Below are 72,089 nucleotides of genomic sequence, written 5' to 3' on the forward strand. Positions count from 1 at the left end.
AAAAATATGACAATGACTGAATTTTAGTTACAGCACCAAGGATTTTAGAAATCAGCAACTTAAGACATCATTTAGTTCCAGCTGCTAATTTTACATACGAGAAACTGACCACCTCTTTGGTGAAATGCAGAGGCAATTTTTGCTTGGAATTGAAGGTTAAACTAGATGACTTCTGAGGTTCCATTTAATAAATTTTTTTGAAACTGAGCCCTAAAGAATTTAAGGAAATTGCCCAAGGTCACCTACACCTAGCTGAATGTGGGAGGGAGAGCCTAAAGCAGAACCTAGGTTACCGGATTCCTTGTCCATTTAAGACTCTTTTTCATACCTAAGGTATTTGAAACTCAAAACAGTGAAGTACTTTGGATAGTACACTCTGAGGAAACAGCATAGACCTGGCAATCACATAACTACATTCGGATTATCTTTTAATTCCCAATGTGGTGAGTCACATAGTAAAATAACATTGGCATACTGAAATGCCATATCAGGAACTAATTAAAAGGGAAAGAAAATCACTCAGATGAACTTTGTGATTTCCTTTGAATATTTTGACAAGTGTAACCTTGAATGATGACCTGCTTTGAATGCAAATTTTCTCATGACAATACATTCAGTGGATAAACCAGAGCTCCTCCTACATAAAGACTTCATTTCTTAGGTCATTTAAAATCCATTAAGCTAAGAAACTGTTCATTGAGACAGATTTCAGTGGTATTTCAGAAGAATTTGATTATAACTGGATACATTATTCACTCACAGTAAGTCTGAAACTGAACTTTGGGAGAGGGAGTGTGGGGATGAGAGGTAACTTATTTTAAAATTTAATTATTTCCTTTAAAAAGAAATTATTTAAAACAATTTAATAAAAATGGGCTCATAAATCTTTTAATGGCAAAAATTGTTTGCCTTGGTATATATTAATTTGAGGAAATACTGCATTTTTTTGCATGCAGCTAATTAATAGGTGTTGGATAATCAGTATGAATAACATTGCTTAATTTCTAGTTGTTTTCTTATTGGCCTTTATTTCCTATAAAAATCATACCTCTTATAAGCAAACCTGGTCCTTTGGAAATGGTAAGGATAATTGCATTTTAGAGTTAAGAAATTTTCTGAAATTATTTTCTGTGATTTTTTCCCCCCCTATAAATGAGAATTCTCTACTTTGCAGCAATTTTCTCTCTTAAGCTCAGAAATAACCATAGAGCTCCTCTAAAATGGATTACTTAATATATTTTATATGATGTTTTGATTTAATTTATGGAACATGCGTATCTTCTATATGTGATGATTTCATTTATTTGTGTAGTATGGTTAAACACATATATAGTAGAGTTATTAAAATAAAAATTCCAATTTTCACTGCTTTTGCTCTGAAATGGACTAGCATCTTATACATTTAATGCTTGTTTTCTTCTGAAAAAAATACATAGTTAACACTTAAATCTGACCATCACTTTTACACACTGCACTCACTTTGGATATTTCCAGATTCATTTTCTTTGTTTAATATGTAAGAGGATATATGAAACCACGACATGAATACAGGGGATTCACCGGCTGTTTTTGATACAAATTTTATTAAAGTATGAAACGTTTTAGAGAGTTTAAGACTTAAGTAAATTGCATAAAATTATTATTATTATTATTATTATTTGGAGCAGAGAATAATAAAGTAAGGACTAAGCAATCCTCACCTTAGTTTATCTGTAAAATGAGCCAAGTGTCCTGATGACGACTAATGTTGTGAAAGGCAATAGAAATGTTAAAAACAGGGGCACCTGGGTGGCTCAGTCAGTTAAGTGGCCGACTCTTGATTTCGGCTCAGGTTATGATCATGGGTCGTGAGATCGAGCCCAGCATAGGTCTCCGTGCTCAGCAGGGCATCTGCTTGAGCTTCTCTCTCCCTCTCCCTCTGCCCCTCCTCCTACTCACATGCTCTCTGTCTCTCAAATAAATAAATCTTTTTTTTAAAGAAATGTTAAAAACTATTATTTAAATGGTAGGATTAAACAAAAGGAGTGGGGGTGGAGTGGGTTGCTTGTTCATTTTGATGTATTTTTCTGGGTGTCTTTGAGGAATTGATAGGAGGTGACTCTTGGATGTGGAAGAAGTAGAAGGCAGCTAATAGCAATTGAGTTATGCCCACTATGCTGCAGACACTTATATGCACTATATCTTTTTTTTTTTAAGATTTTATTTATTTATTTGACAGAGAGAGACACAGTGAGAGAGGGAACACAAGCAGGGGGAGTCGGAGAGGGAGAAGCAGTCTTCCACTGAACAGGGAGCCCGATGTGGGGCTCGATCCCAGGACCCTGGGATCATGACCAGAGCTGAAGGCAGATCCTTAACGACTGAGCCACCCAGGCACCCCTGCACTGTCTCATTTAATCATTTCCTAAACCCTATGGTGGCAAGTATTGTTGCCTTTGTTTTATAGATAAGAAAATTGAGGCATAGAGAGCTGAAGTGTCTTGGCCAGATCTGTGAAGCTGCAATATCCATGCTGTTTCCATCATTCCATGCTGCTTCTAGTCTGGGGTCACTGAGGCAATGCTGAGAAGATAAGCTCTTTGGAATTTATTTCTTCCATTCATCAAGACTTATGCTGAGGAGATGGATAATGTATAGGGTCATAGAGTATGACCAGTCATACTACAAGTGCCTACGTGTTATGATTTAGGAGACTGCTGACAGGTGCCTACCCACAAATATTCTCTTCATTGACCTGTCTCAGTCACTTTGCCTAAGATTTTACCACTAAAGTCATTACTTTGGATGTGGAAGTGTTTTGTTTGTTTTTTCTTTGCCAGTGGGGATATTGGGAGGACCTTCAAATGCACATATCCCTAGAAAGGTTCATAGATTAAGTCTTTTATCACTTAATACCTTAGCAGTCAGCATGGAATAGAAGAAAGAACTCAGATTTTGGAGCCAGGAAGACTTGCAGTTGAATTCTGATTCCACCATATCCTAGCCGTTTAACTTGCATAAGATACTGCATCTTTTCAGAGCTTCATTTTCTTCTTGAGTAAAACAGAGATAGGGGCGCCTGGGTGGTGCAGTCTGTTAAGCGTCCAACTCTTAGTTGCAGCTCAGTTTGTGATTTCATGGGTTGTGAGACTGAGCCCTGTGTTGGGCTCCATGCTGGGCGTGGAGCCTACTTAAGACTCTCTCCCTCTCCCTCTGCTCCAACCCCACCACCTGCTATCTCTCTTACATCTTTAAAAAAAAAAAAAAACATAATAATGCATATGCATAGGCCCTTATTACCGTAATCAATATATTGAACATCTCGTATGGGTTGCTGTGGTAGAGTGGGAAGAGCACTGGAATGGAATTCAGGAGACTTTTGGTGTTTTGCCATATCTGTTTCATTTATTCAGGTAAGTATTTATTGAGTATCTACTATGTGTCTTGCACTGTGCTAGGCACTGAGGATACAACATAAACCATTTGAAGTCCCTGCTTCCTTATATCTTAAATTCTAATTTGTTGCTAAACTAACTATATCCATATTCTGGTCATGCAGAACAGTATTAATATTCTTCCCACTTTAGGGATGGGAAACTAAGGGTTAAGTTGTGAGCAAATACATATAGTGGTGAGCAAAATGAATATGATCCCTGACCTCACTGAGTTTATAGTCTACTGGAGTAGAAATTAATTTGATAATCCCACAAATTAGTATAAGATTAAAACCATTACAAGTCTTTAAAGGAAATATAGTGCTCATAAAGCACGTAACAGGAGCTTCATTTCAACTTCTTTCAGCAAGTGACATCTGAGCTGAAATCTGAAGAATGAATAGGTACTAACCAGGTCATCCTTCTACATGTCTTTACTCAGAGTCTTTTGGATTTTCCTCCATTCTTTTACACCCTCTTTGGTGGGTATTGCAAACTTTCTCCTCTTTTTGAGCCCTCTACTCAGCTACTACATATTTTTTCTCAGGAGGTAGGCTTGTCTCCTATTTCACACAGCAAATAAATGCCATCAGGTGTGACTGAACCTCTTATCCACCAACCTCACTGTCTTTTATAAACACATCAATTTTTTGTCTTCATCCATGCTTTTGTCTTGTCTCAGAGCCCTCTGTCAGTCCAAATTCAATCTTTCCACTTTTGTTTTAGATTACATGCTGGCCTCTTGCTTTTTCAGGGATCTTTTTACATAATTATTCCCTTTCTCTTCTGTCTTTTAGTCTCTTCCTCTGTATGAGTTCTTTTCTCAGCAAAGAAAAAGATACCTTTTCTTAACCCTTCTCTGTACAACAAAGACCAGCACAACCCATACAACTAAACTTCAAAAAAAAAAAAAAACTGGTCCATATATATAACTGCCTTTACCAAAGTCACTAATTACTTCTTATTTCCTTTTTTTCTTTTTAAAGATTTTATTCATTTATTTGAGAGAGAGCGAGAGAGAGAGCACAAGCAAGGAGGAGGGAGAGGGAGAAGCAGACTCCCTGCTGAGCAGGGAGCCTGATGTGGGGTTCCATCCCAGGATCCTAGTATTATGACCTGAGCTGAAGGCAGACGTGTAACCAAACAAGCCACCCAGCGCCCCTTACTTATTTCTAAATACAACAGACACATTGCAGTTCCTGCCTTTTTTTTTTTTAAGATTTTGTTTATTTATTTGAGAGAGAGAGAGCACAAGAAGGGGGGAGGGTCAGAGGGAGAAGCAGACTCCCTGCTGAGCAGGGAGCCCGATGCGGGACTCGATCCCGGGATTCCAGGATCATGACCTGAGCCGAAGGCAGTCGCTTAACCAACTGAGCCACCCAGGCACCTTTTGCAGTTCTTGTCTTACTTTCCCCTATGCCATCCCCATTGGCATCTGAGGCACTTGGCTTTTTAATACCTTTTCCTTGAACTCTTCTACTTCAGTAGTTTCCCTTGATACCGTTTCCTCTCAATACCACTTATTACCATCAGTATTACGTCCAGAGTCTTTTAACATGGCTCAGAAAGCATGTCTGTGTACATCTTATACTGCAACCAAATCAAATCCCTTGTAGATGCCTGAATTCATTAAGCTTTCTCACTTCCCTGCTTTTGCCTAATCAATTTCCATTAAGGAGGAATCCTTCCCTCATCCCTTGCCCCTGCAAACACTTACTCCTTTTATATGAGATAGTTTAGGTACTACTTCCTCTAAGGACTCTTACTTGACCACTTTCATCTCTCCAGACCAGATTAGGTACCTGTCCTCTGTGTTTCTAAGTGCTTGCCTCTCTCTTAGAATTTACCACACCTTATTATAACCGAAGTTAGTATGAAGTTAGTCTGCAACTTTGGTATCCAAGAAATTTCACATTTTATCCTTTTCTTTTTTTAAGGTTTTATTTATTAATTTGACAGAGACACAGTGATAGAGGGAACACAAGCAGGGGGAGTGGGAGAAGGAGAAGCAGGCTTCCCGCGGAGCAGGGAGCCCAATACGGGGCTTGATCTCAGGACCCTGGGATCAAGACCTGAGCCGAAGGCAGACGCTTAACGACTGAGCCACCAGGTGCCCCGAAATTTCATATTTTAATATGTTCTTTAATCTACCCTGTATTCAGCATTCTGCCAGGAAAGTAAGATATGCAATTTCATTTAATACTTGAGCCTCCTGCCAGGTTATGCAAATATTCTGAGGCCTTAGGCAACACCAAAATACCAGAGAGGCCCTTTTGGTCACTGATCTTTACTTTTCTGTCATCTCTCTGATATAGTCTTTGAGATACCATTTTGTCTCAATCAGGGATGGCCCTTTCAGGTTTGCCCCTTCCTAGGCTGCTACCATCAAATGTTGAGCTGTTCTCCCTGCTACCTCTAACCCCTGCCAGACCCCTGACTTCCTTTTGTCTAAAGTATTTATTCCTTTCCCTCCTGAATACCCTAAAAGGAATTTCATCTGGCATTGGCACTCCTAAGCATAATCTCTCCTATGAGCTTGATTTTTGGCAATACAAAAGCTAGGAATGTAAGTCTGTATGCACAATTTCTGCTTTTAGTTTTGGCAGCAGGGGAGGAGGAAACCCCTTGGGCAAGGTAAGGAAAATAAAAAAGCCTGGTTATCTTCTTGAAATGGGAGGGAGAAGAAAAAAAGCTTTGAGCAAAACACAAATAATTATCTCAAAATATGTTGCCCTATACTTGTCTGTTTATGAGTCTTTTCCCTTCATTAAATTGTGAGTGCCTCTTAATGTATTGTGGAATTTCATTTCCTAATATTTCAATAGAGAGTGGAGATATAACTCACAGTTTAGTCTGGGAGAAGGTGTACTCAGAAAGCATATAGAGGAAAGTGCTGCTACCTGAGCTAAATCTCAGTGACTAGGAGTAATCCATGACTAGGCTAGGTAAAAAATATTAGTATCAGGGGACCTGCATAGATAAAAGTTTAGAGATAAAACAAGACCCTACTTTTTAAGATCTACATGTAGAAAATGAGACTGAAAGTGTTGGTAAGGTCCAGATAATGAAAAGTATTGATTGCCATGCTAGAGTTTGTACTTTATTTTATGAGAGGCAATACAGCATAGAGATTAGGACACAAAATCTGGAATGACATTTGCCTGGCATTGAATCTGGCTCCATCACTTACCAGCTATGAGACCCTGTGATAATCATTTAGCTTTTCTGTGCCTCAGTTTCCTTACTGGTAAAATGGGGTGACATCAGTATCTATCTCATAATGCTGTGATGAGGATTAAGTGAATTAATACAGTAAAATGCTTTCAGAAGCACTGGCACACTATGAGCACATTGAATTATGAGCTATTATAAATTATTCTGTAGGGCAATGGGAAGTTAGTGAAAGAGTTTGAACGGATATATTTGTGTTTTGAAAAGGTCACACTGACTACAGCATGGAAAATGACAAGAATCTGTCTTGTTAGAAGATGGAAATGCATCAGGAGGTTATTGCTGTTATCAGTCAAGAGATGTTAAGGGCTAGGATTAGGGTCGTGGCAGTGAAGATGGAGTGATTATGGATGGACCCCTGAGGTATTTAGAGAATGGAATCTCTATGATATTGTGTGAATGAAATGGTGATTGAAGATAAATGAGAAAAAGGAATCTAGGATGACTCCTTTGTTTCTATCTTAGGACACTGCTTGAGAAGTCATGCTACCGTTTGGTACTGGAAATAGAGGAAAGGAAAGTGGTGATAAGTTACATGAATATTTTGAATATTCATAGTTCCCATGTGTATTCATGTTCTTTGAAACAGAGAAAACTATTTCAAAACTGTTACATTGTCTATCAGTGTTTTGAAATCATGTATGGAAGGATTATCTGGATATTTTAAGATCATCTGCATAAGTGGAATTTATCACCATTCTAGGGAAGATATACTTCTTCTTCATGCTAGATTCTTTGACAAATACTGGTTTGTTATTTGCATAGCTCAAAAATATTATTGAGAAGAATCCTTTGGTGACGAATATTATAGAAGTATCAAGGTACCATGATAGAGCACTGGTAAATTTATTTTGGATCAGGAGTCTGTCAGCTTTCCAAAGTAAGAGGACTTTTGGAAATAACTAGTTTAAAGGCTTAAAACCATATCAGTTCAACCAAAAACTTATGGCCTACCGCGTAATAGGCATTATGCTAATGTAAAAGCAGAAGCAGTTCCTACTCTCATGGGCCTTACGATTAACCATAAGTGATAGAGAGAGAGAGATGAATATTTCAGGCAGATGAAGCAGCATGTGCACAAGCCCTGTGGTGAGAGCGCAGAGCACAAAATAGGAGAGTGTATAAAAATTGTCTATAGAAGTAGTCAGATGCCACAATATTTAGGACCTTGAGGACCAAATAAACAATTTTTATCTTTATCCCAAGATAAAGAGGAAGCCATGAAGAATTTATAGCAGGGCAGTTGTATAATCAGATTTGCACTTGGAAAACAGAAGAAAGGCACTCTGCCTGTAATGTAGAAATAGAGCGGGGCCAGTAAATTAAAGGAGATGTATTAAGAAATTATTGTAGGGGCCCCTGGCTGGCTTGGTCTGTACAGCATGTGACTCTTGATCTCGGGGTCATGAGTTTAAGCCCCACATTAGGCATAGAGATTACTTAAAAAAAATGATTGTTATTGCCCACTAGTGATGGTTAAAAGTCGAATACAGATTTTTTTTTTTTTTTTTAAAGAAGCTATTGTAATAGTCCAGGCAAATTATGATGGTGATTTTGTTTGGACTAGCATGGTAGGGGTATACATGGATATAAATAGTTTCAAGGGATGTTTGAAAACTGAATTGAATTTGATTATGCATTGGACATGGGAGATGTAATGTCAGGTGTCTAGGGTGCCAGGTTTCTGGCTTGTACTGTTGAATGGACACCACTGATAACTAGTAACTTGGAACTACTACACCTTGAAACTACATCTCTGACAAGAGGACCCATTTTCAGATGGAAGATCATGATTTTGGTGTTTGGCATTTTGCATTTGAGGTGTGTTTGAGACTTCCAAGTGAAGATCTTAAGAAAGCAATTAGATACACAAGTCTGGAGCTTAGAGCACTAGTTTGGATGAGAGATACATGTTTGAAAGTCATTGTCATGTTGATGGTAATGGAAGGTGTAGGAGTGGATAAAAACATAAAGAACAAAAAGAACATAAAGTCAGAAGAAATGAGGGCCAAAGAACTCTGATGTATAATATTAGGATAAGTAAAGGATAAGCCTATAAATGACATAAAAAGAGTAGCCAGAGAGACAGAAGGAAAACTGGGAAGCTGTTGTCAGAAAAGCCAAAGGATTAGTGTTTCAAGGATGGTGGGAAACAGGTGAATGCCGCTAAGAGAGAAACAAGATTGGAATGAAAAATAATGATTCAGTAACATGAAGTCATTAGTTATTCTAGTGGCACCTGTTTTGAGAAGAGTCATGGATTGGTGGTGGGATGAAGAAAAAAGACTAGAAGAAAATGGAGTGATAAAGAGTGAGTGGGGGCATGTAGGGAAAATAGCAATTATAGACAACTCTTTCTAGAAGTTTGGCTGTAAAGAATTGTTGGAGCAGTAGCTGGAGGCAAATATGTGGGCAAGCTAATTTATGTTTCTTAAGCTTAGGGAGAGATGAGCATGTTTGAATGCTAATGGGATGTATCTGGCTGAGACATTTATCCGTACATACATCTTATGTAGGTTAAAGATATTAAAGAGAAGAAAAAAATTAAATTGTAAGATTTCTGATAATCTGAGCAGGGTGGAAATTCAAAACACACAAGAGATATTTTATCTTAGATAGTAGGAAATATACTTCCTTTACTATAGCAGGAGGGAAGGAAGAGAGGATGTGGGGAAAATATGGAATCAGGAAGATGAGGAAATTTCCAACTGATGGCTTAATTTTGTTTTTAAAGAGGTAAAGTCATGTGCTGAGGTTGGAGAAGAAGGGATGAAAGGATTGAAGATATTAGAAAAAAGCTTTAATTGTTGTCAATAATGGAATAAAGTTGAACGGAGACATGTAATAGTGTTTTTGAGTAGTACAGTGGATTTATATAAAATGAATGTTAGGAATTTATCATGGAACCAATCTATTGTGGGACTTGTTCCATCAGCACTCACCTGCTCAGTGACAGACACAGGGGAGACCTGAGAGTTGAATTCATTTAGGGTTGGAGTTTTGTTAGGAAGTTATGATAAAAAAGCAGAGAGGAAAGTTTAGTTTGGGGTATGGAAGCCAATCTAGATGGCATAAAGAAAGGAAACAAGGCCAAATCTGATGGATGAATTTGGGAAAAAACAGTCAAGTCTTTGCAAAGCAGAAAAAATGATCAGAGTGGCAGTACTTAAAGACCTAAGCTAGAAGGAAATGAAATTATGGGAAAATCATTTAATTTCTCTGGCCTCTGTTTTCTCATTTATTTTTAAGTCATGGTGATAGATGGTGGAAGCTAAGTATGTGTTTGTGTGTGTAAATTTGTACACATATCTCATTGTCTTTTTGTAGTAAGTATCAATAGAATCAGATGGGCCTAGGAGCTCTTGAAGAGCATCCCACCCACTTCTAAGGAATGAAGTGGAGTTAGGGGGTAGGAGGTATTAGTCATTTTAACTTTCCCACGGATGCTAGGGCAAAGGAAGACAAAGCCATGTTCTAAAGGCGTGATTCTATTACAAGTAGTGTTCTTTCCCCTAGGCATGTTTGACTTTGCTCATCCAGCAGTGATTAATCACTAATTATGGAATCAGCCATTTGCTTTATCTACCACTTTTGCAGGAAGAACAGAGTACATTGTTGACAGAATTAGTACTGATTTATTGAGCAGAAACTTGAACTCCAGGGTATCCTGATAATAGCCAAAACATGTGGGGTGAACTGTCACTATCTGGAAAAGGAGAAGTTATGTATGATTAAAGATATGTGAGTGCATCATCACAACATCAGTCAGAACACTGTGGCAGCAGCTTGTGGTAGGAAGAAGTGCTGTGGTACACGAGAGTAGTTATTATGAGTCGAACCTCCAGAGTGCCATAGAAAGTCCTCCAGCACTTGTATCCTCTTGTTTACCACTACAAGGACTTCGAAGGCCTCAGAGGGGTAAATTGAAATGTTTTTTGGTCACTGTAAAAAGTTTCTACTTCAGCATTCTGTGATTATAATATTTGCAAGTGAGCTGGTTCAAGTTTGTTCCCTCCTCCTCAGCCCCAGGTATCTGGTTGCAGATTTTAGCCAAAGGAAGTACTGCATAGTTTAAATGTGGCCCTTTACAGGAATGAGCTTCTGACTCAGGCTATGTAGAAAATGAGGGATTGTACTGTGCAAGGGCAAACTTCTTTTATTTCTTGGAAATTTGTGCTTGAAAGGTTATGAACTTTTAAAGTATTTTAATACACAATGCTAAATACTCATCTAATTAGGTTACAGGTTCTGCTTAAATGAGAAAGTGGTTTATTTTGCTCTTACTTGAGTGTCTTGAGGTAGCAAGCTGCAGGAAGAATATGCAGCTTTACTGCATGAGGTCAAGAGCCCTGGGCTACTCCAAACTTATTGTTTGACCACACCTAGGGTGTTTCCCTCATCTACTTGATCAAAAGTGGCTCACTACCAAGACCACATTCTTTTTTTTTTTTTTTAAGATTTTATGTATTTATTTGAGAGACAGAGAAAGCGTGAACAGGGGGAGGGGCAGAGGTCGAAGCAGACTCCCCTCTGAGTGCAGAGCCTGATACTGACACTGGGGCTCCATCCTAGGACCCTGAGATCATGACCTGAGCCAAAGGCAGACATTTAACTGATTGAACCACCCAGGTGCCCCTACCAAAACCATATTCTAAGCAGCAGGATAGAGAAAGGAGGAAAGGAGAAGGGGAGAAAACATCCATTCTTTTTAAAGGTAAGACCCAGAGAGGTGAGTGGGAGGATGGCATAACTGGGTGATGGGCACTAAGGAGGGCACTTGATGGAATGAGTACTGGGTGTTATATGCAACTGATGAATCACTAAATTCTACCCCTGAAACTAATAATACAGTATATGTTAACTAAATTGAATTTATTTATTTGTTTATTTATTTATTTATTTTTTAAAGATTTTATTTATTTGAGAGAGAGGGAGAGATAGCAACAGAGATAGCAAGAGAAAGCACGAACGGGGAGGAGAGGGAGAAGCGGGCTCCCCACTGAGCAGGGAGCCCGATGTGGGGCTTGATCCCAGGACCCTGGGATCATGACCTGAGCCAAAGGCAGACACTTAATTAACTGACCGAGCCATCCTGGTGCCCCACTAAATTGAATTTAAATTAAAAAAAAAAAATGTATGACCCAGAGATTGGAGATGACACTTTCATTTACATCTCTTGGGCCAGACCTTAAGCACATGTCACATGTAGCTGAGATGTTCAGAAATGTAGTCTTCATTTTGTGTGGCCGTGTGTCCTGCTAAACCTTGGGGGCTCCAGTACTACTGAAGGAGATGAATATTATGAGACAGCTAGTAATCTTAGCAGCACCACCTCCAAAAAAAGATTGTACCAATATATATTTCTACCAGTAGCCTGAGAGAAGGCTCACAGTTTATTAATTTTGCTTGTATTATAATTTATTTAGCTCTAAGTTTATATAATTTATTTTTTAAAAGACTAATTTTGGAGCAATTTTAGGTTCATGGGAAAATAAAGAGGAAGGTACAGAGATTTCCCATATGCCCCCTGCTCCCACACATGCAAAGCCTTCCCATTTTCAATATCCCACACGAGAGTGGTTCATTTGTAGCAGTTGATGAACCTACGATGACCCGTCCTTATCACGCAAAGTTCATAGTTTACATTAGGGTTTACTCTTGATGGTTGTACATTCTATGTGTTTGAACAAATGTATAATGGCATGTATTCACTATTATAGTATCATATAGAGTATTTTCTCTGCCCTAAATATCCTCTGTGCTCTGCTTATTTATCCTTCTCCCTCACTCCAGTCCCTGGCAACCATTGATCTTTTTATTGTCTTCATACTTTTGGCTTTTCCAGAATGTCATATAATTGGAATCAGATAGTCTGTAGCCTTTTCAGATTGGTTTCTTTCACTCATTAAGTAATAGACATTTAAAGTTCCTCCATGTCTTTTCATGGCTTGATAACTCATTTCTTAGCACTGAATAATATTCCATTGTCTGGATATACCATAGTTTATTTATCCTTTAACCTACTTGAAAGACATCTCGGGTTGCTTCTAAGTTTTAGCATTATGAATAAAACTGCTGGAAACATCCATGCTCAGATTTTTGTGTAGACCTAAGTTTTCAACTTCTTTGGGTAAATACCAATGAGTATGATTGCTGGGTGGTATAGTAAGAATATGTTTAGCTTTTAAGAAATCACCCAGCTGTCATCCAAAGTGGCTGTACTACTTTGCATTCCCACTAGCAATGAATGATCGTTCCTGTTGCTCCACATCCTCTTTATCACTTGTTGTTGTCAGTGTTCCAGATTTTGGCCATTCTAATAGGTATGTAGTGAGGTTTTTGTTTTTTGTTTTTTTTTTTACTGCTCCTTCAGTAGACTTTAGGGAACACTATGTCTTGCTTGTTTTCGTATCTGTAGCCTTGAATGCAAAATGGATGCTCAGGAAATGTCTGTGAAATGAAGATCTGGATGGATGCCTATGACTGTGTCAGCATCAATACAGCAATCAAAGGACAGGCTGGAAAAATAGAGACTCTGAGGTTGCATTTTGATGAGAGTGCTCTAAAGTCACTTAGGAAATATTGTCTCACCCAGGCTCAAAAGCAGCTATCAAAAACAGTGAGAAACTGGGTAGGTAGGCAGACCTATCACTTAGGATTATGAAGTGGATTTTGAACTTTTAAGCAGATATGATTATAAAAACCAGTTCTCTTAAAGCAGGAAATTCATTTTTATGAAGGGCAGTAAGTCCACTGAAGAACAATAAGTCTCTGCCCACATACAAGTAAAAACAAATAACTCTTTTTTTGGTCACTTTAGAAAAGCACTTTTCTAAAAAAGATTTATTTATTTATTTTGGTGGGGGAGGGGCAAAGGGAGAGGGAGAGAGAATCTCAAGCAGACTCCCTGCTGAGCACAGAGCCTGACACTGGGCTCAATCTCAACCCTGAGATCGTGACCTGAGCTGAAACCAAGAGTTGGTACTCAACTGAATGAGCCACCCAGGTACTCCTGTCATAAGCACTTTTTTAAAAAAAGTAAGCTTACAAAGTTACAAAACTGATTTAATCTTTAAGTGATCAAGTGAGTATTTTGAAGCCAAAGAACCAATGAAAATGTCTTGAGAAGAGAGAATACTCCAGTGTTTTAAAAATTAGGACAGCCAGTGATCCAAAAATATATTAATTTCTACTTAATGGAAAAGAGAAACATCAGTAAGAAAGAGGAAGACAGAGAAAACAGAAACAGAAGAGAAAAGAAAAGAAAGTGGGGGCAGGAAGGAGAAAGGCATGAGGGAGAAGAAACAAACAGCCTGAAATGATGGATTAGCTACCCTCCATGGTCTGAGTCTCAGATACTCTGTTAGCCAGAATACAAATCCTCTTGCCTAGAGAGATGCACTTACTGGAACTCTGGGAGTATGTCCAGTTGTATTGTTTGATCCCTCAGTTTCAAAGTTTTCAACATATAATAAAGGCGATATGTTCCTATTTTGCATTTTGAAATCAGGACAAGAACCAGAATCTCTGATATTCCTCAATTCAGATCTTCAATTATGTTTCTAGACTAACAGCTGAATTTTTTGTATGCCTTATAAAAATAAAATTGTTTCTGATGACTTTTGCTGCAAAAGACAAATTTAGAAGGAAAAAAATGAAATCTCAGATTGCACATAGAAAGTAAAGATGTTCAATAGTCTGGAGAAATGGTGAGTTTTTAAAAATATTATTTCATTAGAAATGCAAGAATTTGGAGATAGCATTGCAAAACAATTTGAGCAGATGGAAAGTATTTGTTAAAGTGATCACTGGTGAAACTAAACTTTGATAGTTTCTAGTTGCCCTAGAAAAAATGTTCTGTCTTGGTATGGAACCCTTTCATAGTACAATTCTAAAATACTCTGGCCTGCGTCCCTCAAATAAGAACACCTGCCGTTACTAAACAGGTATGGCAAAAATCCAAGGAGGCACGCCTGGGTGGTGCAGCGGGTTGTGCATCTGACTCTTGTTTTTGGCTCGGGGTGTGATCTTGGGGTTGTGAGATTGAGCCCCAAGTTGGGCTCCACACTTAGCATGGAGTCTGCTTAAGGATTCTCTCTCCCTCAGGGCGCCTGGGTGGCTCAGTTGGTTGAGTGTCCTACTCTTGGTTTCCTCACAGGTTGTGATCTCAGGGTCCAGAGATGGGGCCCCACCTCAGGCTCCCCACTCAGCGGGAAGCCCGCTTCCCTTTTCCATCTGCCCATCCCTGTGGCTCGTGCACACACTCTCTCTCTCTCTGAAATAAATAAATCTTTTTTTTTTTTAAAGGATTCTTTCTCCCTCTGCCCCACCCTCTGCACACTCTCTGTTTCTCTCTCTCTCTCTCATATAAATAAGTAAATCTTTAAAAAAAATAAATCCAGGGGTGCTTGGGTTGTTAGATGCTCAGTCATTAAGCGTCTGCCTTCAGCTCAGGTCATGATCCCAGGTCCTGGGATCGCCCTGCTTTGGGCTCCCTGCTCCGCAGGGAGCCTGCTTCTCCCTCTCCCACTCCCCCTGCCTGTGTTCCCTCTCTCGCTGTGTCTCTGTCTGTCAAATGAATAAGTAAAATCTTAAAAAAAAGAATAAATCCAAGGAAGAGTAGGATCAAACCTTCATGTGAGATGTTCTCCATTTATGTTTTCAAGAGGAAAGAAATGTGTGATTGCCTCCCAGCAGGAGCACCTCTGACCCTTTATAGCAAACTTCTCAGCAGAGTTAACTGTACTCATTGTCTCCACTGGCCCATCCATTCTTTCCTGAACCCACTTTAATCTGAGTTTTGCTTCAGATATTCCACCTGTTCCCTTATCAACGTCACCAACTATTTATTATCACTCCTTGAAACATTTTCTTTACTTGGTTTCTGGGGCACCACAAACTCTAGATTTTTCTCTCACCTCCCTGGCTTCTCCTTAGTCTCCCTTGTTGGTACATCCTCATTTCTTTGACCTCTATATATTGGAGGGTCCCAGATCTCAGTTCTTGGTCCTCTTTTCTTTATTTCATCTATTTTATACCCTAGGGGACTTCAGTTGTTTCTGTGGCTCTGGTCTTTCCTCTAATCTCCAGAGTCAAATATCCAACTGCCTATTCATCTTTCTCCTTTGGATGTTTAGTTAGGCAGCTTAAACTGAACCATACAAAGCTGATCCCTTGTGCATCATCCCCAGGCCGCATAAATAATTACCCAGTTGCCCATGACAAAAATTGAGGCATCATCCTCTGATACTCTGCACTCAATCCATCAGTAGATCCTATCAGCATCTCCACTGCTATCAACTTGATCCCCATCACCATCAGCTCTAGCCTGCATTATTGCTTCTACCCTTTCCTTCCATACATCATGTCGCTATACTCACAACTGTCCAGTTGCCTCCCTGCCTTATTTTATTTACTAAAATAAATGAGAAATTCATTACCATAGTCCACAGTCTGCCTATCTTTATGAGATCAGATAAACTTTTCTCTTTCCTATCCTACTGGTCTTGTTAGTTCTAGAACTACTAAGCTGATTCCCACCTCAGGGCTTTTGAATGTGCTGTTCCTTCTACCTGGAAGATTCTTCTCCTGTGTCTTTACCTGATTCATTTCTTCACTTCACTGAGGTCCTTAATGCCACTTTTTCAGAGAGGCATTTCCTGACCACCCTATCTAAAAGGAGCCCTCATTACTCTCTTTCATATTATCTTGCTTTATTTTTCTTTATAAAAATCAAAATTAGAAATTATAATTATCTGATATGTTTATTGTCTGTCTCCCACACCAGAAAGTTCCAGGAGAGCAGGTTTTTTGTCTTGTTCACTGTTGTATCCCTCATGCCTGGAAGAGGGCCTGGCATGTAGTAGGCTTTCAAAACTAATTGTTAAATAACGAATACGTGATAGAAATATTTATATGTTTTTGTTAGCATTCCTTTCTATAATTGATGGTACTATATATGATATAATATCAAATATCAATATATTTTCATGTATTTACAGTTTATACCTCATGGACATGAAGGAATATACTGGTAGAATAACACTGAAGTCATATAATCCCTGCTATGGTGGGGCACCTGGGTGGCTCAGTCGGTTAAGCGTTTGCCTTTCAGCTCAGGTCATGATCCTAGAGGGAGCCTGCTTCTCCCTCTCCCTGCTGTTCCCCCTGCTTGTGCTCTCTCTGTCAAATAAATAGATAAAATCTTAAAAAAATAAAAACCTGCTATGATACATTTTGTATTCTGTTTTTACTTAATTTGAGGGGGTGGGGCACACTCTTTTATTTACTTTTGAAGTTGTTAACACGAAGTGAATGTTTTGAGTACACAGTGTTTGCTTGCTGACAAGTATTTGGGAGCATCTGGTAGTGGAGAGAAGGGTGTTGAACAAAAGAGATTGTTTTGCTAGTTCCAGAGAAGTGGTGCCTTTCAAGATACTGCATTGCTCTACAGCTGTGACTTCACTTGAAAAGAATATAAGGTATATTTCGTAATAACAATTTGACCTGTTCTAAGAAGTGGATGAAGTGGGGGCTTTTTTTAAAGGGTTGTAGAAGTCTGTTGGTGTTTTTTTGGGTGGGATTATAACCTAATAAAGCTCTGATCGGCTCAGATTAGGGACTGATTCTGAAATGTGTGAACTGCTTCATGAATTAACACTGTAAACCTGGCAGTTGCTATTGTAGCTCAAAACTGAATTCACTGGCTTTGTGCATGCTTTAGGAAACTTGTTAGCTGGATGAACTCAGGATGTCATAAAGGAAAGCATCTACAGAATGTTTTTTTTTGTATACAATGTTAGAATGTAATGTTGTCAAGGACACAGATATAATCATATTATAGATAACCTGTTGTTAAAGTAGTATTTGTTGAAAAGAGATCCTACCTGTATTTCATTGGTCTACAGTGATTTTTGTCATTCAGCTTGTGCCTAACGTTTTTGTGTATTTTTGTGGGAGGTGTCTTAACACTTGACTAGTGGCAAGTATGATGAATCTGTCTGATTCAAAGTTTTTTGTGTGTGTTTGAAAGTACACAGTCATCTTCAACATTCTTTATGAATTACTCCACTGCAGAACAAATTATTTGCTAGTTATTATCTAAATTAAATTTCACTCACCACTAGTTCATATGCTGATTGAGCCACGTATTGATCTCAGCATGTTGTCAGGCCTCAGGATCTGGCAGGTTCCAGAGGTGCTGATTATGATGCTGAGTCATGGCCATAGACCAGAAGCTATGAATAGACATTTGTGCATGTTGGATGGTCTCCTTGAAACGAGATTAGTTATTCAGGAAGTTAGTGCTTTTGAGTCACATCCTGAAACCATTCATGGATACACAGCAGATTAACTGATGAAATAGAGTGATATCCCAGGGATAACTTGTATGAGAGGAAATTTAGCTTCACTAAAGTGAGATTAGTTGAAAGACAGTATTATATGTTAAAAGAAACATAGTCTTTAAGAATCAGATATACACATCTTCTCTTGCTTAAGTTATATGACCTTGACTAATTGACTTAACTTTTCTGAGGCTCAAATGACTCATTTGTAATATTGGGATAGTAATATAGTAACTATCAATGATTGTGAGACTTAAGTGAGCTAATCCATATTGATGTGGTTTTAGAATATAGGTGAGGTTCAGTGGGGTGAAGTCCGGAGCCAACGACCAAGAATGAATTCTTGAGATGTCTTTGGTGCAAAAAAGGTGATTAACATAACATAATAAAATTTAAAAAAAGTGGTTTATTAAAGCACGGGTACAGGATCAGTGGGCAGAAAGAACTGCTGCACCGGGGTCTTGAGGAGTGGCTGATGATATCTTCCGGAATTGGGGGAAGTAAGGAAAAGGGAGGTTTCAAAAGGATTTTCATATGTTAAAGAAAACCCTCAGGATACTGGAGGCCTGGCTGTTATCAAGCTAAGATTGTTTTTCCCCCTGGCAAGGCATTAACATTAAGATAGTTGGGAGATTCCTGGAAGAATGTCACACTTGTCCCACTCAGGAGTGGGGGTGGGGAGAGGCTGCAGGGTGTCAGCTTATGCTTTTCTCTTCGGCTAGCCTTCTGCTCCCTCATCGCGTATCAAGCATCTGGCACAGAGCTTGACACCTGGTAAGAGCTTAAAAAACTGTAGTCCCTGTTATTATTACTTTCTAAATCCCCTGGCAAAGTTGTTGCTAGAGCCCAGATCTCCTAGTCAGTGTGCCTTCTCACTTAAGACCACATAAATTGTTTCACCCACAGATGACATTTAAGCCTTTGCAATCACCCCACTTTTCCATTTTTCTCTCCTCAAGCTCTACTTCTCTATTTTCCCATTTTCTTTTTCTCTAAGCCCTATTCTTACTGCTTTGGCTGATTTTTTAGATACCTTAAGTAATGTGAATAGAAAGGATCAAATTTTGTAACACTGGTTTTTTTTTTTCCAGTCTAATGGCAACATAAATGATATGGCCATACTTTATGTGTTTTTTTTAGAAGTCACCTTAGTGGCATTGCAAAACTCTATTCATTATTTTTAAAAAAAATACTTATTTGTCTCTGCAACTTGCTCACTGCCTTTATAAATGAAATGAGAACCTGTGATCATTTCAGATACTTTGGAATAGACTTTTTGTATTTCTTTGTCAGGGTAGAAAAGGAACTTTTTCCACAAAGCTATATTATGTAAGTGACTGCATTCTTAGGCTTGTAGCATTTTTCTGCCCCTTACTTCTTTCACCTTGCCTTTCCATACAGATTGTATCAGTCGTGAGATCTTGTGCAAGTCACATCACTTCTCCAAGCTGCAATATTACTGATTGTAAATATGTAATACCAACCTTATACACCTGCAGATTTGTTAAAATAATTCAGTAAGTTCTTTGTAAACTGTAAAAAAAAGTAAAATTCTGAAGTTATTGTTAAGACAAATATCAGTAAAGGCAACTGATGGATCAGTAAGGGTGGTGAAAGTTTGAAGTTAATAATAATTGTCTACTTATCAACTGTGAACAGGTCAATTTTGCTGAATTAGTAGGAGCAAAGGTGTAGGGTTGCAGCAAGTTATTTTCAAATTTTTGATTAGTAGCAAGGTGCTCAGAATCAAACTCCTAAGCATACAGAGCAACTTAACTCTTACAGTACTTGCACGTACATTGTCTCATTTAATCTTCAGCACAACTCTGTCAGCCTGGTGTCATTATCTCCATTTTATAGATGGAAATTGAATTATAATTTGCTTCCGGGAACGTTAGTGGTTGAGGCAGGCCTGAAATCCAAGTTGATATTTATACCACTGTGCCTTTTGTTATAACAAGTTCCTCAGCTGTATATGTATTTGTTTATTCCAAAGATTAATTAGTCCTGTCAGCTTTTACATACCTTGCTGTAATTCTAAATTAGCTTTATATGCTTTTAGCCCAACCCATAACCTCCCCTGTCTTGTGATTTGTATAATCTGTATCCTGGCCTGCTGGCTATTTCGGAAACACCTATCTTTTTTTTTTTTTCCAGTGTGCTTGATCATCAGACAGGAAGGGAAGTATTAGAGATTCTAATTAATATCTCCAAAGTGAAGAAGAGAAAAAAAAAAAAAGAGGACCTGTGATAATTGCCTATGATAATTAATTTCTTGGGAAACCATATTATTGGTAAGTACCTGGAGTTTCTCCAGTAATGCAAAGTTTATCCCGGTCCAGCTCCTAGAACAAGGGGATTGTGTAGCATGGCTTTGAAGAGGTGGGGAAGTGAGGCTGAAAACAGGAAATAGTTTAGGCTTGCCATTCCAAAGGAGATTCTCAGTGGAAAACTGTTTAAGCAATAGTGTTGTGTGAAACTGAGTGGGTAGAAACAGGAAGCTGCCCTCGACATTGATCTTAGCAGTGGAAAATGCCCAGCCTAGTGGTTGTCATCAAGGACTCTGGTACTAGACTGTCTGGATTCAAATCCAAGCTTCACCATTTATAGTCTGCATGACTTACAGGAAGTTGTTTAATTTCTCTGTGTTTCAGCTTCTGGTCTTTAAAATGGGAATGAAAATAGTATATCCATCCAAGGTTGACTATGAGTATTATATGATATAATGTATGTAGAGTGCTTAGCATGGGGCAGTGCCTGGAATGCTGTGAATGCTGCATAAATAGTAGGAGGATTGCTACTATTACGGATACTATGACTTGTCACTTGCACCTTGTATCTTGGACAAGATTTACCTGGAATAGTATCTGGCAAACAAAACAAAACACACAAACAGGGCGCCTGGGTGGCTCAGTTGGTTAAGCGACTGCCTTCGGCTCAGGTCATGATCCTGGAGTCCCGGGATCGAGTCCCACATCAGGCTTCCTGCTCAATAGGGAGTCTGCTTCTCACTCTGACCCTCTTCCCTCTCGTGCTTTCTATCTCTCATTCTCTCTCTCAAATAAATAAATAAAATCTTTAAAAAACAAAACAAAACAAAACAAAAAAAACAAAACACACAAACAAAAAACAACAACAAAAAACAAACGTGCTCAGTGAAAGCTTATTGAATTATCACTCTGCCAAAAATGTCATGTTGGTAAAACTGTGTGGTGGGTTGATGGTTTGGGCGGTGAGAGTAGGTTGACCAAGGTTCAGGGGAGGCTTCTGGTAAAATAGGCTCAGGACAGACTCCTTATAACAAGAAAATTTATTGTTTAGTCAATGGAAAGGGTTCATGAGAGTTTGGACAATTCATCTGTAAAGGCATCTTGGTATTTCCTCATTTTTAAAAATACGGAGTTAAGGCCAGATGAGGTTTGTTGTTAACTGTGGTTGTTAACTGTGGAATGGGGGTGGAGAGTATGAGTGGTTGTTAACTGTGGGGTGGGGGTGGAGAGTATATCAGAAACTGTTTTAAATTTTGTATGTCTGTTTTCATCCCCCATCTTCCCTTTGTCTTCAGGTCCTTTCTCCTCTTGTGAAAAATTCTGTCTTTCCTGGTAACCATATAGTACGTAAAGCACCTCATTGCTCAAGTGGCAGTCTTGTAACCCAGAAGCCAAGGAAAGAGTTGTCTTCACATTCATTTGTATGAGAAGGTCTAGGTGGGACCCTAAGTGTATTGTAATTCAGGGAACTCCTTTCATAGGTTTATAGAAAAGTGACTGAGGAAGTGACTATTCCATTTCCTATCTTTGCTTAAATGTTTTGGGCTGATCTAGGAAATATGCCATTTGATAGCCTGAATCAAATTTCAGTAGCCTATAAAAGGAGTAGAAGCATGGGATTTTTAACTCTCACCATTTGTACTGCACATGCGACACAGGGCTATGAAAATATATAAGGACAGATTGATAGGGGAGAGAGAGCTTTAAGCTCTCTCTGGGAGCAGTTTAAGGGAGTTCTGATTGGCTTCGTCATTATTAGTAATAAGAAAGGATTTCTCTTTGTCAGATCTATTTGCTGCCTTAGATCCCAAAGTAACCAATGTGTTCATCTCAATCTAAGAGAGCAGCTCTGTGGAAAATCTGTTGACAGACCTACCTACTACTTACAGATGCTTTAGAGGACAGCAGTGGGTTTGCATGTGGGCAGAGAGGAATTGAGGAGAAAAATTTATTGGACCTCAGTAAGAGAAGCGCTATTCTCTTACAATTTTATGAGACATAGAAAAAAATAGCATGGTGTGGATTCAGCCTGGCTAGCTAATTGAAGGAAGACTAAAATGCTGGAGTCCCAGAGGAAGAGCTTTCATAATCCTCAAATGTGTGGGATCCAGCATAATAGGGTGGAAGTACACTGGGTTAAGAATCATATTTCTGTCCTACTTCCAGCTCTGTTACTAACTTGCTGTGTAATCTTGGGCAAGTCTGAGTTTTACTTCCCAGTATATAAATGAGGCTGGGCTAACATGGTCTCCAAAATACATGCTGGCTTTAATAGTTTGATCTCAAGATTCTATGATGTAATAATTGAAACCTACCACTGTTAGAACATTACAGATGGACCAGGTAGGTTGAAGAGGGTGGTGCAGGGAGAGAGGGTCTCCCCTGCTTAATGAATTTATGTAGGAGAAAAGAAAGGTAATCACTGAATATTGGAATAATGACCTTTACTCCTTAACTTCCTGTGAAATTGTTGGTTCCAGGAATATAGACTCAAAGAAAAGTATAGAACTGGGAGTAGTGATTTTTCTTTGAAAGAAGAGTGGTTGTTGATTAAGTAGGTATGTGGAAACATGAATCCTTTAAATTTTGATCATACAATCAATATTCTTCAAGAATGTAAAGACTATTAAGTTGTATTCTATGACAGTGAAGTGTTGTTGTTTTAAGAAACAGGTGAAAAGTAAGATTTGCCCTTTAGAGAGGTCATTCTTGCTGTATGTGGTATGGAGAATGGCTTGGAGGCAGTAAAGACTGGATAATGAAATCCTGATGATAAATTCCTCATCTTGGAAGGGGTCGTGATAATGGAGAGGTTGTATGGGAGAGGGAGAATTTGAAGAAAACTCCCAGGTTTCTGGTTTGGGCAACTGGGAAGATGAGAATGCTATTTACTGATACAGCAAACAGGAAAGAGTGGAACAGATAAAGAGTAGAGAACAGGGGTTTAATATTTATGGAGCAAAAAAATTTCTGAGGTATCTGAGGCTTTGGTGTAGGTTCTGTGCTCAGTAATCAGATAACTTTCAAATACTTTTTTTTTTTTTTAAAGATTTTGTTTATTTGACAGAGAGACACAGTGAGAGCAGGAACAGAAGCAGGGGGAGTGGGAGAGGGAGAAGCAGGCCTCCCACGGAGCAGGGAGCCCGATGCGGGGCTCAATCCCAGGACCCTGGGATCATGACCCGAGCCGAAGGCAGACGCCCAACGACTGAGCCACCCAGGCGCCCCTCAAATACTTTTTAATCTCAGAAAAGAGTATATGTATCAATGTTTTTACTTTGCTGCTAGGGGATAGGCTTGCTATAGAGATGAATGATATCATAACTCCCACTGTGAACCAATAAGGACACTGCTGGGTCTGACTCAGTCTTCAGGCTGAAGCCTATTTGAAGTTATCCTATCCTGGCTGGAGCATGTGATGTATGAAAAAGTCTCTTTGGGGGTGGGGTATGAAGGGATACAGGCAGTTGTATGTTTGTTTTGCCTTTTTTTTTTTTTAACTCTTATAGAAAAATGAGCCTAGAATCCTCCCTTTCCAGGTTATTGGTTCCAAACCTGGTTTTTTCTGTTTCCATGGTTCAAAGGGGCACAGTTTTCCCAATTCCTGGTAGAAAGCACACAGAGTTTCCAAATGTGTTTTTAATCACATTTAGTCTTGGTTATTTGAAGTAAGATAAAGTTAAAATGTTGTATTTTTCTTTCTTAGAGTGGAAATTTCAAAGTATTAAATCTTGGAGAAATGGCTTTCATTCATTTGGATGTCAGATGCCTCTATACCCTGATTATTTGCACAACATTTGGCTCTATGCCTTCAAATGCTGAGATAAAAGGTAAACCAACAATGGAGTAGTTTTAAAATTGGGGATATTAACTGTCTTTTCAACCTATCCTGTGAAAGTGCATAACAAGTAGATAGATTGTTACTGGAAATATTTCAGGAAGTCCATACACAAATGATGTGTTCTTACTAGTCAGCTTCACATATAAGGTAACTAATGATAACATTTTGCAGGATAAAAGCCAAACTAAAAGACGCTTTCCATACCTTTTTGTATAGTCTTCTAAGAAATAGGTTAATTATCTGAAACCTCATTGCCTGGTACTCAACTAACTGGAAATTTTCCTTATTTGCGGTCCTTAAGCTTTGAGACAATTAGATAAATATGGAAAAATATACAGAGATTTAAAGTAAAATTTAAAAATAATTACAGAATTATTAAATCATGTCTAATGAATTTTTATTGCAGAAGGTAATCAGAACTATGCATTTCACAAAGATTTGTAACCTTAAGAGTTGAAACAATAGGACTGTCATTTCATTCTTAAAAGAGACCTTTATTGGTACTTGGTGGGGGTCCCACGTCAGATCATAATTTGTACCACAATTTCTTTCGGTAGATTCTTTTCTTCACCTCAGTTAGTATTATGAAGTTAGGCATTAAAATGAGCAAATGGGCAGAAATGAAAGGAAAATTATTAGCAGAAAGGCAGCATGAGGGCAGTACTATAGTAATATTAGATTTGCTAGTAGGAAAATTTATAGAATTATTTGTTTGTTTGCTTTTTAAACCACCAGTTGGGGGAGCCACTGCCATCCACTGCTCCCTCCCCACAAATAAAATGGGCTTTTTCCTGATGTCACTTTGCTCAGCTGCCTGACATTTTTTTTTATGTCCTTCCAAAGAGTGGCCCTGGTTGGCCCTGGGATAGCTCTGAACTTTAGTTGGCAGATTCAGTTAACCAGAATGGAATGAGAAGATGTGCTTGTTCTAATCCTTAAGGTGTTTAGCCATAGTAGTCATATTTTACACTTTCTATCCCTTTTGTAAGTTATATGCATATAGTAAACACTGAATTAATACTGATTGGTTCTTGCTATTAGAGTGATTTATGTAATAAAGTGTTCCCATCCTAGGCCAAATCTGGTCTTTATAACCACAGAGATAATTCCATGTTGAATTGCCTGTTTCTATGAAAACTTAGTACCTAGGTAGGCAAAGTCATATTTGCATATAGCAGTATTCTAGACTTTTTAACAGCTTTATTGATATGATTTCCATAACATAAAACACAGCCTTTTAAAGTGAAATGTTCAGTGGTCTGTAGTATCTTCACAATATACTTGTGTAACAGCCCCAACTACTCAATTCCAGAATATTTATATCCCCTCCCCCAAAGAAATTGAATATTTATACAGCAGTCGTGTTATTCTTCCTTTCCTCCAGCCTCTGGCAACCACTAATTGACTTTTGTCTCTGTGGATTTGCCTATTCTGAATATTTCATATAAATTGGTCTTATGTGATCTTTTGTGATTGGCTTCTTACAAATTAGCTTAATGTTTTCAGGGCTCTTGCATGTTGTAGCATGGATCAGTACTTCATTCTTTCTTATGGCTGAATAGTGTTCCATTGTGTAGATGTACTACAGTTTATCCATTCACCACCTGATGGACATATGGAAGCAATCTAGATTTAGCAAGTTTTGTCATAAGATATAGGAAAAAAGTAAAAATATTTTATTGATTTTATTTCAGTTAATCCTCCTCAGGATTTTGAGATAGTGGACCCTGGATATTTAGGTTATCTCTCTTTGCAATGGCAACCTCCACTGTTTCTGGATAATTTTAAGGAATGCACAATAGAATATGAATTAAAATACCGAAACATTGATAGCAAACACTGGAAGGTAAGTAAAGCATGCACTTGCAATATTGGTGTGATTATTAGGACCTTTCTTGTAATTTTCTATGTCAGTGTCCACTCTGATTCCTGTATCTCAATAGCTATTTTTTTTTAAAGATTTATCTGATAGAGAGAACACAAGTAGGCAGAGCGGAGGGAGAGGGAGAAGCAGACTTCCCGCTGAGCAGAGAGCCCATACAGGGCTCGATTCCAGGACCCTGAGATCATGACCTGAGCCAAAGGCAGACGCTTAACCGACTGAGCCACCCAGGTGCCCCCTCAATAGCTATTAAGAAATAACAAGCTGCCATGCCTGCTGCTATCTCCTGTGTATCCTGCCACGTCTATTTTTACCCCACCCAGTATTAAGACTACCATTAGAAGTACAGGAAAAAAAAATTGATCCATGGAATACGGACTTGAAGAATACTTACACATTTTACTATATTTTACAGTTACTTACATACCTGTATAAGGGTCTTATATATGCTGTTGGACCATAGGCTTTTTCTCTGTGGGAATTAAGCCTTATTTTTCTTTGTACTTATCCCACAGAACACAGCATAGTTCTCTGCATATATTATAGTAAGTGTTCAATGAAAGTTTACTGACTTATTAACGACATAGTCAAGCGTGTTCATTCAAAGATTTCTGTTGTATGAAGCATACTGTTAACCTTCCTCGTTCAGTTTAGGTAGTTTCAAGAGACAATTCAAATACAACATTTATTGAGCAACATTTTGTGCTAGGCACTTGGCTAGATATTGGGAATACAAGGATAAATGACATGATTGTAGTCCTCTGGGAGCTCACAATTTGTCTGGCTTTCTCCAGTTACCTCCAAGATTTTACTGTATATGATTCCTGAAGAGTTCAAGTGATATTTGAAAGTGATTAGATCATTTGTCATGTAATATGCATATGGTATCTGAAAATTATCTCTTGATTTCAAGTTCATTATAGCTCAAGTTCTTGCCATAGAGACTCTTCTCTTTTCCAGAGTTTTTTGGGGTTATTTTTGGTTTTCTTTTGTTTTGTTTGTTGTTGTTGTCATCGTTGTTTGTTTTTTTTTTAAGATTTTATTTATTTATTTGAGACAGAGAGAATGAGAGAGAGAGAGAGCACATGAGAGGGGGGAGGGTCAGAGGGAGAAGCAGACTCTCTGCCGAGCAGGGAGCCCGATGCGGGACTCGATCCAGGGACTCCAGGATCATGACCTGAGCCAAAGGCAGTCGCTTAACCAACTGAGCCACCCAGGCGCCCTGTTTGTTTGTTTTTAACTAGGCTGTACACCCAACATGGGGCTCGAACTCACAACCCCAAGATCAAGAGTCGCATGCTCTACGGACTTGGCCAGCCAGGCACCCCTGGGGTTATTTTGAATAAGAAGTTCAGATTCAGATGATCTCATCAGATGATAAAATATGCAGAAATGAGCCTGCCAGGAATATATCTAGGACGCTGTATCAGATAATCATTAGGAATTTCTTAGATATTGGGAACACTCCAGGGTGACTTCTTAGCCCTAATAATGTGGCTCATGATGCTCTCACTGTTTATAAGTTTGACTTTGTCTCATCTTCTTATCAAACAGACCATCATTACCAAGAATCTACATTACAAAGACGGGTTTGATCTTAACAAAGGTATTGAAGCAAAGATACACACACTTCTGCCAGCGCAATGCACCAATGGATCAGAGGTTCGAAGTTCATGGTCAGAAACTACTTATTGGACATCACCACGAGGTTAAAATAAAGTTCTCTTTTCATATTTAATGCTGTCAGAACAATCCATGTAGGGCATAAAGCCCTAAACCCGTATTTACCAGATTGTATGTATAAATGAAAGTGTGGCAACAAATAGAATTCTTCTTAGGAGTGGGTGACTGGCCTTTTTGAATCCTTTAAATCAGCAAACAAATTTGGCAAAACCTGCATCTTATTAGGTTAATATAGTCCCCGGTTTTGAGGCCATATTAGTAAATATGTATGTGAGTATTTGCTCAACTGCTCAGAGTGTCCTAGAATTATTTAGTACCTTTGCATATGCTTACACTAGTACCATTAAATGAGCCCTCAAAGTTTTTTGATTTTTACATGCCTCATTACAGTAAAGTGATTTCTAACAATTTCCTTTTGGAATATTCCTGATTATATTGATTGCTAAATGAAATGGAGAGATCAAAAGAAATGAATTAAAATTGCATAGTGATTCCCCAAATGATTCATCACCATGCTTTTCAAGCATTCACCGTTCATTCATTCCTTAGGAAATCTGGAAACTAAAATTCAGGATATGGACTGTGTATATTACAACTGGCAATATTTACTCTGCTCTTGGAAATCTGGCATGGGTGTCCATTTTGATACCAATTACCAATTGTTTTACTGGTAAGTATTTTTATAATAAGAATTCCACATTAAGAAAGTATCTATAAAAATTATAGTGTGAGTAACTATATTTTTACTAAATTAAATTTATTATTTTTCAGAGATGTATTTATGATGAAGGTTGCTTACAATTATTTGGGGTTTTTCAATGGAAGTAAGTAGGTTTAGGCTGTAGCTACTGGAAGTCACCCTATGGGTGATATAAGGAATGCAACACTGTTCCTGTACTGGATTAAATTTTGTATCCTTTAGATATATAGGATTATACCCTAAAAAGTTTTGGCATATTTTATAATCTCTCCTTTTAAAAAAACAGGTACCTATTAACACTGGATCCTTTTTCTGACTTCCCTATCTTTTTTAACTATCACTGAGGCTTTTAAACTTAGAGCCATCTGAATCTTCTATCTCCTTCATTCCTTCATTGTTTCATGATAACACTGATCACTGCATTCTGACACTCCTTTCCAAGGTTGCACATCTGTTCTTTACTTCTCATCTCTACTATAAGAACTCCACTGGAGGCTCACCTCATTCCACACCTGGATGACTGCCATAGTTTCCCAAATGATGGTCTCTGCTTCTAGTCTCTTCCCTTCCAATTCATTCTGCACACTGTAGCCAGATTTATCTTCCTATATTGCTATTTTCATATATCAAAAACTTCCAGTGTCTATTCATTGCCCCCAGGATAAAAATCAAGTCTGGCATTCAAATTTCTGCCTCACTGTATCACTGCTTTTCCAACATTACCTTCTACTATCACCAGTGTGAGTGTTCCATTCCATTTAGACCCATCTCTACATTTTTTTTCTCACCCATGTTATGATCTTTTATGTCTTTGTGTGAATTACTATCTGGAATGCCTCTGGCCTTCTCACTAAGTCTTACCCATCTTTCAAGGCCCATCTGGTATTCAGTTTCATTGCTCTTTACTGATCACATCGGCTTCTGTTCAGTTTTTCTCTGAACTATTGCTTATTTTGGCTCTTAATTCCTAGTCTGGATGGCATTTAAATTTTTGTCATATATGTGTGCTTTGTCTGCTCCCTTAAATTTTTAAGAGATTGGTGGGCATGAACTGTTTCTTACATTTCTCTTCACTATCTCTGCTGTGCGATGCCTATAGTAGATCATCACAAAATATTCATTAAATGAATGAAACAAATGAGAGTATTGGGACATTGATAAATATGTATCAGAATTTATTCATTTATTAAATAACATAAAAAAGCAAGAGAGGACAAAGTGTTACTCTTTGTGTTTCAGGCCCAAATTATCATGGCTTTTTTCTTTAGACAAATCATAAGATATAAGTGATAAGGCATAAGCTATTGAGAATACTGAGAACTGGGTTCTAATGCCTGCTCTGGCATCATTGAGTTTGGTGGTCTTGGGCAAGCAGATTTCCTTTCTGGGGTTTCAGTTTCTTCATCTGGAATTGGCTGGGTCAATTTCTACAGTCTAATTTATTTGTTCATTAATTCAACAAATATTAAGCAATTATTTAAACGCCAGGCACTATTCTAGATAAAAAGGCCAAAAGTATGAATAAGACAAAGTCTCTGCCCTTTTATACATTATCGTTCATATTTAACATATCTTTATCCTCATCTTTGTAGTGAGGGATAAATACTGACATCTTAGAAACTGGAAAATAAGGGTGCCATGAGGCTTCACATTGGCACATAGTAAATCTGGGTAAAGTCAAGCCTAGAACTCAAGTCTCCCAAACATAATCAGGTGAACTTACCAAGAGACTATCACTTTGCAAACTCTGCCCAAAATAAATACTTCGCTACTTGAAAAGGGAAATTAAACTTATTATAGAATGCTTGTATTTTCTTCCCTGTCTCTAGCTGCTGGCAGCTATTGTGTTAAAAAATAAAGTATATTTTCACTATCATAAAGTTCTTTTATTACCCCCCTCATGCAAATAAATAACAACCTGGGGTAAAAAACAAACCAACAACAACAGAAACAAACTAAATACTTGGCACAAAGTGAATTCAGTGAAGTCTGGCTATTTGTATCAGCACCTGATCAGCTGCTAGATTGGCCTAATTTCAAAAGGGATTTTGGCTGCTTTTACAGATGTCACATTTTGCATTGCAAAGTATAATTTAGGAAAACAAACCAGGCATTTGTGCTTTGAAAATCAGTAGGGAAATCCACCCTAATTCCCACTGGCTTTATTACTGGAAAGAGGTTAACTTTCAATGATATGGCAACATTCCTTGTCTAGGAGAATGGGAAATTAGATATTTACTTGCCAGACAGCTCTTTTTCTTTTTGACCCCTCTGTTGGCTTTTCTGAGGCTTAGCTCTTGATGTGTATTACATCTTCAGAGGACTTTCATTCATTTTATTAGACATAACAATATTTTGTAAGTCTGCTTTTTAGATGTGCTTTCTTCTAAGTTCTCCAGTACAATATAAAAAAGGCAGTATCACCCAGCATTATCTATATAAACCCCAGGTTTTCTTAATAGAAATCTTACTCTTTGATTCACAAATCCTGTGGGCAAGTCAATGTAACCTAAGTACATGAGTAAGAACCCTTGCCTTATCTCTGATATTTTGTAAAGACTCCCACCAGATTGTAATCTCCATGAAATTATGGACTATTTCTGCTTTCTTTACTATTGTATCCCTAACACATAGCATAGGATGTTGAGCAACATCAGTAAATATTGGTGCTCAATAAATATTGCTCAATAAATATTGCATGTTATTAAGTGATTTTTTAATTCACTTGGCATCTTAAGATAATTGAAAACTGAATACCATGATACTTTAAGACATTGGTAAGCACAATTCTTAAAATACCTCTTTTTACAGGTATGAGGGCTTGAACCATGCAATACAGTGCACTGATTACATCAATGTTAATGGAAAAAATATGGGATGCAGGTTTCCCTATTTGGAGTCATCAGACTATAAAGATTTCTATATCTGTGTTAATGGATCATCAGAATCCCATCCTATCAGACCCAGCTATTTTATTTTTCAGCTTCAAAATATAGGTGAGTTAAACAACTTCGAAATGTTTCTAGTTTAGGCCATTTACAACCACATGGAAGAGAAGAGATGGAGACAAAGATATAGAGAAACTTATGGACATGCAAAGCCAAAAAATGAGGGCCAAGAGAGCATATGAAGAAGCTCTTATTAAATATAAAAGTACAGGGATAAGGAATTGAATGAAGAATAATTTTTTTTTTAGATTTTTATTTAGAATTTATAATTTATTCCCCAGCTTCAAAGAGTTGGTCTGCTGTAAAGTATTTTTGTCTAGTGTTAATGATGGAGTAATTATAGAATCCCTTATTCCCACATCTCAATGGGCAAATGGTTGGGTATTCTGAGTCTGAGTTCTTAGTTTTAAGAGTTACAATAATAACAGATTTTAGAGTCAGCCATACCTGGATCTGAATCTTAGATTGACCACTTTCTAGCTGTATGACTTTGGGCCAGATACTTTTAATGTCTGTGTCAATTTCCTTATCAGTAAAATGAGGATAATAGAGGACACTTCATAGGTTCATTATGACATGAGTGAGTTTTTTTTTTAAGATTTTATTTATTTGAGAGAGCGAGCAAGAGAGCATGAGCAGGGTGGTGGGGGGAGGGAGGAAGGAGAAACAGACTCCGTTGCTGAACAAGGAGCCCAATGAGGGGCTCGATCCCAAGACCCTGGGATCATGACCTGAGCTGAAGGCAGACACTTAACCGAATGAGCCACCTAGACACCCCCATGAGTGAGTTTATGATGTGACATCCCTGGTTCAGTGCCTGACATATCATAAGGTATAAATGAGAGTTAGCTATTGATAAAAATAGTAGTAGTAATGGTTGTAGTGGTTGTTCCTAATGCTACCAAATGGAAAAATGACTGTAATGATTTGGCTCTTCTAACCTTTCTTTTGGGCTTAAATATTTGTCAGTATGGGACTTATCAATATTTAGTTTCCAAAATAACCAAGTTTCTCAATAAACTAATCTTGGTTGGCAAGCAACTTTGATTTTAATTCACATTATAGAGATTAGTCTTAACCCATCCGATTGATTTATCCTAGAGGCTTCTCTTACTAGGTGTCCCTAGCTTTTGATAAGAGCTACTGCTAAGGGCGCCTGGGTGGCTCAGTCGTTAAGCATCTGCCTTTGGCTCAGGTCATGATCCCAGGGTCCTGGAATCCGCCCGCATCGGGCTCCCTGCTCAGCGGGAAGCCTGCTTCTCCCTTTCCCACTCGCCCTGCTTGTGTTCCCTTTCTCGCTGTCTCTCTGTCAAATAAATAAAATCTTTAAAAAAAAAAAAAAGAAAAGAAAAGAGCTACTGCTAAACTTAATGACCTCCATGTTGAAATGGCTTCCTTTTGCTTTTCAGTTAAACCTTTGCCACCAGACTACCTTAGTCTTACTGTAAAGAATTCAGAGGAAATTAACCTGAAATGGAGCATGCCTAAAGGACCCATTCCAGCAAAGTGTTTCATTTATGAAATTGAATTCATAGAAGATGATACTACCTGGGTGGTATGAACATTGCATTTATTTGGGAAAATCATAAACATAGCCTTTTGAATAAAATAAGCAAACATGAGAACCAGAATTAGTTGCTATCCATATGAGGAATAGAATATGACATGTATCTTTGTATAATTTCCAGAAAACAATATAATGTAGGGGACAAAAGAAAGATGGTTGCTTGTGGTTTGAAAGCATAACCAGTCATACCAATTTTAAAACTACATTAGGAATTTAGAGATAATGTAGTCATTTGTTTCTAATATTGTGCCAATAAATTAAAGTTGCCAAGTACAAGTATGTGATGGGTTATGATGAGACGTTAGGTGAAAAGAAAAGAAAGGAAAACACCACAAACGTAAAAACCACTTCTTGAGGAACAAGCATCAGGTCAGAATTAGACTGACAGGGCTACTTGAATTGCTTGTAGTGCAGAAGAGGGGCTGACAGAGGAAGTAGACAATGATTGCAAGACTCATTACCCCCCCAGCAACAACAATGTGATGATGCCTTTAGCCCTACATTGTTATATGTTAATTTTATTTATTGGTTTCCAACTTAGAAAGACGTAGGTGAGTCATTAGTTCTAATCTATTAATTTCACATACCGTTGAGAAAACTGGGAGTTGAATTGATTTACATGTCGCAAGGAAGTGAAATGATTTACAAATTACTCAGCTATTCCCAGTCCATTACATTATGCTGGTTCCCAAGAAGTTACAACAAAAGAGAAGCTGTTATTTTGGATGAGAGATACTGTTCAGTTCTTTGAAATGCAAAACTGAAGCAATTTCTTCAGTGATTTTTTTTTTTTCCCTTTGAGATCATCCAGCCTTGTGTATTCTCATATCTGAAGAAGTTTCATGCTAAGCCCTGAGCACTGTTACACAGCTTTTATGGAAGTTAACCAAAATACGGAGAAAAAAAAGACTATGTGTATGAACTCCGTAGTTTCCATAGAAATAACATTCACATGATGGCTCCTTTTGCTAACTCAGTATATGTAGCGTTTTCCAGTTTATGTAATCTGAGAAATTTGACACTAATCCAGATACTGGGTATCAAAAACACTAAAGCTGTGTAGGCATTTTGCTCTGTCACACGTGCCTTTACCACAGGTGATCCATTATCAATATAGAAAAATTTTATAATATAGGTAAGGAAGGGAAGAAAAAAATGAAAAAAAAAACCCACCATACAGAGAGATAATCATTGTTAAGATTTGGTATATAGCTTTCTAGTCACTTGATATTTATATTTTATGTAACAAAATCCACTACAAAAGTGACAAATCAGATGGGATCTATCTAGCTGCAATTAGATCAAATAATAGTGTCTTATTTTTTACTTGGCTTTCAGACTACCACAGTTGAAAATGAGATACAAATCACAAGAACATCAAATGAAAGCCAAAAATTATGCTTTTTGGTAAGAAGTAAAGTAAATATGTATTGCTCAGATGATGGAATCTGGAGTGAGTGGAGTGATGAACAGTGCTGGAAAGGTATGAGATAAGAGCAGTAACTAAATAGCTATTTGCTAGCAGATTTATTTTCTTTCAGTGTATTTTGTAGTTATGGAAATCAAAACGCTCTTGCATATGGTCTATAAACAAGATAAATTAGCAAGCACCTCAAACATAGACTTATGGAAAATCTAATATTCAGTTTTAACTAGGAGTAAACTAGTTTAAGTAAGAATCTTGTTATAGTTCTGTCATCAACATTCTTGTTTTTCTGGCTGTTGGTAAAGAGAATATGCTAGTTCTTTTCTTAGGAAGCCCTATTTTAATCAATATTTTTCTAGGCTCTCAATTTTCAAGAGAACAGAAATCTTAAAGCAAGGATAGGTCAGGTTACACTTGTTTTTGAGTGTCTAGTACTGTGCCTAATGAGTATTTTTTCTAGTTAATAGATCATCATTAGTAAAAGCAATTCCATTTACTTCCAATTCTGATTTAAAGTGACTTATGATAAAAAAGACATTTAAATTAAATAACAATATAAACTAAAAAGCCTTGAGAGTAAGGCAAAATATTATTGTGCTTTACAGTACACTAGTTTTATCAACAGAAATTACTAATAATTGTTCAAAAGTGAAGGAAATTAACTCAGCATTACTTTTTCAGGTATATAGATATGTAAATACATATATAGATGTAGATACAGACAGATACTGGCATCTATCAATCATTCATCTCCTTTCCTATTGTTCCATTATAATAGAATCCCTGTTTGACTTATCTCACTATTTTTTAAGATATTATTTATTTATTTGATAGAGACACAGCAAGAGAGGGAACACAAGCAGAGGGGTGGGAGAGGGAGAAGCAGGCTTCCCGCCGAGCAGGGAGCCCGACGCGGGGCTCCATCCCAGGACCCCGGGATCATGACCTGAGCCGAAGGCAGACGCTTAACAACTGAGCCACCTAGGTGCCCCTATTATCTCACTATTATATTGATATTGTTCTCTTTCATTCATCAAATATTTAAAAAGTACCTAATATGTGTCAGACTTTTTCAGGCATCAGAGATACAACAGTAAAAAAAAAATCCCTGTCCTCACAGAATTTATATTTTATTCTCATACTGAATAGAGATAAGCAATAAACAAAGAAGCCAACTGTATCATATAATCACTAAGGGCTATGAAGAAAACACAGGTAGAAAGGGAGAACTCAATTAACCAAGAGATGTATGGAATCAGAAAAGAACACTTACTGGTTCTGTTATTCATTTTTGTCACTGCTATAAGAAATCTGGAGATTCTATGGAACTGACATTGAGAAAATCGTATCCTGAATTATATCTTATCATTAGTCAATGCATAGTTTAAAGTGGGTATGGTGAGTTTTTAGGCACATTCTCAAAATAATACGTACTTTATGTATATTACATACAATCTTGACTGCGATATTGATGTTTGAGATTTCTTTTGCCCTGATGGGCATCTTTTGGTAGAATCTTAATAACTTTGAGATTAGGAGCAAAGAATTTCCTGAGATACATGTGGTCTTAACTCTTTAGATTTCTGTTTTAATTTAATTTAATTTTATTATGTTATTTTAATCACCATACATTACATCATTAGTTTTTGATGTAGTGTTCCATGATTCATTGTTTGCGTATAACACCCAGTGCTCCATTCAATATGTGCCCTCTTTAATACCCATCACCAGGCTAACCCATCCCCCCACCCTCCTCCCCTCTAGAACCCTCCGTTTGTTTCTCAGTCTCTCATGGTTCATCTCCCCCTCCGATTTCCCCCCTTTCATTTTTCCCTTCCTACTATTGTCTTCTTCTTTTTTGGGGGGGGCAGATTTCTTATTGAATGTTTCAAGTAATAGAAATATAGGACAATACTTTCTTTCGGAAATGAAAATACATCTTATTTAGGATTGACTCTGTATGTAGGGAAAGCAACTGGAACCCCAAAGAAGCCTGCTTTCCCACTGTTAATTTTGTATGCCAAAAAGCTTAGATTATTAGTCATTTCTCTGGATTATATCTTGCAGATCTTAACTGAGCTGAACATATGAATTTGGTAATTTTTTAGTAGAAAATAAGACCGTAAGGGAACAGGACAAAGAAAATGGTGGGGTTGAGGGTAGGTTTGAGTGTAGGTATGGGCCTAGGATTCAAGATGCTCCGTAGTACTTCAAAATAAGTAGAAGATACTGGTTTTGGAGGGACAAGTTTTGTCTACTTTTTAAGTTTGTCTCGTGATTGCTCATTTCTTGCTATGCAGAGGAACCATTAAAACTTTATCTTAAAAAGAAAAAAAAAAACAACCTCCTCTAATTTAGTCTCTAAAATGTGAGACAACTTTAAAAACATGACCTTTAAAGACTAGCTCCATTATTCACACAGGGACTTTTATGAAGACCAGTGTAGGGGAGGAAAAATTTTACTTCTACCCTCCTATGTTCTTTGGCTGGTCTGATAGTTAACTTGACATAAGACAGACTAACAGGAGAAAAACAAATTTAATTTTGTTTGTATAGGATCCCATAAAAATATGAGACTCAAGGGTAAGTAGAGCAGTCAGGGCTTATTATATACCATCATGAGCTAAGGAATGGGATAGGGGCCTGGAGCTTCAAAGGGGAATAAGACTCACAGGACAATAAGAAGAGCAGATGGTTGGTAATTAGATGTTTGCCCTACCATGCAGATAGGTAATTCAGATAAAAGTTATCTTTTTATTTTTTTAAAGATTTTATTTATTTATTTGACAGAGAGAGACACAGCGAGAGAGGGAACACAAGCAGGGGGAGTGGGAGAGGGAGAAGCAGGCTTCCTGCGGAGCAGGGAGCCCGATGCGGGGCTCGATCCCAGGACCCTGGGATCATGACCTGAGCCGAAGGCAGACGCTTAACGACTGAGCCACCCAGGTGCCCCTAAAAGTTATCTTTGATAATAGTTCTCTCTCTGAGGCAGGCCCACTATCTAAATTCTTTAGATAGTTAAGAGAGAGGTAAGTGTTTTTGTAAAGACTGCTGGGTCTTGATTGTCTTCAGCTCAAAATAATCCACATGCCAAAGTGGCACATTTTCATGTATTCTGCTCCTCTACAGTCTTGCTTTTGAAACTTCAAGTTTTGCAGCCCAGAAACAGTTTAGGTTAAACAGTTTTGTCTCATTTCAAGAGTTGGTGATGCAGGTGGGCTCCAAAAGTTAGGTCTACAATGCAAGCAATCAGGTTATTTAAGAAGAGACACTTCTTTGGAAACAAAAAATGGTTAGTAATTGGGGCAGATTATGATTTCAGCTTCTGACTTCTGAAGGCAACCAGTCAAGAAGATTTCTAGATGTACTGCTTAAAGCATCTTTAGATGGACCAAGGGCAGGAAGTGGCAATCTGATAGATTTTCCTGGTTTGCAGTTTGAATGTCTCTAATGATCTTTCTCAGTAGCTCACGCTGCAATAGGCATAAAGATTGTCTATACATGAGCTGTTGTGGTGGTTTCTTTGAAGTTTATATCGAGTTGTTTAGCTTTAGCTTGCATGGCTTCAGGAAAAGGGATTTTTTTCTTCTCATTGATTCCAAATCAGAAGGATGAGAGAATGTTGGAAATGTCAATTTGGAGGGTTGTAGCCATATATGGAGGGAAAGTAGAAGAGTTCAGGATATAGTCCATTTTATAGGTAGAAAACAAAACCTCAAAGATAATTAACACTACTAGAATTTGATATCCACAAAGGTGTATTACTAAAACATAGGTTTTGGGGTGTCTGGGTGGCTCAGTTGTTAAGTGTCTTCAGCTCGGGTCGTGATCCCGGAGTCCTGGGATCGAGCCCCGCATTGGGCTCCCTGCTAGGCGAGCCTGCTTCTCCCTCTCCCTCTGCCTGCTGCTCCCCATGCTGTGCTCTCTCTCTCTCCAATAAATAAATCTTTAAAAAAATAAAAAAATAAATGATATTAAAAAAATAAAATAAAACATAAGTTTCCTCTCTATAGTCAACTCCATTTTTATCGAGAACCACAGTAAGACAAATGTGTTTGCAAAGTCTAGTTTCAATAAACTTGGCCTGATTATCTACATAAGTGCAACAGGAATAATGATTGATCATATAGGCTCCTCTAAATCTGCTTTGCTGGAACTTTTCATAAGGAATCTCAGATTGGATTTTTAAAAGCCTCTGGAGGCTATGAAGCCAAGCTGAATTTTCATCATTAGACTTTGCTTGCACTAACTATAGATTTGGATGAATTCCTCTCTTCTTGAGGTTCCTCACATTTTCTGAGGTTCCCAAACCTGCCAGGAAGTGACTTTCCTTACATACCTGGTAATGCTGCCAGGAACCCTGTAAATAAGGCACCAGGCTGATTTTTTTTCCAAAGGGCTTTGATTGCCAGAAAGACCACCTTAGTTCCTTAAAACTGTCTGGTGATATCTGAGTCTATGTAGATCTCTCTCAGATATGACTTGTAGTCAAAGCTTTAGTAATATAACCAATGTTTTCAATTGTGTCCTGTTAACAAGGCAACAGCTTCTCATTGAACTTACACAGATATTGCCATGAAATAAGAATACTCACTCCAAGTTCTGGAGGGATCAGGTAGGGAGAAAAGTTGTTCCATCTTTGTTCACAAAAATACACTTTACCAAGTTGCTCTAAGATGTAGGTAGCTCAAGAGAAAAAAGTTTCTTTAAATCTGGAAAAAGAAGCCATTAAAAAAAACAGCAAAGTTTCAAACAAAAGGTTTTAAAAATTGTAATTATCCTCATCAATTCATTGAGTCCCATGTAATTCTTGTTCGGTTTTAATCCAGTTTTATCATTAGTTCTGGAAATTCTTACCTAGTTCAGTTTTATGATCTTAAAGTTATCAGAAACCTGTGCTTGTCAAAAGTGCTTTACTTGAATCTCCTTGAAGATGAAGTACTTTTGAAGGAATACTTTTGCAAAAGTATATGAGTAAAACAGTAACTCTGTAAATGAAAAAGTTTTTTTTTTTTAAAGATTTTATTTATTTATTTATTTGAGAGAGAGAGAATGAGAGACAGAAAGCACGAGAGGGAAGAGGGTCAGAGGGAGAAGCAGACTTCCTGCTGAGCAGGGAGCCCGATGTGGGACTCGATCCCGGGACTCCAGGATCATGACCTGAGCCGAAGGCAGTCGTTCAACCAACTGAGCCACCCAGGAGCCCTGTAAATGAAAAAGTTTTAAAAAATGCTTATGGGGGGGGGGCGCCTGGGTGGCTCAGTCGTTAAGCGTCTGCCTTCGGCTCAGATCATGAACCCAGGATCCTGGGATCGAGCCCCACATCAGGCTCCCTGTGCCGCAGGAAGCCTGCTTCTCCCTCTCCCGCTCCCCCTGCTTGAATTCCCTCTCTCCCTGTGTCTCTCTCTGTCAAATGACTAAATAAAATCTTAAAAGAAAAAAATGCTTATTGGGTTAGAGATCTGATGAAAGTTCTTTACAATGGAATTGACAAGGAAATTTGGTTATTTATGTAACATACAACATTTTAAGATAATAACTGGAATTATGACTGACAATCATTATACCAAACATTCCACATTTCTAGGAATTTCACATAATTCTGGAACACTTATAATACTAACATATATCCACACAAATAAAATCTAGGAAGTTTAAGCCTAACTTATTTGACAATGCTTCCCATGTAATGTAACATAGCAAATAAGCCTAATTAGTTTAACATCTCACTTTTTATAAGAAGAGAGAACATACCTTTTGGGATGTTCCAGGTACTCTCTAGAAAATCCCCAAGTTCTGAGTCAGAAGGACTTCATTTAGAATTTGATTTTAAGAAGTTTGTCAAAAATATCAAAAGGTTTGGACACTTGATGAAATATGATCACATAGCATTATGAAACAATATTTAATTATTTATTTGACCAAAGTGACAATAAAAGATTTCAAAGGCAAGTATAGAAGGTTACATAGTTATTATCAAAACTTTGCTCTTTCAATATTGAGGAGATTCAGTTTTCTTAACTGTCAAAGACCAGACATGAAGCACAGGAAATTACTTTGATAAAATACAAAAATCTTTACTTTCTAGGCAGACTACTTAAAAGTTAAAAAATCTTTTACAGTCTCTTATCAAGAGCAGGCCAAGAGTCCAAGAAAATTTGTCCTTTTAACAGATAAAAGAAAATTAAGTTCCAGTTTTATGTAAGTGCATTACTGATTTTAAAGCTTAATTTTATAACCCCTGTAATAAATTAATTCTATTTTAGCTAACTTGAGCACACAAGGTATGATTCTCTTTCTCTCTCTTCCCAGTTTTCTATATAATTTGCCCTTTATTTTCTTCTTTCTCCTTCTGAAACAACCACTTTCGCTTTAGGATAAAATTACTTTCTTTTCCCTCAACAAAAAATGCATCTCCATTCCTCATAACTTCTCTTACCAAAAATACATATCCTAGTTTCCTTGTATACAGAGATGTTTATTATTACTAGCAGCTTTAATTACATATATTAATTAAAATTCTTAATCCTTACAAATCTTAATTTATAGTGAAACTAAGAAGCAATTGTGAACTGTATGTTATGCAAACATTCTTTAGATTGGAAAATTTATGAATACATTTCATAATTCCTAGAAATGTATGTTTCTTCACAATATAGTCTTTCAGTATAACACAAAACATGCTTACCAACAGACCCAAATATCTTAGTTTCTTTGTAATAGTGTTTAAAAAACAAAATTCAACTGTGTAAATTTGAAGATCTAATTGGCTTTATGTAAGATTTATAAATTGAGCAGCATTCCATTTAGCAAATAGGAAGGAGCTCTGAGGAGCTGTATGAAATGGAAGGCTTTTATGAGCAGAAGGGGGAAAATCATGGATTTTAGGAAAGGCCACCTTCCTTTATGGGATGAAAGGGGTCAGGAGTTTACCAGGAAGATTACCTCACTAGTACTGATCAGGTAATGCCAGACACTCGATAAAGGTCATGTCCCTGGCAGAATGCTGAAACTGTAATTAAGTTAGATATTAAGTCTTAGTTTGCTGGTGTGGAGCTTAGCACAAGTGACTCCATTTTGAACATATTGTCTTTTTGTTCTAGCAATAGGAAGAAAAAAGTAGATAAACCTATGTTCAGTAATTAATGTTTTAGTATTTTATCTTATTTAAAAATGATTTTTTCGGGGCCCCTGGGTGGCTCAGTCGGTTAAGTGTCCGTCTGCCTTCGGCTCGGGTCATGATCCCAGAGTGCTGGGATCGAGGCCCACATTGGGCTCTGTGCTCAGCAGGGAGTCTGCTTCTCCCTCTCCCTCTGCCCCTGCTCCTGCTCTCTCTCACACACACTCTCTCTCTAACAAATAAATAAAATATTAAAAAAAATTTTTTTAATGATTTTTTTTTAAAGATTTTATTTATTTGAGACAGAGTGAGAGAAGGAGAGAGCATGAGCAGGGGGAGGGGCAGAGGGAGAAACAGACTCCCAACTGAGTGGGGAGCCAGATGTGGGGCTAGATGCAGGGCTAGATGCAGGGCTCAATCCTGGGACTCTGGATCATGACCCGAGCTGAAGGCAGACACTTAACAACTGAGCCACCCAGGCACCCCCAAAATGATCTTTATTTATGACTATATATTATGGATATTTAGAGTTATCCCTCATTTAACTTAACTTAGCAAAACTTTAAGGTTTTAGGTTACCAAAAAGATTTGGGGAAACTAAAAATTTCACCTAAAAACTCTTATTTCATAAACATCTATCTAATTCACTTGTTTTCAACAATTATGTTTAGATTACTCACAAAAACTTGATGAGACATTAAACAAAGTCAGTCATCATCTCAATATATTTTTTCATGCTGATAAATTTTGTAAGAGATAAAACATGATCTCTTTTGACCTTTAATAAGCCTTGGTAGAATAAAATAATTATGTTTAATCCTGGTAACTCTAAAGACATGCCTGTTTTAATGAAACCAACAAACTTAAAGTAGTTTTAATACCCAATATTTTCCCAGATCATGTAAACCTGAAATTCATTTGGGTTAGTTTCTATAATATTTCTGAGAATTCAGTTTATATAAATGCTTAATTTTCTTTAAGTCAGTTAAATAGAATTCTTTTACAAATTAATTTTGGCAGTACTATCCATAGGAAGAAAAATACCTTACAGGACCTATATATAAACACACACAAACAGGGGCGCCTGGGCGGCTCAGTTGGTTAAGCATCTGACTTCTGCTCAGGTCATGATCTCAGGCCCCTGGGATAGAGCTTCAGCAGGGAGTCTGCTTGTCCTTTTCCCTCTGCCCTTCCCCCTGCATGTGTGCCTGTGCCCCAAATAAATAAATACAATCTTAAAAAAATAAACTCCTATAAATATACAGACAGAGAACTTATAGCTTCCATTTTAAAAATCACTGCCATCGAATCAAGTACAATAATACAAATTAATACTTCTGAGAAGCATTCCTCTAAGTTTCAAATGATCTTTTCCTTTTTGTGTTCTTTTGATAAGAATTACCTCCCTGAAGTTTGTACTTTAAAGAGATGACCTAGATAAAAGTTAGCATTTGCATCTCAAAGACACAGGGAAAGAATTCATGTTCCTCCAACAAGGACTTTGGTGTCCTAAGGCCAGAAATTTTACAATACTAATAAGCCTTTAGAAATAAAGAGGGGAGGTTTGGGGAGTGATAAAAAGTAATAAGTGAACTTTAAACTACCTCTACAGCTACATTTCTAAAGATTTGTAAGATAAAGACAGTCACTCTCAATTTCTTCAAGAATTGGATTGTAGCCTAAATGATATCATAGGTTGATCCACTCATTCAAGTACCTTACCTTCAATTTGCTTTTTTATACCAGGGATCTTTAGAATGTTTTAGCAAATCCTTTTACAAAGGCTTCGGAAGGTTTTTCTTTCTGGGTGCATAATTTCATTTTAGTTTAGGTAAGGAGGCCTAAAATAATTTCTTTCAGGCTCCATATATGAGCTTTCATTTTCTGACCAACTTCTGACCATAGAGCTACTAAAAAATCCTTTAGACTATCTTGTCAGTTTTCAGCTAGGACAAACAGTTATTTCTGGCAGTATTTAACAACCCCACTTGGGTGTACGAAAGGCCCCATAGAGGATGCAAAGGATATTATCTTCCTAAGATCCAGAGTCACTCCCAAAGATAGCCAAAGGAAAGAATCAACCACCTGCATGTCCCAGGCAGGCAGGAATCCAAGCCTGGTTTGTAGGACACAAAATGAGAAAAGCGAGAAGGCATATAGCTATCTCTGGGAGAGAAAGGATCAATAACTAATGGGTCTGGATTTGGAAAGGAAGGGACAATATGAAATTTTATTTTCCGCTCTTGATTGAGCACTATGGACAGAGATTTGTGAGAGCTGACTCTGGTAAGAATTCTCACCCTTTGTTGTCTTCTACCAGCTTTCCCAAGATGTCCTTCGCAGGCTCCAGAATTTGGCAAGATTTTTAATTAATTTTGGTTTTAGTTTCCCTTGGCTGTTTAAGGGCATAATGTAGCAGTTTACCAGAAAATCCCTCAGGGTCTCATCAACTCTGGGAGAGGCCTATACGGGAATCTTCCTTCAAGGATAGATATGAAGGCATTTGAGTTGATGTTGAAGAATTTGCATAGGGCCTTTGTAAAGTCTGTGTAAAACTTTAAGCAAAGGCCTTCTTTCTGAGTGTACAGTTTAAACTTGGGCCAATTCACCTCTGTTGCAGGGTTGGAGGGAAGCATCTCCTGTTGCTTCTATCAGCCCCTGAACATTGGCCGTCAGCTGATCGTTTGTAGGAGGGCCTAGGAGAAATTCTGGTCATCTGTTTCCTCTGGGGGGGGGGGGGTGGGCAGTTTTCTCAGGGAGCCATATGATTTGTCTCTTAACTGCAATATACCTATGGGTGGGAAGAACACCCCTTAGCATCTAATAAGGGGGTTGAATGGCCACTAATCTTTCCAACTCCTCTCTAAATTGGTACGATCTTCTGAAAGTGAAGATAAAGGGGCTTTATAATTTAAAAGATTGGCTGCTGTCCATGGGACATGAATTCTTTGCAGAGGGGGTCCAGGGTATACCTGAAAAGGACATTGTATGGGAAGACCTGAAGCTGGTAGAGCCTGATTAAAGAACCCTGGAAAGTAGGAATTATAAGGGATAGCAAAGTGAGCCACACCACCCTTCTTGGGTGCTTCTACTAAAATCACTTCCTAGCTTTCAGCACTTACACAAGTAACCCGTATACCCTGGACCTGGAGATCAGGCAAGAGTGTTCTCTATAAATGTTAGAGGAAAAGGGAAGCTGAACTAGGCAAATGGAGCCAGATTTTGAAAAGGAGAATTTACATTGGATGTAGACTTTAAATTTTTTTCTAATTTTTGTTCCTTCATTTTGTTAAGGAAGTCCCTAAGGCTAGCCATTATATTCCTTTGTGTCCCAGTTTTAATTTAGTTTTTCCACAGGTGTCAATAGGATGAGTGCTCTCTAAAAATTTCAGTGTAGAAGTCCAATTCAAAAGATCCATTGTCTGGCCGTTGATAAGTAGGATCTATTAATCTCAGTAGTGACTCAAACCAATAAGTCTCTCTATGGACACAAAAGGTATCCCAAAGGAGAGTGCAAAAGATGCAGCCCCCACAAGATCCAGCCTAAGAAAACAAAGACATTTATTATCACAGTGAGACAACAAAGGTTGAGATGACAAAGGCCCCTTATGGACTGGGACCCCTTAAGACAAAATCCCCATGACAGCTGGCAGACTCAGACGAAGAAACCTCACTCTAGACCTAGTTTAGCCCAAGTTCTGGTTTTTAAGTTGGACCCAGGCCTAACTCCAGTCAGCTGAGATCCACAGCCTGTTCAGCTGTCTGCCAAACGCACACTGGTACATGTACCCTTTGGTTGGCAGAATATTCTCACTGGTCATAAAGCCAAGCTCTCAAGTTGTAGAAAGTGACAAAGGGAAACAGAGGAAAATGATCAATAGAAAACAAAAGTACTAATACCAAATCTTTATCAGACATACTATACCCAAGGAACTTGTTCCATAAATATTTTCTCCTGCTAATCTAAATTTAGAAAAGAAAAGGACTCTCACCACTCTTGCTTTCATGAGACTCTGTAGGCAGAGATCCAGGAGACTGACATAGTAAGAATTCTTGCCAGCCAGTTAAAATTTATCTTGCTGAATATGCTAACTGTTGTGGAGGAAAAATGTTCCTTCTAGTCTTCTGGGTTCTCTGGCTGCTCTAATAATTAAAATGACATAAGACAGATTAACAATAAAAAAATTAATTTCATAGGTACAGGGGCCCCATGGAAATATGAGACCCAAGGGCAAGTAGGGCAGTTGAGGCTTATATGCCATCATGAGCTAAGGAATGGGATTGGAGGGGGAGAAGGGTAATTCACAGGACAATAAGGAGAGATGTTTGATACAATAGACCCCCCCTCTTATCCACAGGGGATATAGTCCAAGACCCATAGTGGATGCCTAAAACCATGGAGAGTACTGAACCCTATATAAACTGTTTTTTCCTATATAATCTATGGTAAAGTTTAATTTATAAGTAGGCACAGTAAGAGATTAACAGCAGTAACTAATAAAATAACTATTAAAATAGAACAGTTATATTGTTATATGTTATACTGTGATAAAAGCTATGTGAACGTGGTCTTTCAAAATACCTTATACTCACTCTTCTCCTTCTTGTGATGATGGGAGATGATAAAATGCCTAAATGATGAGATGAAGTGAGATGAATAATGTAGGCATTATGACATAGCATTAGGCTACTATTGATCTGATGATACATCAGAAGGAGGATCATCTGCTTCTGGACTGCAGTTGATCGCGCATAATTGAAACCACAGAAAGCAAAACCATGGATAAGGATGTGGGGGAGGGGGAGACTACTGTAATTAGATGTTTGCCCTGCCATACAGATAGGTCATTCAAATAAAAGTTGTTTCTGGTAATAACTCTCTCAGACCAGGCCTCCTAATCTATAAATTCTTTTATGTAGTTAAAGGAGAGGTAAATGTTTTTCTTGAGTCTGCTGAGTCTTGATTGCCTTCAGCTCAAAATAATCCCCATGCCAATGTGGCATATTTTCCAGTCATGTATTCTGTACCCTGTCACCAGCTCTTGCTCACTATAGCATTAGGTGATATAATATAAACCTTTGACTTAGTAAGAGTTAAGAGATACACAAGACCTGTTTCTCTAATCACTTAGCTATATTTTATCATTTTGTTATGAAATTTCATAAGGTAAAATTTTAAATAAAATCATATCAAAAAAATCATATCAGAAAATAAGAATTGAGCTTTAGGAGAGTTGTTTTTCTAAGTGAAATGAAGAGATGTTACATTTAGTAAAGTAATTGTTCTATATACAAAGTGCACAAGAGAAAGGAATGCTATCCTCAAACATAGCTGTGGTATCTATGCACTAGCAAATATGGCAGAAGTTGCCAAGTTTAACTTAGTTCTTCATCAGTTACTGGTTTATTTATAAACTAATTTAGTTTCAAAAATAATTGTAAACATCTAATCCTTCCCCCTTTTTTTGTGATTTTTAATCCTAGGTGACATATGGAAGGAAACCTTAGTATTTTTCTTGATACCATTTGCTTTTGTCTCATTATTTGTTTTGGTAATAACTTGTCTGCTTTTGTATAAGCAAAGGGCTTTGCTGAAAATGGTAAGTTGTATAACATAATGTTTAATCTGAGATAGTAGCTAACAAATAAATGTTCTGCTTTTAGAACTGATGGACCTATGTTTTATAATTTTTCCTGTAAACTGTGGTGTACAATTGATGTTGTATGGATTATGATGATGTCTTCAGAAAATGCAATAATTTAAAAAATTAACCCTATAAAGCTAAATTTAGAGGTGGATTTACCTTTGTTGAAATATAGGAATAATGCTTTAGAATATGAAACACTATTTACCTCTAGATTAGGGAACAATATAAGGAAAGAGTTACAGGAGAAAAGCAGGATTGGGAGGAAGGAAAGAATGACTTCAACTGGATGCAGACTGAAATATATTACTAGTGTGTCACAAGCAAAAATCACAAAAATTGAAAAAGATAGTGCCTGCCCTCCAAGAGCTTATACTCTAGTTGGGGGAGATAGAATCCATAAAAAATACAACCTGTACCGTGAGCTGTTTTTAGATGATTCCTATTTAGAGAATTTCAGAAGATGAAGGCCACTATGGATTGGCGAGCTTTAAGAAGAAATTGTGACTTGGAGAAAGATATCTTAATGCCAAGTCTTTTAAAGATAAAGGGAAATTTGAATGTGTATGGAATGTTTCACTTTATTTCTCTGCTGAATGCTTTTTTAAGATCTATTTCTCTGAGTTACTACTAATCTGAGTTGAAATAGTTTCTGTTATTATTGACTATTTGTTAATAATGGAGCTCTTTTTTTTTTAATTTCAGATCTTTCATACAAAAAAAGAAGTCTTTTCTCATCAAGAGACATTCTGTTGACTCATTAACTTTCAGTCTTATGGCCAAATATTAAATATGAGTCTTATTAAACTGAAGCTTTTCTCCAAATATTGAATAAATCTTATTTTAAAAGCATTGTTGTATTTAAATAGGCTTTAGAATACTCAAACCCTCAACTAGTAGTACATTTTCTGGATTCTGTTAATAGGTTTTTTCCTCATTAATACATGGTCAGAGTGCTACACATAGAGAAGTCAAGGGTTGGGTCAAATTCTATTCACTGATGTGTTAATAAAACAATGTGATTTTATAACTTGCACTAAGCCAGAAATATTGTTGAATTCTGGAAGTTGAGATTCTCATTTTTTTTTTTTTAAATTGTCCTTGGGATGAATGTATTCACCATAAGTAAAGTTGTTTGGCTTTAAAAGTAACCTGTGGAGAGGATTAATAAGAAGCAAGAAGTTTTCAATACCTTCATAGTCTAAATATGTGCTTTATATTTTGTGAAAAAGGTGGAAAAAATGCAATGCATAGAAGGCTGAAAATAATAAAATGAGTAGAGAGATCATATTTGAAAAATTCAGATGTCACAAACATGCAGGAAAAACTTGGGAGTTTCCTGTACTAGTTGGCAGGCAGCATCTCCTACTTTCTGATGGTGTGATTTTTTTTTTTTTTTTTTAAGTTCAGGAACCAAAATGCAGAAGCCTTTGAAATTACTGAGAAGCCTTTTAAAAGTACATCCAACTTTCAGACTAATTGACAACTTCTGGAAGAGAACATGACAACCTAAGTGTAGAGAGTTCCTTTAAAACTTAGGGAATAATGACCTATAGATAACAATCAAGAGTCAAGTTTTAGTTTGGACCAATTTCTGTTTAATATTATTCCGAGTGTTTCTTCTCTGTGGTCCACAGACCAATAGAGTAGGGATTTCCTGGTAGCTTATTAGAAATGCAGAATCTCAGACCTTAACCCAAATCTACTTAATTAGCAATCTGCATTTTAAGAACATCCCCAGGTGATTCATTTGCACATTTAATTTGAAAAGCACTGATATATAGGAGCATTTTAGAATGGAAAGGATTAAAATAATGGAGAGATAATAAGCCCATGAGGAGGATAACTGCAGCTTTGACTATTATTGGTAGTGACCCTTTATCTCTAAAAAGGGGAAAAGAGCTAAAACTGAGGTGTAAACCAGAATACCATCCTCTACTGTCACTTGTAATCAATGACAGGATGCACTACCACTTCCCTAAGTAGTCCTATCCTTGTTAAACATTAAAAGCCCCATGGTAATATATAGTATGATTAGCAAATCAGTCTCAAACCAGGTCTTGCTAAAGATGTTTTTGAGGTCTTGGGGAAGAAGGAGGAATGTGGAGGGAAAAGGTCAAGGCTAGACAGGGAAATGGCAGTCAACCACATGAGTGGGTCTAAGGGAACTAGTATTTCAATTCCTGTCTTCAGAGCTGCATAACAAGTTCTAGTAATCCAAAAGATTTCTGGTATTCCGTTCCATAAACCAACAAAATGACAACAAATCTTTATAAAAGGACAAAAAGTCCTTGCAAAAGGACCCCTGGAACTCCTGGCCTGCTAGCTGTATAGATTTTTTTTTTTAAGATTTTATGTATTTATTCATGAGAGACAGAGAGAGAGAGAGAGGCAGAGGGAGAAGCAGGCTCCCAAGGAGCAGGGAGCCCGATGCGGGGCTCAATCCCAGGACCCTGGGATCATGACCTGAGCCGAAGGCAGACACTTAACCATCTGAGCCACCCAGGTGCCCCTAGCTGTATAGATTTATTAGCTTTTCAATAATGTGACTCCAAATTTTCTGAAATTGAGTCCTTTTATTTTTTTTTTTGTATTCTGATAGAATTTTAAGATACCAAATATTTCCCAAATGCTTGGTATACAGACAGTACCCTAAGTCACATCCCCCCTCTCTCCCATCTGACTTCTGTCACCTAGGGTGCCCTATGCTCTCACTTAGAAGCCTCTCCCCTAGGACCTCCCAGAAACACCTTTAATAACCTTTAAGTACCACCTTTCATAGCAGGAGTTCTCCAGGATCCTACTCTAGGGCAAAAATGAGTAAGGATGACTTCGTGAGTATATGCCCTGTGCAATTAACAGGTCCCTATGCTTGGGGGCTTGGGAGGGCCTCAAACACGATTTAATGATCTGCTGTCACCGTCTTGAAATTCCTAATGAGTTTTGAAGAAGGAGCCCCATATTTTATTCTTCACTGTGCCTGTTAATTATATATCTACTCCTGAGAGCCAGCATTAGTTCTGATTAGACTGCTCAGGCTGTACCATAAAAACATCCATATCCCAGTTTATGACTATGATTTCTCCCCGGGAGGGGTTGGCCACCAGCATTACTTATCCTTCCCAGTTCTGTGTTGCAGAAGCTCTGTTCTTGGCAAGGGATGTTTGAGGCTCCCTCCCTCCACCTAGCTCCTATTCCCAGGCACAGCAAGCTGAGAATACTCAGTTCCAGTAATCTTCACCCCAGCTTCCATGTAGGGCTGAGGTCCTATGCTGGAAGGGACAAACAAGAAGACTGAGATTCCCCTTCCCCTCCTGCCCCCAGTCCAGAGTCTTGCTTGTAATGGATGGTACTGCAAGAGTAAAGATTCCTGCCCCATCTCTGGAGCAGTGGCACAGAGCTTCAAATATGGGAAGAGTCAGGCCATAAGAACAGAGCTGAGTAGCTCTCCCTAAAGGGGTTGACTTTATTTGGAATAGAGACTGGAAAGTTTCGTTTATGAATGCTGTCAAAAAATGCAGATTTGGGGCGCCTGGGTGGCTTAGTCGGTTAAGCATCTGCCTTTGACTCGGGTCATGATTCCAGTGTCCTAGGATTGAGTCCTGCATCAGGCTCCCTTCTCTGCGGGGCGTCTGCTTCTCCCTCTGTCCCTCCCCCCCTTCACACGTGCACTCTCTCTCACAAAAATAAATCAATAAAATCTTTAAAAAAATGCAGATTTTGCTGGTGAGCAAACATCATACAAAAAGGCAGAGGAGAATAGAGCTACATAGGTAGGAGTAACATTTCCCTATCTCACTGTCCTTAAGTTGGTAAATTTGAAGTAGATCTGAGAAGTTAAGATGTATACTGAAAGCCCTAGTGCAACCAAGAAAATAAATTTTAAAAATAGTGAACAATTGTTAAAATAATTGAAATACTACACTAAAAATGTTCACTTACACATGAAGGCAATAAAGAGGAAAAGAATGAGAAAATAACATGAATCATAGGAAAAGCATAAAGTAAAATGACAATTGTGAAACCAGTCATATTAACAATAAAACTGTGAATTAGTTAATCTATGCAAAAAGCAGACATTTTGAGACTGGATTTTAAAAAAAGATCCAACTATATACTATAAACAGGAGACAGATTTTTAGACATAAAGATACAGGGTTTTAAGTGAAATGACTGAAAAAATATACCACATAAGCATCACCCAAAGACAGCAGAATTGGCTACACTAATATCAAACAAAAAGGATTTTAATTTAAAAAAGTCACTAGGGATAGAGACATTTTATAATGATGAAAGAGTGACTCCATCTGGAAGACAACAATTATATATGCATGTAACAAGACTGTCCAAAAATACATGGAGAAAAAAACTGAAGGAACTGGAGAAATAGACAACTCAGTAATAATAGTTATACTTTAATAACTCACTTTCTTTTTTAAAAAATATTTTATTTATTTATTTGAGAGAGAGAAAGCACAAACGGGGAGAGGGAGAAGCAGACTCCCTGCTGAGCATAGAGCTCGATGTGGGGCTCAATCCCAGGACCTTAGGGCTTGATCCCAGGACCCTGAGATCATGACCTGAGCCAAAGGCAGACACTTAACCAACTGAGCCAGCCAGGCACCCCAATAACTCACTTCCAATGATAGAACAAGTAGGCAGAGGATCAACTGGGAAACAGAGAACTTGAACATAATATAAACCTGCTAGGCCTAACACATCTATAGAGCAATTTATCCAAGAGCATCAGCATACACATTCTTCTTAAGAGTACATGGAACATTGTCCAGGATATATGCTAGGACATAAAACAAAACAAATTTTAAAGCATATAAATCATTTGAAGTATGTTCTCTGACTATAAAGTAATGAAATTAGAAAATAATAAAAAATAAATATTTAGAAATAGACAAATGTTGAAATTAAATAACACACTCCTAAATAACCAGTGGGTCAAAGAGGGAATCACAAGGGTAAGTAGAAAATACATCAATACTGGGAGCGCCTGGGTGGCTCAGTTGTTAAGCATCTGCCTTCAGCTCAGGTTGGGATCGAGCCCCCCATGGGGCTCCCTGCTCAGCCAGGAGTCTGCTTCTCCCTCTCCCACTCCCCCTGCTTGTGTTCCCTCTCTCACTGTGTCTCTCTGTCAAATAAATAAATAAAATCTTTTAAAAAAGAAGTAAAAGAAGGGCACCTGGGTGACTCAGTTGGTTAAGCGACTGCCTTCGGCTCAGGTCATGATCCTGGAGTCCCGGGATCGAGTCCCACATCGGGCTCCCTGCTCAGCGGGGAGTCTGCTTCTCCCTCTGACCCTCCCCCTTCTCATGCTCTCTCTCTGTTTCTCTCTCTCAAATAAATAAATAAAATCTTTAAAAAAAAAGAAGTAAAAGAAAATACATTAACAATGAAAAAAAAAAAGAACACAACATACCTAACTTAGGGGATCCAGCCAAAGCAGGATTTTAGCAGGAAATTTATAGCTACAAATTCATATATTAAAAAGGAAGAAAAAACATCAATAATGTAACCTTCCACTAAAGACACTGGAAAAGGAGAGAAAACTCAGCCCAAAGTAAGCAGAAGATAGTATGTAATACACATTAGAGCAAAATAAATGAAATAGAGAATAGAAAAACAGATAATCAATAAACCAAAACATGGTTACTTGAAAAGGTCAATAAATTGACAAACCTTTAGCTATATTGATAAAAGGGAGAGAGAAGATTCATATTATTAAAATTAAGAATGAAAAAGAAATTACTATTAACCGAGAAATAAAAATGTTTATAAGGGAATATTATGCCACAAAGTAAAAAACTTAGATGAAATGGACAATTTCCTAGAAAGACACAAATAACTGAAATTTACTCAAGAGGAAATAAAAGATCTGAATAGTAAAGAAAAGAGATAGAATTAGTGACTTTTAAACTTCTCCATACAACCGCCTAGGTCCAGATGGCCTCACTGGTGAATTCTACCAAATATTTAAACAAGAATTCCTGTCAGTTCTCCACAAACTCATTGTAAATGTAGATGGGGACGAAACATTGCCCAACTCATTCTCTGAGGCCAGTATTACCTGGATGCCAAAACCAGAAGGCACTTATTTTGTAGGAATCTCTTCAATTTTGGTTCACTGAGGTTTTCCTCATGATTAGATTCATGTCATACGTCTTTTTTTTTTTTTAAGATTTTTTATTTATTTACTTGACAGAGAGAGACACAGCAAGAGTGGGAACACAAGCAGGGGGAGCAGGAGAGGGAGAAGCAGGCTTCCCGTGGAGCAGGGAGCCCGATGTGGGGCTTGATCCAAGGACCCTGGGATCATGACCTGAGTCGAAGGCAGACGCTTAACGACTGAGCCACCCAGGCGCCCCCATGTCATATATCTTTGACAGAAACATCACAGAAACAATGCTGTGTTCATCTCATCAGGTAGTGCATGATATCAATGTGTCCCATTATTGATGATATTCACTTTGGTAACTTCATTAAAGTGGTTGCTATCAAGCTTTTCCCTGTAAAGTTATTCTCTCCCCACCTTGTAATAAGTATTTTGTATTTTAAAGAATGTGAATATTCTGTTCCTCATCAAACTTTAGACTTGTTAATTAATTTATATCTGTTAAATTAGTGGTTTATTCTTTTATTCACTGAATTATAATCCATCACTATTATTTATTTTGGTGTTAACATTGTTCCGGATGTGTTGGACAATGGGAACTTTTTAAGCTGGCTTCTCTGTCCTTTTGACACGTCCCCAACATTCTTTGAGCAATTCCATGCTTTTGGTACAAATACTCTGGCCCAAGGGGCGGAGCAAGATGGCGGAGGAGTAGGAGACCTAGATTTCGTCTGGTCTCAGGAATTCAGCTGAATAGGGATCAAACCATTCTGAACACCTACGAACTCAACAGGAGATCGAAGAGGAGAGTAGCAACAACTCTCTGAACAGAAAAGCGACCACTTTCTGGAAGGTAGGACGTGCGGAGAAGTGAATCTGAGGCGATATTCGGGAGGATAGACGGCGGGGGAGGGGGCCTCCGTTGGCTGCTTCTGGCAAGTGATAGAGCCGCGGAGCACAAAATCAGAACTTTTAGAAGCCGGCTCCGCTGAGGGACGTCGCTGCAGTGGCTAAGCGGGGGGTGGAATCCTCGCGGGACAGTGTGGTCTCAGGACCCTTGGGGTCACAGAAAGACCGGGGGTGCCTGAGTGCGCCAGAGCTCCCAGGTATCGGAGCGGGGAAGCCGGCTGCAGAGACGGAGCCGAGGAGCAGGCTCTCAGCTCGGGGTTGCCATAAACTGTGATCCGCGGCCCAGTCGGGCCACTGCTCCTCCAGCGGGGACCCAACAAGCGGCAAAGCCGGGGAGACTCCCCTTTCTCCCCCGGGAGGAGCGGCACGGGAAAGCACCGCAGGGATCTGCTGGGTTTGGAGACTCCACACGGGGTCGGGTGCCAGAGATACAAACACTCGGTCACAGGCCGGGTGAGCACAGAGTGCGGCCGGAGACAGGGGAGACGGGAGTGACTGCTTTTCTCTGGGGGCGCACTGAGGAGCGGGACCCCAAGTTCTCAGCTCCTCCGGGTGGAGATTGGGAGGCCACCATTTTCGCCCTGGTCCTCCAAAGCTGTACCGAGAACTTGCAGGGAACAAAAGCTCCTGAGAGCAAACCCGAGCAGCTTGCTTAGACCAGACCGACAAGGGCGGGGCAGTTCAGCCTCTGGCAAAGACATTTGGAAACCACAGCAACAGGCCCCTCCCCCAGAAGATCAGCACGAACAGCCAGCAAGCCAAGACCAAGTTTACCGATCAAGGAGAACGGGAGAACTCCAGCGCTAGGGGAATACTGCACATAGAATTCATGGCTTTTTATTACCATGATTTATTAGTTCATCAAAGTTAATTTTTTTAACTTTTTTTTAAAAATTTTTTTTCCCTTTTTCAACCAACATCTTATCAATCCCTTTTTTAAAAAAAATTTTTTTATTTTTCATTTTTAGAGTTATATTTTATCCCTTCATAGTAGTTACCCTTATTTTTGGCATATATTTATAAGTTGTTCTCTCTTTAAAATTTTGAGATACAGTTTCTTCTAACAGATCAAAATATACCCTAAATCACTAGTGTATGACTTTGTTCTAGTCTCCTGCCTGACCACATTCTCTCCCTTTTTTTTTAAATCTTCTTCTTTCTTTTTTTCAAACAACGTATCTTATCAATTCCTTTTATAAAATCTTTTATAATTTTCATCTTTACAGTCATCTTCCATCCCTTCATTGTATCGACCCTTATTTTGTACATCTATGTCTTTCTTCCTTTAAAATGTTAGGAGGCACTTTTTTCTAACAGACCAAAATACGCCCAAAATCTAGTGTGTGGCACTGATCTATGCACTAGCCTGATCATATTTGATCATATTCTGCTTTTTTTGTATTGTTCTGTTTTTGTTTTTATCTTTTTTCTTTTTTTTTCTCTTTCTTTTTTCTTTCTTTCCCTTTCTTTTCCCCTGGTTTCAGGTCTTTTCTGATTTGTATACAGTATATTTGTTGGGGACGTTGTTAACCTGTTAGCATTTTGTTCTCTCATTCACCTATTCTCCTCTGGACAAAGTGACAAGACGAAAAAAATCACCTCAGCAAAAAGAACAAGAGGTAGTACCGTCAGCCAGGGACCTACTCAATATGGACATTAGTACAATGTCGGACCTAGAGTGCAGAATCATGACTTTAAAGATACTAGCTGGGCTTGAAAAAAGCGTGGAAGTTATTAGAGAAACCCTTTCTGGAGAAATAAAAGAACTAAAATCTAACCAAGTCAAAATCAAAAAGGCTATTGATGAGGTGCAATCAAAAATGGGGGCACTAACTGCTAGGATAAATGAGGCAGAAGAGAGAATCAGCGATATAGAAGACCAAATGATGGAAAATAAAGAGGCTGAGAAAAAGAGAGATAAACAACTACAGGATCACGAGGGCAGAAATCGAGAGATAAGTGATACGATAAGATGAAACAACATTAGAATAACTGGGATCCCAGAAGAAGAAAGAGAGAGAGGGGCAGAAGGTATACTGGAGCAAATAATAGCAGAGAACTTCCCTAACGTGAGGAAGGAAACAGGCATCAAAATCCAGGAGGCACAGAGAACACCTCTCAAAATCAATAATAATAGGTCAACACCCCGACATCTAATAGTAAAACTTACGAGTCTCAGAGACAAAGAGAAAATCCTGAAAGCAGCTTGGGAGAAGAGATATGTAACCTACAATGGTGGAAACATTAGATTGGCAACAGAGCTATCCACAGAGACCTGGCAGGCCAGAAAGGACTGGCATGAGATCTTCAGAGCACTAAACGAGAAAAATATGCAGCCAGGAATACTATATCCAGCTAGACTGTCATTGAAAATAGAAGGAGAGATCAAAAGCTTCCAGGACAAACAAAAACTAAAGAATTTGCAAACATGAAACCAGCCCTCCAAGAAATATTGAAAGGGGTCCTCTAAGCAAAGAGAGAGCCTAAAAGCAGCATAGATCAGAAAGGAACAGAGACAATATACAGTAACAGTCACCTTACAGGCAATACAATGGCACTAAATTCATACCTTTCAATAGTTACCCTGAATGCAAATGGGCTAAATGCCCCAATCAAAAGACACAGGCTATCAGATTGGATTAAAAAACAAGACCCATCAATATGCTGTCTGCAAGAGACTCATTTTAGACCCAAAGACACCCCCAGATTGAAAGTGAGGGGGTGGAAAACCATTTACCATGCTAATGGACACCAAAAGAAAGCTGCGGTGGCAATCCTTATATCAGACAAATTAGATTTTAAAACAAAGACTGTAATAAGAGATGAGGAAGGACACTATATCCTACTTAAAGGGTCTATCCAACAAGAAGATCTAACAATTGTAAATATCTATGTCCCTAACGTGGGAGCAGCTAATTATATAAGGCAATTAATAACAAAAGCAAAGAAACACATTGACAGCAATACAATAATAGTGGGGGACTTTAACACCCCCCTGACTGAAATGGACAGATCATCTAAGCAAAAGATCAACAAGGAAATAAAGACTTTAAATGACACACTGGACCAAATGGACTTCACAGACATATTCAGAACATTCCATCCCAAAGCAACGGAATACACATTCTTCTCTAGTGTCCATGGAACATTCTCCAGAACTGATCACATCCTAGGTCACAAATCAGGTCTCAACCGGTACCAAAAGATTGGGATCATTCCCTGCATGTTTTCAGACCACAATGCTTTGAAACTAGAACTCAATCACAAGAGGAAAGTCGGAAAGAACTCAAATACATGGAGGCTAAAGAGCATCCTACTAAAGAATGAATGGGTCAACCAGGAAATTAAAGAAGAATTAAAAAAATTCATGGATACCAATGAAAATGAAAACACAATTGTTCAAAATCTTTGGGATACAGCAAAGGCAGTCCCGAGAGGAAAGTATATAGCAATACAAGCCTTTCTCAAGAAACAAGAAAGGTCTCAAATACACAACCTAACCCTACACCTAAAGGCGCTGGAGAAAGAACAGCAAATAAAGCCTAAACCCAGCAGGAGAAGAGAAATAATAAAGATCAGAGCAGAAATCAATGAACTAGAAACCAAAAGAACGGTAGAACAGATCAACAAAACTAGGAGCTGGTTCTTTGAAAGAATTAACAAGATTGATAAACCGCTGGCCAGTCTTTTTTTTTTTTTAAGATTTTATTTATTTATTAGAGAGAATGAGATAGAGAGAGAGCATGAGAGGGGAGAGGGTCAGAGGGAGAAGCAGACTCCCCGCTGAGCAGGGAGCCCGATGCGGGACCCGATCCCGGGACTCCAGGATCATGACCTGAGCCGAAGGCAGTCGCTTAACCAACTGAGCCACCCAGGCGCCCAAACCGCTGGCCAGTCTTATCAAAAAGAAAAGAGAAATGACCCAAATCAACAAAATCATGAATGAAAGAGGAGAGATCACAACCAACACCAAAGAAATACAAACAATTATAAGAACATATTATGAGCAACTCTATGCCAGCAAATTAGATAACCTGGAAGAAATGGGTGCATTCCTAGAGATGTATCAACTACCAAAATTGAACCAGGAAGAAATAGAAAACCTGAACAGACCTGTAACCACTAAGGAAATTGAAGCAGTCATCAAAAATCTCCCAAAAAACAAAAGCCCGGGGCCAGATGGCTTCCCAGGGGAATTCTATCAGACATTTAAAGAAGAATTAATACCTATCCTCCTGAAACTGTTCCAAAAAATAGAAATGGAAGGAAAACTTCCAAACTCATTTTATGAGGCCAGCATTACCTTGATCCCAAAACCAGACAAAGACCCCATCAAAAAGGAGAATTACAGACCAATATCCTTGATGAACATAGATGCAAAAATTCTCACCAAAATACTAGCCAATAGGATCCAACAGTACATTAAAAGGATTATTCACCACGACCAAGTGGGATTTATCCCTGGGCTGCAAGGCTGGTTCAACATCTGCAAATCAATCAACGTGATACAATACATTAACAAAAGAAAGAACAAGAATCATATGATCCTCTCAATAGATGCAGAAAAAGCATTTGACAAAGTACAGCATCCTTTCTTGATCAAAACTCTTCAGAGTATAGGGCTAGAGGGTACATACCTCAATATCATAAAAGCCATCTATTGAAAACCTACAGCAGATATCATTCTCAATGGGGAAAAGCTGAGAGCTTTTCCCCTAAGGTCAGGAACGCGGCAGGGATGTCCATATCACCACTGCTATTCAACATAGTTTAGAAATCCTAGCCACAGCAATCAGACAACAAAAAGAAATCAAAGGCATCCAAATCGGCAAAGAGGAAGTCAAACTCTCACTCTTTGCAGATGATATGATACTGTATGTGGAAAACCCAAAAGACTCCACCCCAAAACTGCTAGAACTCATACAGAAATTCAGTAAGGTAGCAGGATATAAAATCAATGCACAGAAATCAGTGGCATTCCTATACACCAACAAGAAGAGAGAAGAGAGACAAATCAAGGAGTCGATCCCATTTACAATTGCACCAAAACCATAAGATACCTAGGAATAAATTTAACCAAAGTGGCAAAGGATCTGTACTCAGAAAACTATAAAATACTCATGAAAGAAATTGAAGAAGACACAAAGAAATGGAAAAATATTCCATGCTCATGGATTGGGAGAACCAACTTTGTGAAGATGTCAATGTTACCTAGAGCAATCTACTCATTCAATGCAATCCCTATCAAAATACCATCTACTTTTTTCAAAGAAATGGAACAAATAATCCTAAAATTTGTATGGAACCAGAAGAGACCCCGAATAGCCAGAGGAACATTGAAAAAGAAAAGCAAAGCTGGCGGCATCACAATTCCGGACTTCCAGCTCTATTACAAAGCTTTCATCATCAAGACAGTATGGTACTGGCACAAAAACAGACACATCGATCAATGGAACAGAATCGAGAGCCCAGAAATGGACCCTCAACTCTATGGTCAACGTATCTTTGACAAAGCAGGAAAGAATGTCCAATGGCAAAAAGACAGTCTCTTCAACAAATAGTGTTGGGAAAATTGGACAGCCACATGCAGAAGAATGAAACTGGACCATTTCCTTACACCACACACAAAAATAGACTCCAAATGGTTGAAAGACCTAAACGTGAGACAGGAGTCCATCAAAATCCTAAAGGAGAACACAGGCAGCAACCTCTTCGACTTCAGCCGCAGCAACTTCTTCCTAGAAACATCGCCAAAGGCAAGGGAAGCATGGGCAAAAATGAACTATTGGGATTTCATCAAGATAAAAAGCTTTTGCACAGCAAAAGAAACAGTCCACAAAACCAAAAGACAACCGACAGAATGGGAGAAAATATTTGCAAATGACATATCAGATAATGGACTAGTATCCAAAATCTATAAAGAACTTATCAAACTGAACACCCAAAGAACAAATGATCCAATCAAGACATGGGCAGAAGACATGAACAGACATTTTTCCAAAGAAGACATCCAAATGGCCAACAGACACATGAAAAAGTGCTCCACATTGCTCGGCAAAGGGGAAATCCAAATCAAAAACCTCAAGGAGCTACCACCTCACACCAGTCAGAATGGCTAAAATTAACAAGTCAGGAAATGACAGATGTTGGCGGGGATGCGGAGAAAGGGGAACCCTCCTACACTGTTGGTGGGAATGCAAGCTGGTGCAACCCCTCTGGAAAACAGTATGGAGGTTCCTCAAACAGTTGAAAATAGAGCTACCATACGATCCAGCAATTGCACTACTGGGTATTTACCACAAAGATACAAATGTAGGGATCCGAAGGGGTACGTGCACCCCAATGTTTATAGCAGCAATGTCCACAATAGCCAAACTGTGGAAAGAGCCAAGATGTCCATCGACAGATGAATGGATAAAGAGGATGTGGTATATACACACAATGGAAAATTATGTAGCCATCAAAAGGAATGAGATCTTGCCATTTGCAACGACGTGGATGGAACTGGAGTGTGTTATGCTGAGTGAAATAAGTCAATCAGAGAAAGACATGTATCATATGACCTCACTGATATGAGGCATTCTTAATCTCAGGAAACAAACTGAGTGTTGCTGGAGTGGTAGGGGGTGGGAGGGCTGGGGTGCCTGGGTAATAGACATTGGGGAGGGTATGTGCTATGGTGAGCACTGTGAATTGTGCAAGACTGTTGAGTCGCAAATCTGTACTTCTGTAACAAATAATGCAACATATGTTAAGAAAAAAGAAAAAAAAGAAAATAGCAGGAGGGGAAGAATGAGGGGGAGTAAGTCAGAGGGGGAGATGAACCATGAGAGACGATGGACTCTGAAAAACAAACTGAGGGTTCTAGAGGGGAGGAGGGTGGGGGGCTGGGTTAACCTGGTGATGGGTATTCAAGGGGGCACCGTCTGCATGGAGCACTGGGTGTTATGCACAAACAATGAATCATGGAACACTACATCAAAAACTAATGATGTAATATATGGTGATTAACATAACATTAAAAAATAAATGTAAGGAATGATTAAAAAAAAAAAAACAAATACTCTGGGCCCATTTGTACTATTCCTGCCCTAGACATGAAATTAACTATTTCTCCAAGAAGTCCCAATTCCTGTCAGAGGAAAATGGAATTTAGAAGCCAATATATAAGAGAAATATGTACTCATTATTTTCCAACTCTTCTCATTGGACTCTGTCATGTGCAGATACCTTCCTTACTCCAGTCAGTCTCTGAATGCCTGGATAGGGCAGCCCCACCCCATGCATGGATGTGCTTCTTGTCTTGCTTGAATTCTGACTTTCCATGCCAGCCTGCCACGTTGTGAATTTCTTCCTCTCCGCACTCAGGCTATGACTCTATACACCAGGCCAGCCTCCTGTTTGGATACTGAGCTGCTTCCCTGTACAGATGCCTTCCTAATTCCATTTAGGCACTGACTGCCAATATCGGGAGAGGTCCTAGCATGGACATTCTATTTACACTAATCAGACTCTGACATCTCTTACTACTCCCCCCTCCACCTTTGTGGGTCTCATCTTCTCACTCTATTTGAGTTCTGACACCCCACACTAGGTTACTCTTACCGCATGGATATCCACTTCACCCCCTTCACCTCTGCCAGCTCACTCTTGAACACCACGGTTCTACTCTTCTACATCATTGATGCCTACCTAGATCTATCCCAGCTGCTCAGCAAGAGGAAGAGTTGAAGTTTGTAGGGAAAGTGGGCATTGTCAATCAAAGATAAAGGGAATTTCAGTAGGGAACTTATATGTGAATTATGTGGTATAGAAAAATAATTTTTCAAGTTTATAGTTTTTTCCAGAAAGTTACCCAATAATTACATCACAATTCGGTGAACAAACTATTTTCTCCCAATGTAAAATGACACTTTCCACATTTACCATATATTTAATTTGTGTGTGTGTATGTCTTAGTCTGTTCAGGCTGCTATAACAAAAGACCACACAGTGGGTGGCTTGTAAATAACAGAAATTTATTTCTCATAGTTCTGAAGGCTACAAGTCCAAGACCAGTGTACGAGCATGGTCAAGTGAGGGCTCTCTTCCAGATTGCAGACTTCCCTAATATCCTCACGTGGTAAAAGGGGCTAGGGACCTCTGTGGGTCTCTTTCATAAGGGCACTAATCCCAATCATGTGGGATTTTTTCTGGCCTAAGCATCTCCCAAAGGCCCCACCTCATAATATCTTCACATTGAGCATTAGGATTTCAACATTAATTTTGGGGGGACAAAAACATTCAGACAAAATTAGTGTGTATGTGTAGTTGAGTTTATTTCTGCACTCTCTTTTCTTTCCATTGAGCTAAGTCTAATCATGTCCCACTACTAGTCATGCACTAGTACCTCTGTTTAATTATGTAGCCTAATAATATGCTTTCAGATCCAGTAAGGACAGCACTACCCACCCACCCCCCATCAGTCTTCTTTTTCAGAAAATTCCTGGCTCTTCTTACATCTTTGTTTTTCCCTATACATTTTGGAATTAGCTTGCTTTATTCTCCACTTCAGTCATATTGTTGTGTTTTTTTTTTTAAACCAAGTACTTTTTATTTATTTTTTATTTTTAAAGATTTTATTCATTTATTTGACAGAGAGACACAGCAAGAGAGAGAACACAAGCAGGGGGAGTGGAGAGGGAGAAGCAGGCTTCCCGCTGAGCAGGGAGCCTGATGCTGGGCTCAATCCCAGGACCCTGGGATCATGACCTGAGCCGAAGGCAGATGCTTAATAACTCAGCCACCCAGGCACCCTGGTGTTTTGTTTTGTTTTTTTAATTGAGATCACATCATAATTATAAAATAATTAAGGGAGAATTGTTAACTATACAAGATTGGGTTTTCCTATTAAAGAAAATGGATGCCTTCCCACGTTGTCAAGTAATATATTGTGTTTTTCAATAGCATTACAAAATTATCTTCAAATAGATGTTGAATGTTTCCTGTTAAATATCTTTTTTTATATTTACTTTTATTGGCTTTTTATTTTCATTCCAGTTGGTTAACATACAGTGTTATATTAGTTTCAGTTGTACAATATAGTGTTCTGACAATTCCATGCATCAATCTATACTCATCATGACAAGTGCACTCCTTAATCCCCATCACCTATTTCACCCATCCCCCGCTACGACCTTCCGTCTGGTAACCATCAGTTTGTCGTCTAGAGTTAAGAGTCTGTTTTTTCATTTGTCTCTCTCTCTTCTTTCTCTTTCTCACTACAGGTTTGTAATATAACTTGAAGTTCGGAATTGTGATGCCTCCAGCTTTTCTTTTCTTTTTCAAGGCTGCTTTGGCTATTCGGGGAATTTTGTGGTTCCATACAAATTTTAAGATTGTTCTCCCTCTGTGTAAAATGCTGGTGGTAAATGCATAGGGATTGCATTATTGCTTTGGGTAATATAGACAATATAGTAAAACAATATTTGTTCTTCCAATCCACGAGCATGGAATGTCTTTTTCATTTCTTTGTGTTCTCTTCAATTTCTTTCATCAGTGTTTTATAGTTTTCAGAGCACAGATCTTTTACCTCTTTGGTTAGATTTATTCTTAGGTATCTTATGCTTTTTGGTGCAGTGGTAAATGGGATTAATTCCTTCCTTTCTTCTTCTGCTGCTTCATTATTGGTGTCTAGAAATGCAACAGATTTCTCTACGTTGATTTTATATCCTGCAACTTTACTGAATTCGTGTATCAGTTGTAGCAATTTTTTGGTGGAGTCCTTCAGGTTTTCTATATATAGTATCATGTTGTCTGCAAATAGTGAAGGTTTGACTTCTTCCTTGCTGATTTGGATGCCTTTTATTTCTTTTTGTTGACTGACTGCTAAGGCTAGGACTTCCAGTACTATGTTGAATAAAAGTGGGGAGAGTAAATATCCTTGTTTTGTTCCTGACCTTCTGGAGGTATTTTACCCATTATGGATGATGTTAGCTGTGGGTTTTTCATATATGGCCTTTATTATGTTGAGGTATGTTCCCTCTGAACCTACCTTATTGAGGGTTTTTATCATGAATGGATGTTGTACTTTGTTAAATGCTTTTTATACATCTATTGAAATGATCATATGGTTTCTCTTATTGATGTGATGTATCTCATTGATTGATTTGTGAATATTGAATCACCCTGGCAACCCAGGAATAAATCCCACTTCATTGTGGTGAATGATTTTTTTTTTAATGGATTTTTGGATTCAGTTTGCTAGTATATATTTTTTAAAGATTTTATTTATTTATTCGACAGAGAGAAAGATAGCGAGAGCAGGAGCACAAGCAGGGGGAGTGGGAGAGGGAGAAGCAGGCTTCCCACCAAGCAGGGAGCCCGATGTGGAGCTCGATCCCAGGACCCTGGCATCATGACCTGAGCTGAAGGCAGACGCTTAACAACTGAGCCACCCAGGCACTCCCAGTTTGCTAGTATTTTGTTAAGGATATTTGCCTCTATGTTCATCAGGGATATAGGCCTGTAATTCTCTTTTTCAGTAGAGTCTATCTGGTTTTGGTATAAGTGTCATCTCATAGAATGAATTTGGAAATTTTCCTTCCTCTTCTATTTTTTGTAATAATTTGAGAAGAATAGGTATTAACTCTTCTTTAAATGTGGGTAGAATTCATCTGTGAAGCCATCTGGCCCTGGACTTTTGTTTGTTGGGAGTTTTTTGATGACTGATTTAATTTCTCTGCTGGTTATCAGTCTGTTCCAGTTTTTTATTTCTTACTGTTTCAGTTTTTTAGTTTATATGTTTCTAGGAATTTATCCATTTCTTCCAGGTTGTCCAATTAGTTGGCATATAGTTTTTCCATAATATTGTCTTATAGTTGTTTGTGTTTCTGTATTATGGGTTGTTATTTCTCCTCTCTCATTTGTGACTTATTTGGATCCTTTTCTTTTTGATAAGTCTGGCTAGAGGTTTGCCAATTTTGTCATTTTTTTTCAAAGAATGAGCTCCTAGTTTCAGTGTTCAGTTCTTTTTTTTTTTTTTTTTTAAGATTTTATCTACTTGTTTGTCAGAAAGAGAGAGAGAGAGCACAGGAAGGGGAGCAGCAGAGGGAGAAGACGGCTCCCCGCTGAGCAGGGAGCCCGATGCGGGGCTCCATCCCAGGACCCTGGGATCATGACTTGAACCAAAGTCAGATGCTTCACTGACTGAACCACCCAGGTGTCCCTCAGTGATCAGTTCTATTGTTTTTTTGTTTTTAGTTTCTATATCATTTATTTCTGCTCTAATCTTTATTTTTTCCTTCCTTTTGCTGGGTTTGGGTTTTGTTTGTTGTTCTTTTTCTAGCTCCTTTATGTGTAAGGTTAGGTTGTTTATTTGAGATTCTTTTTCTTTCTTGAGGTAGGCCTATATTGCTATAAACTTCCCTCTTAGAACTGCTTTTGCTGCATCCCAAAGATTTTGGACTGTTGTGTATTCATTTTCATTTGTTTCCATGTACTTTTTAATTTCTTCTTTGATTTCCTGGTTGACACAGTTATTGTGTAGTAACATGTTATTTAACCTCCATGTCTTTGTGGTCTTTCCAGATGTTTTTCTTTTGGTTGACTTCTAGTTTCATAGTGTTGTTGTCAGAAGAGATACATGGCATCCTTCTTGAATTTGTTGATGTTTGTTTTGTGGGCTAATATGTGATCTATTCTGGAGAATGTTCTGTGTGCACTTGAAAAGAATGTGTACTCTGTTGTTTTAGGATGGAATGTTCTGAATATATCTATTAAATCCATCTGTTCCAGTGTGTCATTCAAAGCCATTGTTCCCTTGTTGATTTTCTGTTTAGATGATCTGTCCATTGATGGAAGTGAGGGTGTCAAAGTCCCCATACTATTATTGTCTTATTATCAGTTAGTTCATTTATGTTTGTTATTAACTGTTTTATGTATTTGGGTGCCCCTATGTTAGGTGCAAAAATATTTACAATTGTTATATCTTCGTGTTGTGTTGTGTCCATTGTTATTATAGTGTCCTTCTTTGTCTCTTACAGTTTTTGTTTTAAAGTTCTAATTTTTCTGATATAAGTACTGCTATTCTGGCTTTCTCTTGCCATCTATCTACATGGTAGATATTACTCCATCCCCTCATTTTAAATCTGCAGGTGTCTTTAGGTCTAAAATGAGTCTCTTGTAGGCCGCATATAGATGGGTCTTGTTTTTTAATCCATTCTGACACCCTTTGCCTTTTTATTAAAGAGTTCAGTCCATTTACATTCAAAATAATTATTGATATATATTTATTGTCATTTTTTAATTTATTTTGTGGTTGTTTCTGAAGATTTTATCTGATCCTTTCTTGTCCTTCTCCCATGGTTTGCTCATTTTCTTTAGTAATGTAGTTGGATTTCTTTCTCTTTATTCTTTGCATATTTATTAGTGGTTTTTGATATATGGTTACCATTAAGTTTCTATATAACCTGTTCTGCATATAGCAATGTATATTAAGTTGACGGTTATTTAAGTTTGAATGCATTCTTTACTCCTCTCCTCCCAACATTTTAAGTATGTGTTTTTATATTTCTGATCTTTTATTTTGTGAGTTCCTTGACTTTTTACAGAAATATTCATTTTAACTGCTTTTGTATTTCCTACCTTTATACTGTCACTTTTGGTCATTCCTTTCTACTCAGAGTCCCCTTTAGGATTTCTTGCAGGGCTGGTTTAGTGTTCATGAACTCCTTTAGTTTTTGTTTGTCTGGGAAACTCTTTATCTCTCCTATTCTGAATGATAGCCTTGCTTGATAGAGTATTCTTGCCTACAGATTTTTCTCATTTATCCCTTGGAATATATATAATGCCACTCCCTTCTGGCTTAGAAAACTTTTGCTGAAACCCCCCCTGCTAGCCTTATGGGTTTTCCCTTGTAAGTTACTGTCTTCTTTTGTCTTACTGCTTTTAAAATGTTTTATCACTATATTTTGCCAATTTAATTACAATATGTCTTTGTGTGGATCTGCTTTTGTTGATTTTGATGGGAGTTTTCTGTGCCTCCTGGATCTGGATATTTGTTTCCTGCCCCAGATTAGGGAAGTTTTCAGCTATTATTTCTTCAAATAAATTTTTTTGCCCCCTTTTCTCTCTCTTCTGGAACTCCTATAATACAAATGTTATTACGTTTGATGGTCACTGAGTTTTCTAAGTCTATTCTTGTTTTGCATAATTCTTTTTTCTCTCTTGTTCAGCTTGATAACTTTGTTACTCTGTCTTCTAGGTCATTGATTCCTTCCTCTGCTTCTTCCATCCTGCTGCTCATTCCGTCACGTGTGTTTCTTATTTTGTTTATTGAGCCCTTTATCTCTGCTATGTTATTCTTTATCTCTGTGTTAAGAGTCTCACTCATGTGTTTCACTCTTTTCTCAAGTCCAGTGAGTATTTTTAGGATCATTACCTTAAATTCTATATCAGCCATGTTACTTATATCTGTTTTACTTAAATCTCTGGCTGTGGCCTTGTCCTGTACTTTCATTTGGGATAAATTTCTCTGTCTTCTCATTTTGTCCAAGTCAATGTGCCTGTGTCTGTATGTTAGGAAAGTCAGCTATGTCTCCTGTTTTTGAGGGTAATGGCCTTATGAAGAAGAGGTCCTGTAGTGCTCTGCCATGTAGTGTCCCCTGTTTCCCAGGGCCTGGTGCTTCAGGAAGTGTCTCCCGTGTGTGTTGTGTGTGCTCTGCTGTTGTGTTCTGTCCACTTTATCCTTCAGGCAAGTCATCTGCAAAGGTTCTCTTTGCCTGTTTTGGGCAGTGTTTGGTCCCTGGCCTGAATGTCGCACATTTTAACTAGGTGTGCTCTGGTCTGCTTGTGAAATAAGACCTGTCACCACTGCCTCTGCAACTGAGATGCCACAAAGCTCCCACATGGTATGACATTGTGTGAGCAGGGGTATGGGCTGGTCTTCTGGGGGCAGGGGCCCACTGCACTGGGACTGAGGGAAGCATGGCTGAGTGGGGTGTTTCCACTGGAGCATGGCGGGGGGGCGGGCATGGTGTAAGCAAGTTAGGTAGCAAGTTTTTGTGCTGTGCTGGTTCCCCCAGGTGGTCTTGTGCTTATGCTGAGGGGCTAGGAAGGAAATGTTGCTGGACAATTCTTTTATCCCTGGAGTGGTTTCTCTATGAATGCTGTCTCTCTGGAATGTACTGTGACATGAGCAAATAACCTCCCCACTGTGTGCCTCATGCACTCTACAGATTTCTGTTTCCACACTGTATGACCCCAGAGCATTTGCCTGCCTTCTCTCCAAGAGCAGCACAGTGCTCCCCATGCTGTATTGCATCCAAGCCTGCTGACCTTTAAAATTCCAGGCTCTAAGCCCCACTGGTTGCAAGAACTCACAGAATTCGGCCTAACTCACTTTCCATGCCAGTGGGTTTGAGGATTCATTTTCCCCGTGTGCTCCCCTCTATGCTCGTCTCTCTCTCCCCCTTCTCCACAACTGTGGCTCCCTCCCAACTTCAGTAGCCACAGTTGTTTCTCTCCCAAACTGTATCTCTGCACTCCCTACTTCCTACAATGTGGCCTCTTCTCTCCCTTTAGTTGTGGAGTTTGTTCTGCCAGTCTTCAGGTCAACTTCTGGGGTATTTAGGATAATTTAATAGCTATATAGTTGTATTCATGGGACAAGATGAGCCTAGGGTCCTTCTACTTCGCCACCATCTTCCAACTTCTCCAGTGCAAAGTGCACCAGGACATTGTAGGAGAGCCAGGGAAGCACCCTGGGGTCTACTGCTCTTCACCAATAGCCCAGGTGCAGGTCCAGTGTGCAGCCCATGACCAACAGTGTGGCACACAGGGAGTAGCCCTGTTAAATTTATTTCTAAGTTATCTGTTTATAACTATTGTAAATGGTATCTTACATTATAAATGTAACTGGTTGTTACTACATAGGAATACTGTTTCTTTTATATATTATTTTTATCATTTAAAGTATATAGTAATTTTCTCTGGGGTCTCCATACATACAACAATGTCATCAACAAATAATGCTAATACTACATCCATCATTCTACTTTTTAAAAAATAAACTTTTAAAAAAATTTAAAACAGTTTGAGATTTACAAAAAAATATGAAGTTACTACAGAGAGTTCCCATATATCACACACATTATTATTTATTATTATTATTATTTTTTAGAGAGAGAGCAGGGGGGGCAGTGGGAGGCAGAAGGAGAGAGAGACAGAATTTTAAGCAGGCTCCATGCCCAGCATGAAGCCTGATGTGGGGTTCAATCTCATGACCCTGAGATCACGAATGACCTGAGCTGAAATCAGGAGTCAAATGTTTAACTGACTGAGCCACCCAGGGGCCCCTCACACACATTATTATTAACTAAAGTCCATATTTCATTTAGATTTCTTTTGTTTTTACCTAATGCCCTTTATCTGTTCCAGGAACCCAACCAGGATACCACATGGCATTTAGTAATCATGTCTCCTTGGACTCCTCTGGCTGTGACAATTTCTCAGACTTTCCTTATTTTTGATGACCTTGACAGTTTTGAGGAATACTAGTCAGGTATTTTATAAAATTTCCCTCAACTGAAGATATTTTTCTCATGATTATATTGAGGCTATGGGTTTTTGATGAGGAAGACAAGAGAAGTTAAGTGCCATTTTCATCACATTTATGTATTATCAACATAACTTGTCCCTATTGTTCTTAACCTTGACCACTTGGCTGAGGTAGAGTTTGTCAGGTTATTCTACTGTAAAATTCCTCTTTTTCTCTCTTTCTATATTTTACTCTTTGGAAGGAGGTCACACTGTATAGCTCACACTTAAGGAATAGAGAGTTATACTCCACCTCCTTGACAGCAGAGTTATCTACATAAATTATTTGGAATTCTCCTACATGGGAGATTGATCTATTTTCCCACATTTATTTATTTAGTCAATAATTTATTTGTATGTGTATAGGCTCATGGATACTTTTATTTTTTAAATTTTTAAATTTTTAAAAATATTTATTTATTTTAGAGAGAGAGAGCACAAGTGGGAGGGGCAATGAGACGGAGAGAGAATCTCAAGCAGACTCTGCACTGAGTGTGGAGCCTGACTTGGGGCTTGATCCCATGACCTCGGGATCACCACCTGAGCTGAAACCAGGAGTTGGACATTCAGCCAACTGTGCCACCTAGGCACCCCAAGGATACTTCTTTTATACTTTAGGTTTTATTTATTTATATTTTTATTTATTTATTTTTTAAAGATTTTATTTATTTGTTTGACACAGAGAGAGAGATAGCTAGAGAGGGAACACAAGCAGGGGGAGCGGGAGAGGGAGAAGCAGGCTTCCTGCCGAGCAGGGAGCCCGATGTGGGGCTCGATCCCAGGACCCTGGGATCATGACCTGAGCCGAAGGCAGACACCCAACCAACTGAGCCACTCAGGCGCCCCTATTTTTATTTATTTATACAGATTTTATTTATTTATTTGAGACAGAGAAAGACAGAGAAACAGAGCATGAGCAGGGGGCTGAGGCAGAGGGAGAGGGATAAGCAGACTCCCCGCTGAGCCAGGAGCCCAAAGTGGGGCTCGATCCCAGGATCCAGAGATCATGACCTGAGCTGAAGGCAGACACTTAACCATCTGAGTCACCCAGGTGTCCCTATACTTTGGGTTTTAATCCAGTACTATTGTATTTATTTTATTGCTCATATTTTTATAGCTCTGGCCATTGGGAGCTCTTTCCTGTCTCCCTTTGACATACCTCCATCATTGTGAGGCTTTTATGTTTTAACACTTCCTTACTTTTTGGCATTATAAGACCCTCTAGGCTCATCTTTTATTTTCCCTCTTTGAGCCCTAGAGTGAGTCATTTCTTCAAAGAGCCTGGTCCTTTTATTGGAAAATGGTATTAGAAACCAAGATCTGGGCACACGGTGTGCTTATTGCTACCTAGTAGTTTCTTTTAGATTTCTGAATTGTCATGTCTTTTGGGTCTTTTCAGCTAATAAAGCAAAGAAATATATGTGTGTATACTCATATCTTATAATTATATCATATACCCATATTATATTAGTGTATATACACATATATAGAGTATTTCTATATGTAACCATTTGTATCTATAAAAGCTAAATATTGGAGTGCCTGGGTGGCTCAGTCAGTCAAGTGTCTGTCTTTGGCTCAGGTCATGATCTCCAGGTCATGGGATCAAGTTCCATGTTGGGCTCCCTGCTCAGCGGGGAACCTGCTTCTCCTACTCCCTCTGGGGCATCTGGGTGGCTCAGATAGTTAAGTGTCTGCCTTCCACTCCAGGCATGATCTCAGGATCCTGGGATCGAGCCCCACTTCAGGCTCCTGGCTCAGCGAGGAGCCTGCTTCTCCCTCTCCCTCTGCCTCTCCCCCTGCTCATGCTCTCTCTCTCTCTCTATCTCTGTGTCTCAAATGAATAAATAAAAAATCTTTTAAAAAAAAGTTAAATATGAATTTATACTGATGTATCCTGCAGTAATCCATTGCCACACAAATAAATAATTCTAGCCTTCTCCTGTTGCTTATCTATAACCTCCCACTCCAACAATGAGAAACCTGTCTCCCACCGTCTGCTATCTATTTAATTGTTCAATTTAAGTATACATGTATAGTGATATCAGGATTTTTAACCTGTACCCCCATGGTGAAGAACATCATCAACTAGAGTACAGTGCTTTTTTCTTTTGTCTTTAGTGTTACAGAGTCTACTTGTTTCCTTTAGTGTTACAGACTCTATTTGTTTCCAAAGTTACTTAAGTCAGTACTGTTTTTCCCCTACCACCTTCTTACCATATGATCTATTAATCATGCTTCTAGGTATTTAACCAACTGATTTGAAAGCTTATGCCCCCACAAAAACCTGCACATAAATTTTATAGCAGCTATATTCATAATCACACATGCACACACACCTGGAAGTGAACAAGATGTCCTTCAATAGCTAACTAGAAAAAAAAAAATAAAATTAAATATTAAAAAAAG

The 72,089-nt window shown here is 38.3% G+C and overlaps 1 protein-coding gene across 2 annotated transcripts; it reads left to right on the forward strand.

The window, feature by feature from the left end:
- Nucleotides 1–22,593: 22,593 nt before the first annotated feature.
- Nucleotides 22,594–48,554, forward strand: IL13RA2 (interleukin 13 receptor subunit alpha 2). Of its 2 annotated transcripts, none has more exons than XM_088028942.1 (10): nucleotides 22,594–22,602; nucleotides 23,966–24,089; nucleotides 25,795–25,946; nucleotides 27,537–27,690; nucleotides 28,215–28,335; nucleotides 31,177–31,361; nucleotides 32,723–32,868; nucleotides 34,219–34,363; nucleotides 46,911–47,026; nucleotides 47,777–47,827. In XM_088028942.1, exons 1-10 carry the CDS (start codon nucleotides 22,594–22,596, stop codon nucleotides 47,825–47,827), a joined length of 1,203 nt encoding a protein of 400 aa, XP_087885068.1. The 2 variants fall into 2 exon arrangements, with proteins under 2 accessions (XP_087885068.1, XP_087885067.1); XM_088028941.1 differs by lacking the exons at nucleotides 22,594–22,602; nucleotides 47,777–47,827 and adding exons at nucleotides 23,678–23,701; nucleotides 48,477–48,554.
- Nucleotides 48,555–72,089: the final 23,535 nt, after the last annotated feature.

Source organism: Eumetopias jubatus, unplaced genomic scaffold (assembly GCF_037043125.1).
Source record: "Eumetopias jubatus isolate StellerSeaLion01/CBP00866 unplaced genomic scaffold, mEumJub1_p1.0 scaffold_11, whole genome shotgun sequence".
Classification (NCBI taxonomy): Eukaryota; Metazoa; Chordata; class Mammalia; order Carnivora; family Otariidae; genus Eumetopias; species Eumetopias jubatus.

Excerpts from the sequence above, each read along its gene's own strand:
- IL13RA2 (XM_088028941.1), top strand. The coding sequence starts at position 23,678 with ATGTATGAAAAAGTCTCTTTGGGG. Across the intron at positions 27,691-28,214 it reads TTATTGGACATCACCACGAG|GAAATCTGGAAACTAAAATT; the intron begins GTTAAAATAAAG and ends TTCATTCCTTAG. Across the intron at positions 28,336-31,176 it reads AATTACCAATTGTTTTACTG|GTATGAGGGCTTGAACCATG; the intron begins GTAAGTATTTTT and ends CTCTTTTTACAG.